Consider the following 60,948-nt stretch of genomic DNA (forward strand, 5'->3'; position numbering starts at 1 on the left):
GAGAAACAGTGAGACAGAGGAAGAGAGAGAGGAAGAGCGGACACAAAAAAAGAGAGAAAGAGGGAAATAGAGAACGGAGAAAGAGAGGGAGAGAGAGAGCGAGGGGAGGAGGAAGAGGGGACACGAAAGAGAGAAAGACAGAGAGAGGACAAGGAGAGAGTGAGACGGAGGAAGAGAGAGAGGAAGAGGGGACACAAAAGAAAGAAACAGGGAAATAGACAGGAGAAAGAGAGGGAGAGAGAGAGGACTCAGAAGAGAGAAAGAGAGACAGAGAGAGAGAGAAACAGAGGAAGAGAGAGAGGAAGAGGGGGCACAAAAGAAAGAGAAGAGAGACAGAAGGGGGGGGATATTTAGAGGTAGAAGGAAAGAGAGAGAAAGAGAGAGATGGAGGAAGAGAGAGAGAAAGAGAGGGAGAGAGCAGAGGGAGGATGGGTGTGTTACACTTCACAATAGATCTGCCCTTTAAATGATTTACTCTGTTTACAATGACCTTATTAATTTGGGACTTAACTTTATTAATTAGCAATTCCAAGTTGTAACTGATGCGGTCCTACATCATATTGGACACAAATAATTCTTACAAATGTTAATAAACAAAGCCAAAGGTTAATAAATCTGGTGAAACCCTCACACTCTAAAACAAATGACAATGTCAAATGACAAAGTTAAATAATTATGACATTATATATTAAAGGCATCAAACTTAAATCCTTTAGTTCTTAATTTCTCTATTATGCAATTAGTAATGCAATAAATCATACTTACAATGTTACTTCTGATCAGTTTCTGTTGCTCTAAACTGTGCACACAAAATTAATTGAGATAAATGAGGCTTGCTGCTTGCAGTCGTGCTTTACAATATCTGAACACAATCTCCAAAGAAATACCAAAAAGTTCAGATCTATAAGTTTGTTCAGCTGCTTCTTTGGACTCTTCTCTGTTGTGGATGGCGTTACAAAGATGAGCAGAGCACTGGGGCTCAAATACAGTCAGCAGGTGCAGCTCCGTGTAAAGCTGTACCTGGATCTGAGCTGTCCACAGTCAACTCCTCAACCGCTCCACTGGGGGTCATGCGGTGTATATTGGGTCAAAGGTCACCCACCATCGACATCATGATGGATCTGAGAAGTAAAAAAACAATGTGAAAAATGGCGCACTAGGTCTGCCCATGTTTAAATAGGAGAATCTTTATCAACAGTATCACAGAAAAGTATACAGAAATGATAACAGTAGAGTGTAATTTATTAAGTAGAAGTCTTCATCATGTGCTTCACCAGTTGAAAATCACTTGCAAATCACTGGAATAGAAGCACGCACAAATATAGAGTCTTGGATCGAACATCAAAAACTCTTATGTTGCAGCCAGTGTTGAGAATTAACTGAATACATATACTGAGAATACGCATTCTGAAGACTAATTTTGAGTAACTGTTTTTTGGTACAGTTATTTTTTCATTTAGTGGTTTACAGAATACAGTTACTTTTCTAAAATCATACATGGCAGTACCTGATCACAGTTTTGGCTTCAAACTGTACAGAATTAATACAAATATAATTAATATAAAAATATAAAACACTGCTTTTGTGGCAAATGCATGCAGCATGTGTTAATTTCCAATTAATGATAAATGCTTAACACAACAGTGACACAAACATAAAGCTGTTTTTAACCCTATGTTGCCTTTTTACACTATAATTTAAATGCAACTTCATGTAAAAGTATTCCAAGTAGTCAGAATACAGTACTCTGATTCAGAGGCGGCACTTCCATTAGGCAAAAGTAGGTGGCTGCTTAGGGCCCCAAAATGTGGAGGGGCCCCCAACCATTTGCCCTCAGTGCCACTAATGGCCGAGGATTCAGAGCAATTTGATTTTCATTCAATATGACATTAAATGAGAGTATTTTACTTTTAAACAATAAATATAAGAAAAATAATGGATGTAAACAAAAACGTAATTGCACTAGCAAAAAAATAAAACTACTTTCAGTTCTGGTTATCTCGTGGGCTACCTAACTCACTTGGGGCCCCCAAATTCCTAACTCCGCCACTGCTCTGATTGGACCACGTCACGGAATATAAGCCGAAATACATTTTAATGCAGGTATTCAGTATTCTGTAAGTAAATACATTTTCAAAGGATTCTTCCCATCACCGGATACAGCACATTAGCAAACGCAATATAAAAAGGGAAACAGAGTCAGGAGGCAACCTGATGAACTGCTGTGTGTGGTAAATACATTTATCACCCTATAGGACACTTTTGAATGAATGCTAAGTGCTAAAAAGCATTACTCGGCTAACTGATAATTCTGATGATTTATGACAATGCGATCCCATCTGAAGTCATCATCAATGCATTTATTCTCGCTCATTGACTTCTAAAAAGACATTGATCTCAGTGTTTCATGGTTTAGATGGAATGAATCAAAATGAACCCACTAGTCTGTAATTTGTTTCATATCTGAGTAAATAATGACTGAGAAAGTTCACTTCAGGTGAGTTTTTTTTAATTTTAGATCAAGTTTATACTATTCTTATGCATCACAGTTATTAGGAGCTGTGTTTTTTTCTCAAATATGAAATGTGACCTGACATCTTCATGAGACAAGTCAAGATTTGGACACACCCTCTCATTCTATGTTTTTTGCTACTTTTTACATTTTATACACATACAGAAGACATCAGAAAAAATGAAGTAAGATATATAAAATTATGTAGTAGCAAATAACCCTAGATTTTATTTCACATCCTCAAATTAACCAACCTTTGCTTTGCCAAAAAAATATATCAAATATTTTGTTACTTACTTTTTTTCTTACTACATGATTACATTTATATTACTCCATATATTTAATGCCTTCTGGATGTATATAAAATGTAGAAAGTAGTGGTGGAGTAGTGTTGCATCTTAAACATTCATGATACTGTGCACAAGTTACAGTTTTATTTACATGAAATACATCTTGGCCTTCACCCCCTCTCACAATAGTAAAATTGTGATAGACTAAAGGCCAGAGGTAAATGGAAGATGTAATAAAACTATCATATCTTTAAAGGTCTATATTGCACAAAATTGACTCTTGTGAGCTTTACGTCATGTTATAATGTTGTTACCTCATCAAAAACAAACCTTTGTTTCATTCCCTCATGTTTGAGTTGCACTTTATTATTAGTTTGTTTACATCTCCAAAGCTCAAAAGGCCCTGTTCCACCTTGTGATGTCATGAAGTGGTAGTTTTCAAGTTAACTGCTACCCTTCACCAAGGGAGTAGGTTTGGCCTCAGCTTTGGTGGGGACATTATCAGCTCTTCTGGCAATAGTCACTCTTTTTCCACACTGACTCATTATAAGGCACGTTTAATTGAAGATGAAGCCAAGTAAGTTCCTTTTGAAAAGTTTTTCAAAGTTTGGTGCAGTGTCTTCACTCACGCCTGCTCAAGCCGCCATCTTTGGGTGCTGGCACTGTCCTACTGCTTCCCCAGTTTAGGGTCTTGGCACCACTAATGACATCACTCTGTTGCAGCCAATGAAATACCGTCAGGGGTAACCCTGTCGTCATATCACTGAATACATCTCAGAATGTCTAATAAACAAAATGTGAACTAAAATGTGTTAAATGAATACTACTGAGTTTAACAATAACAATAAATAACTATATAAAAACATTTATATTTTTGTTTATTAAAATAAAATGGCAAATATTGGTAGGGACTATTTTTTTCTTCCCCAGATATTATGACATGTCCCCACCGTCCCTATGCAAACCTACGCCCTTGTCCTTTACCATTTGTTCTGTAGAGATTGGCAATACTAACGCTGAAATTATCCAAGTGATTCTAGTGAAGGTGTATGGAGTTTAAAAACACAGTGGAGTGCTTCCTGTATTACTACGTGACATCATGAGGTGGAAAGAATTGTTTTTCCTTTGTGTGTTAAGCATGTGTGAATGAATCAAAACACAACTCCAGGTACGTTTTTGATAAGGAAATCAGCATAATACGGGCCCTTTAATAACCTCTTGTGTATTTGTCAACTTCTCTAAATTAAATTCTTTATACAGATACTGGATCAGGAAGTGTTTTGGACATCTGAACTTCCAAATCACTGCCAAATGACCTTTACTCACTAATGACAAAAACACCAGACAACCTTCTTGGAAAAATAGGACTTGCAGTGATATTTGCCTGCTCCCTGCCCACTGCTCACACTTATTTTTCAAATGACTCAAATGAGGTCTGTTCCTAAATGATCATTATGTTTGTAATGAGCTCATAAGCTGGTGTCTAATGACCAGGACTTGGGAGTGAAGGTTGGTCCATTTGCAGAAATAGGAACATGGGTGGGTTTCATTAGACTGCGATAGCCGCCTGCAGTGGACAGTTTGTATTAATAGAGTAATGGTGCAGGTGAGAGAAGTGTACAGCGCTGTGTGTCAGATGTTTATTCTGGACCTCCATGACAAATGTCTCACCAAACTACGCCCCTGACATGTCCTTATTTTGGACACAGCTCCGTGGACCAGTCCTAGGTGTCCCACTTAGGTCCCAGAGCACACATCCCTCTCATTCTGACTGGACTCAACTGTGCTGGAGGGAGATCTTACAAGCCATGGCACTGAGCAGGCTTTAGCTGTACCTTGTACCGGATCAGTCTGTCACCATCCATCATTTTGAACACTATACTTTCAGCATCTGAGCTCAGAGCAGAGCCTAAATTAGAATTCAATCCACACTGCAAAAACTAAAATCTAGCAAAGTTAACATTACTTCAATTAAGAAAGTTTTATCATGATTTGTATAAATTTCACTTGACAAGTACAATGGTGTACCTCTGGAAGAAGACTTTTTTTAGTTAAAATATGAAAATAGTACATCTTGCTACACTTAAAATAAGAAAAACACTAACTCTTTGCACTTAAAATAAGAAACAAAATCAAAAATTGCTAGAATTAAGAAAAACACACATATTTAGAGAATTGTACTTGTTGATTCAACATACATAAAGTAAAATATTCTTAATTTAAGTCATTTTAACTTACCTAGATATTTCTTTTTGCTGTACAAGATTTACAGTGACACTTACCTATCATGTACTTTCAACTTTGTGGTGTTCTAATTCTTTTCTTCACCTGAGTTTTTGCAGTGCGTTTGGTCTTCATTAAACATGGGTGTTCTTGACAATATCAGGAGTGCATGCATAGCCTGTTCCCTAAGATTTTCTTCCATTGTTTTTGTCATTTTGCTGTTCATATCTTTGTGCCATTTCTGTTCTTCCTGATGAAGACAGATGGAACCCAGTCAGGACACATGGGGTTGTCACATTTAACGCCTATGAAACAGAACACTATGAATAAACATGCACAAAGCAGAACATTATTAACAAACATGCGCAAAGGCAAACACTTTCACGGTTAAATCTGCACTAGAACTTCGTGATCTATGTGTCTTCATGGAGACGTCATGGCTTTGCCTGGAATGTTCCATCGAATGGCATTAAACATTAATCTCCATATAAAGAAGCAGGTGCCATCAACAGGCCACGTTACAGGTCAGATCTGTGGAGAGTGAATAAACTCCCATGCAAAGTGGAATGTTTCTACAGGGATTTAAATTGAATAAATGCAAATAGATAAGTTCAACAATGCTACATTGGAAGATTCAAGACACAGCAGTAATATCTCCATAGAAACAAGTGGCAGATGCTCACCAAGAAATGTTACATAGTGCACTTTAAGTGCAATTCTTAAAATCCAGTCCTGTTCAATTTGAGTGACAGCAGGCTCTATAAATGTATGGGTAAAAGAGGCTTCAGACTTAAACTCAGCTTGTTCAATACGAGCAGTCTGTTTTCGTTTAGGTGTTTATTTTTCTACAAAAAGAGTGAGTGTGACTAACTGAAAACAGTTGGCAAATCTAACCATGTAATGTTTAGCCTAACTTTATTTAAGAGGGCCTTTTAACAGTAGAAGCTCACCTGTGGTGGTATTTTCAATTAAGTCACTCTCTAGACTGACTATGGTCACCTCTTTATGGTTATATGGTTTTCTAAAACTCTGTATGACAGTCTGTAAGACAGAGCGGTGACAACACTCCCTCGCACCCCCCAAGGAACATCAAAGACGTCCCTTTCCAAATGTGTGCGAGCTGTGTGTATTCCAACAGTAGCGCCTATCGTTGCTCTTTTAGGCCAGGCCTACCCATGAGGGCGCTCCGTAACCGGAATGCGTCCGTTCGCTTTCCTATGATGAAGTGTTTGCTGCAGATGCATGTGTTTTGGACGGGTGCTACTGCTCGCCCTCCTCCCTGACTAGGTTGATGGTTGATATCCACAGTTTTCTTCTTTCTGAATGACTTTTCGCCAATGGTATTCTGAACAAAGAAAGGCCATTCTTGACTCCTCTTTGATTACTGCATCCCGTAGTGCAGCAGATACTAGTTTTATTTATTCGCCTGTAGGCAAACTTGTTCCTGACAGTCAGTGGGAGTAATGTGTCTTCATGCGTCCAGGCAAAGCCCTCCAAATTTTCGGTGCCATGGAAGGGCATATTGTTAAACACAAAACAATATTAAAGACTGAGTATGGCTATGCAGTGTTGTAGGCTGTTCTAGGTTGCGATAATTTGTAGAAATCATCAAACAGAAATGAAGGTTGAGTGAGGAAGGTCAGTTTATTCTGAGTTCTGTGACCATGAATTGCTGAAAAAATGTGAAAGTCCATTTGCATGAAAAAGCAGATGTAGCCTATTCTTACCAACAAGTGAAAATGGCTTTTTTTAAATTTTTTTATTTCTGACTTTCCTTTAAAGTGGTTAGGTTAGACTAGCCTACTCATTTCAGTAAAACATAGCTGACATAATTATATTGGTATACACAGTGAAGTATAATAAAATGTATAATAAATGTTCAGGTTAGGCTATGTTCTATACAGTCTAAAGATACAGTTAACACTTACATCTATGCCAAACTGCCAACCTTACATGTGGGAAACAGTGGCCTATGATTAGATAACAAATGTCACATTCTTAAAAGTGAATGAAAAATAATTCATTCAGTTCATCCAACATCATATTTTGCAATGATTATACCAAATTAATTCATATTCTTTAAATCAGGTAGTCTTTAAATCAGGTAGTCTGTGTCAGGTATATTTTAATTGAATGAAGCCGAGCGTATACAGCTCCACATCTACTAATAAAAATCTATTCACAGAAAAGTAGAAATCCACAAGTTTGCTGTGTGCCTCTGTTTTTAATGCATTCTCGTGGCTGCTGATCTCTTTTGACCTTGTCTATATTTGATAAAGCAAAATTTATACATAGAATAACATATTATCGAATTTATATTAACAGGAACAGGTTACATTATGTACAGGAGAAATAGTTCATAAACATGTTTTGCAGGTTGGAGGAATGTTGAGGACTATGATAAAACGTATGCTGTGAGTTTAATATATAGTGTATACATATAGTAAGATTTTGTCTTACTGTCAAATGTCCTCCTTGAACCGTCACCTTATCGTGGTGGAGGGGTTTGAGTGTCCGAATGATCCCGGGAGCTATGTTGTCGGGGGCTTCATGCCCCTGGTAGGGTCACCCAAGGCAAACAGGTCCGGGGGGACGGGTCAGACGAAGAACGGTTCAGAAGCCCCGCATGATGAGTGTACCAGCAAGGCCAGTTACGTCGCCCGGATTGGCGTCACCGGGGCCTTACCCTGGAGCCAGGCCTGGGGTGGGTGCTCGCCAGCGAGTGTCTGGTGGCCGAGCCTCCCCCCCACGGGGCTCGGCCGGGCTCAGCCCGAAGGAGCGACGTGGGGCCGTCCTCACGTGGGCCCACCACCCGCGGGAGGAGCCATATGGGGCCGGTGCAGAGAGATCTGGGCGGCAGTCGACGGCGGGGGCCTCGGCGACCAGATCTCCGGACATGGAGACTAGCTCTGGGGACATGGAATGTCACCTCACTGGGGGGGAAGGAGCCTGAGCTTGTGCGGGAGGTTGAGCGTTACCGACTAGATATAGTCGGCCTCACCTCCATGCACAGTTTGGGCTCTGGAACCCAACTCCTTGAGAGGGGCTGGACTCTCCATTTCTCTGGCGTTGGCCGCGGGGAGCGGCGGCGGGCTGGTGTGGGCCTGCTCATTGCCCCACAGCTCAGTCGCTGTGTGTTGGAGTTCACCCCGGTGAACGAGAGGGTCGCGTCCCTGCGCCTTCGGGTCGGGGACACGGTCTCTCACTGTGGTGTCGGCCTACGGGCCGAACAGCAGTGCAGAGTACCCGGCCTTCTTGGAGTCCTTGGGAGGGGTACTAGACAGTGCACCGACCGGGGACTCCGTTGTTCTCCTGGGGGACTTCAACGCCCACGTGGGCAACGACAGTGACACTTGGAGAGGGGTGATTGGGAGGAACGGCCTCCCTGATCTGAACCCGAGCGGTGTTTTGTTATTGGACTTCTGTGCTAGTCACAGTTTGTCCATAACGAACACCATGTTCGAGCACAAGGGTGTCCATAAGTGCACGTGGCACCAGGACACCCTAGGCCGGAGGTCGATGATCGACTTTGTAGTCGTGTCATCTGATCTCCGGCCGCGTGTCTTGGACACTCGGGTGAAGAGAGGGGCTGAGCTGTCAACTGATCACCACCTGGTTGTGAGTTGGGTTCGCTGGTGGAGGAGGAAGCCGGAAAGACTTGGCAGGCCCAAGCGTGTAGTGAGGGTCTGTTGGGAACGTCTGGCGGAGCCCTCTGTCAGAGGGACTTTCAACTCGCACCTCCGGGAGGACTTCTCCCGGATTCCGGGGGAGGCCGGAGATATGGAGTCCGAGTGAGCTTCATTCTCGGCCTCTATTGTCAATGCAGCTGCTCGGAGCTGTGGGCGTAAGGTCTGTGGTGCCTGTCGCGGCGGCAATCCCCGAACCCGGTGGTGGACACCGGAAGTAAAGGATGCTGTCAAGCTGAAGAAGGAGTCCTATCGGGCCTTGCTGGCTCGGGGGACTCCTGAGGCAGCTGACGGGTACCGGCGGGCCAAGCGTGCTGCAGCCCGTGTGGTCGCGGAGGCAAAAACTCGGAGCTGGGAGGAGTTCGGGGAGGCCATGGAGGAGGACTATCGGACGGCCTCAAAGAGATTCTGGCAAACCGTCCGGCGCCTCAGGAGGGGAAAGCAGTTCTTCACCAACACTGTTTACAGTGCGGGGGAGAGCTGCTGACCTCGACTGGGGACGTTGTCCGGCGGTGGAAGGAATACTTTGAGGATCTCCTCAATCCCACCGTCACGTCCTCCGAGGAGGAGGCCGAGGCTGGGGACTCGGAGGCGGACTCATCCATCACCCTGGCCGAAGTCACTGAGGTGGTTGGCAAGCTCCTTGGTGGCAAGGCTCCGGGGTTGGATGAGATCCGCCCTGAGTACCTGAAGTCTCTGGATGTTGTGGAGCTGTCTTGGCTGACACGCCTCTTCAGCATCGCGTGGCAGTCGGGGACAGTACCTCTGGACTGGCAAACCGGGGTGGTGGTCCCTCTGTATAAGAAGGGGGACTGGAGGGTGTGTTCCAACTATAGGGGGATCACACTCCTCAGCCTTCCCGGTAAGGTCTATGCCAGGGTACTGGAGAGGAGAATCCGGCCGATAGTCGAACCTCGGATTCAGGAGGAGCAGTGTGGTTTTCGTCCTGGCCGTGGAACACTGGACCAGCTCTACTCTCTCCATCGGGTGCTCGAGGGTTCATGGGAGTTTGCCCAACCAGTCCACATGTGCTTTGTGGATCTGGAGAAGGCATTCGACCGTGTCCCTCGTGGTGTCCTGTGGGGGGTGCTCTGGGAGTATGGGGTCCGGGGCCCTTTGCTAAGGGCTGTCCGGTCCCTGTATGACTGGAGCAGGAGCTGTGTTCGCATTGCCGGCAGTAAGTCAGACCTGTTCCCGGTGCATGTTGGACTCCGCCAGGGCTGCCCTTTGTCACCGGTTCTGTTCATTGTGTTTATGGACAGAATTTCTAGGCGCAGTCAGGGGCCGGAGGGGGTCCGGTTTGGGGACCACAGGATTTCATCTCTGGTGTTTGCGGACGATGTTGTTCTGTTGGCTTCATCGAGCCAGGACCTGCAGTGTGCACTGGGGCGGTTTGCAGCCGAGTGTGAAGCGGCTGGGATGAAGATCAGCTCTTCCAAGTCCGAGGCCATGGTTCTCGACCGGAAAAAGGTGGCTTGCCCTCTCCGGGTGGGTGGAGAGTCTTTGCCTCAAGTGGAGGAGTGCAAGTATCTCGGGGTCTTGTTCACGAGTGAGGGAAGGACGGAACGGGAGATTGACAGGCGGATCGGTGCAGCTTTGGCAGTGATGCGGTCGCTGTATCGGACCGTTGTGGTGAAGAGGGAGCTGAGTCGAAAGGCGAAGCTCTCGATTTACCGGTCAGTCTTCGTTCCTACTCTCACCTATGGTCATGAGCTCTGGGTAGTGACCGAAAGGACGAGATCGCGGATACAAGCGCTCGAAATGAGTTTCCTCCGCAGGGTGGCTTGGCGCTCCCTTAGAGATAGGGTGAGGAGCTCAGTCACACGGGAGGAGCTCGGAGTAGAGCCGCTGCTCCTCCACGTCGAGAGGAGCCAGTTGAGGTGACTCGGGCATCTGTTCCGGATGCCTCCTGGGCGCCTCCCTCGGGAGGTGTTCCGGGCATGTCCCACCGGGAGGAGGCCCCGGGGAAGACCCAGGACACGCTGGAGGGACTATGTCTCTCGGCTGGCCTGGGAACGCCTCGGGGTCCCCCCCGGAGGAGCTGGAGGACGTGTCTGGGGTGAAGGAAGTCTGGGAGTCCCTGCTTAGGCTGCTGCCCCCGCGACCCGGCCCCGGATAAGCGGACGAAAATGGATGGATGGATGGATGTCAAATGTGGATAAATTCTCTGAAAAGAATATTATGAGCTTTAAGAACAACAAGGGGCAAAGAGAGTGCATAACCTGCTCACTCCACTCTGCCCTATAGAGCATAGACAACACTTGTGCTAATAATGATTCTAAACTTTGTTCAAAGCTTCATGTCAGACTCACTAATGAGAGCGTGCACTCATTCTATCACAACACGAGACTGACACATGACACTTTCAATGCTCCAGGCCCTTATAAACTAATATCATAATCATTAATTTAGCATTGGCCTTCTGATGTAGAGCTCTAACTCCTCATTAGGGAGGAATATGCAATATTGAACCAATATTTACATTAATTAAATTTAATTTCAGGTATTTTATTGCTCAAAAATGCCTTCCTTTTTTGATCAGTGTCACCTCTCCACAGATCTGACCTGAAATTTGTCCTGGTGGCGTCACCAGTTTGTCTCCATAGAGATAGATAAGTAATGACACACTGTGCAACCTTCCAGATAAAGCACAATCTCCATAGCGACTAGCAGTTAGTGGGCCCTTACATTGTACCTTTGGGAAGATGTGGGTAACAAAATGTACAGGTTAAAGTAGGGGTACACTTTATTGTCCCCATGTGGAAATTTGTCCTCTGCATTTGACCCATCTTCAGTGTCGCATCAGGAGCAGTGAGCACAGTTCAGCAGCACTCAGGGACCCATCTCCATGATCTTGAGCTAGATTCAGTCAGAACTACCTGAGCTGGAGGATTGGTGGGTGTTTTCTTCTTGCTACCAAAACCTACAAATTGATCCATTCATCCATTTTGTGTTTTGTATTTCTTTGATCTCTATTATCTGTGGAAGCACAGCTACTCTTCCTGGAGTAATTGTTTTATACACAATTTACATCACAATTTTTGGACACTACTGCTGCGCAACAAGACACCTTTTCAAGAGTACTTTAAATTGATATTTAGTATTTGCACAAATAATATCTCATGGTAGATTATTCCAAGCAGACACTGATCTGTATTTTACAGTGCTTCTCTCTTGGTTTGAATCTGCCCTCTGTGGCATTTCTGGTTTCATATTGGTGCTCATCTGAACTAAAGCAGAGTTTGTGATTAAGCACATTTGGTAATTTAGTTACTGTAATGTTTCTTGTCAGATTAAGCAGGGAATCTTTGAATCTTTCTTTTACCTCTAACCAGGGCAACATAGAATGCATCCAATTTACATTTGTTCTATATGTACATCAAAGAGCCCATTGAGCAGCCTTTTTCTGGACCATTTGCAGCTCCTTTATGTGCAACACAGCAGCACATGACCAAATCTCGGAACAGTAATCTAACAGTGAAAGTACAAGTGCTTTTATGACATCTGCAACCATGTTCAAAAATAACAAATGGGAACATCTTCTAACCACTGTGAGAGCCCTGCCCATCCTGCACACTACAGCTCTGATGTGTTTAGACCAGGACAGTCTTTCATCAGTCTCTACTCCAAGAAACTTGGCCACTTGTACCTGCTTGACATTTCTATCTTTCATCGTAAAGCTTAACTTGGGCTCATCCAACAGCATACATCTGGTTCCGAACACAATACTTTTTGTCTTGTCAATATTTAGAGCTAATTTGTTTTTTGCAACCTACTCATACACAGATTTTAATTCTTCCAGTAAGACAGTTTGATGTTCTCCAATTGTAGTCTGTGATGAATAAATTGTTGAGTCATCAGCATATATGGCAAGTGATTTGTATGTATAGAAAACAGGAGTGGGTTTAGGCAGCTTCCCTGTGGTACACCACAGCAAACATCTCTTTCATTTGAAAAACTTCCATTAAAAAAGGTAGTTTGTTTCTTGTTTTCTAGCTAACTCTGAACTCTGACTGCATTTTTCTTGTCAAACGTTTGTGGTCAAGATAATACTAAAATCTAATAATACTGCCTCTTATCATCAGCTTATTATTATCATCTTATTGTCATTTGAGCCATGCTCGTAGCAGTCGAATGGCCCACTCTGTATGCATGCTGAAAGTCAGTATTTAAATTATTGTCTGAAAAATAATTCAGAATTTGTTCAAAACTATCCTCTCCATAATTTTGCTCAAAGCAGGCAGCAGACAAATTGGTCTACTGTTAGGCCCACAGAAGGGTACACTTGCACTCTTTGGTAATGGTAATCCATTGACTTATTCAAACTGGTGTGAACTGTTATGCCAGCTTTTCAATCGATAAACAAGGCTTCAAATTCTTAAAAATAAAAATTTAAATGTCAAAACTACATTCTTATTTCTTTTTGTCTTTCTGCCATGTCCTTTATTACACCTTGTACACTCGTATGTCTGTGTCCATTCGCAGATGTTCCCTGTGCTGTTTTTATCCACTTGTGCTGCTGGTGGATCCCTCTGTAGCAGCCTGTCTCTTCAGCTCAGGGCTAATGAATTAACATCTACTCCACACACTGCCTGAGGACTTCTTTAGCACTTCATCACTTGTGTGCTTTCCTCCTCACTGCTCTTCTAGTGGCTCCTCAGACTCACCCTCAGCTCCTGCACTTCCTCCATAGTTTTGTCACTCACTTGGCTGCATTTGTCACTGTCTGTATGGGGCCGTCACTCTGCTCGTCTCCTCACTGTAGCACGGCCATCTTAAAAGTCAACACAACACTTCATCTGCTTCTGTTTGCACATTTCTATTCTGCGGGTTCTTTCCTCACAGTTCACTCACTTTTGCCCAACTTCAAGAATACTGATAAATGCGTTCAACATTTTGAATTTTGGTATCAGCTGCTCCGTTTTAAAAATTCTTCATTGAGCATTGACTCAGGTCACTTTGACAGTTCTCTGTAGTGTATCATTGTTATTTAGCTCTCTGAAGGCTGAATTTTAGGTGTTGGTTTTGCAATAGCAAATCATTACAGGAGCTAACAGAGCCACAAACACAATTTTACATTCTGTGCCTAGTCATGCTCAATTTATATTTCATATTAACTTAAAAGGCCCATATGATGCTATTTGTTACCTCGTCACAAACATACCTGGAGTTGTGTTTTGTTTCATTCACACATGTTTAACTCAGAAGCCCTGCATATTTAAGCAGAGTTTTTCTCACCCTGTTCCAGCTTGTGATGCAATTTGGTGCTGCACTGTGTATTTAAAATCCATACACCTTCACTAGAATCATTTGGATGATTTCAGCCCTGGAATTGCCAATCTCTACTGAACTAAAGGTAAAATGCAGCTGTTAACTTGAAACTTATCGCTTCATGAAATCACAAGGTGGAATAGACTATTTTGAGCTTTGGAGATATAGACAGACTAATAATAAAGGGTTACTCAAACGTGTGAATGAAACAAAACACAACTCCAGATGTTTTTAGGAGGTAACAATATTTTAAAATGGTTTAAAGCTCACAACAGTCAATTTTGTGCGACACAGGACCTTTAATTCATTCATCAATTAGTGTAATGATATTTGATCTGTTTTTTCTAGAGTGAAAAAGAATCTAGCGTTTATTCTTTAGATTAACCAATATTAGTTTTTTTTTTTTTTTTTTTAATGAAATTGATGAAGCTACCACCATGCTGCTTGATGGACCATGTTTACAGATGCAATAGGTTTTTCAACTCAAATGTTAACTTTCCATAGGAGAATACTGTGATGAATGGTCCTGGAAACCACAAAGTAATAGCGTTTTCAAATTCATCAAAGACTGTGTCACCTTGTTCGTTTTCCAAAATGTTAAAGTAGTAACTTTAGTACAGTGGCATTAACTTACAGGTTCTTTGCCAACCTTTTTATGGTGCAGGTGTTCAAAACTGCTGCGGTCCTACAAGGATTAAATGAAACTTTTACTGTCTCTCTCACACCTGCCTTGTTAATGCTTGTCTGGGAACAAAGGAAATCAGAATAATGTACTGATTGTGCCCTGTACACAGATCAGTGGTGGAAGAACTACTTGATTTTGTTACTTAAATAAAAGTACAGATAGTGGAGGAAAAAAAAAGCAAAAAGTAAGTAAAAGTATTAAAGTACCTGTTTAAAAATGTATGTAAAGAAATATTTCACACAGATTCTGAGATCTAATAAAACTTTAAAAGTAATGTTTTGATAAAGATTTGTGCTGAAATTTGTTCAACAGAAACAATTAAATCAATAGTTTCTTCTAGGCTAGCTGTTTTTATTTATATTTTTTGGTTTGCTCAAATTATGAACTTAATAAAAAAAAAAAAAGCAGGTCTCAAACACTAATAAAAAACTTTTACTTTTCAAACCTGTTCAGAAATGTAGTTTAGTAGAAATTACAAATACTTGCTCTCAAGTAAAAGTAAAAAGTGACCACTGTAAAATGTTCTTAAATAAAGTACACATACCTAAAAATGTTTTACTTAAAGGTGCATTGTGTAACTTTTCTGGTGGAGGGTCCACCACTTTCTTGTTTCCATGGAGATGTTATTGTTTTGTCTGGAATGTCCTGATATGGCATTAAACATATCCATTTTGCATTTACTCAACATGTTTTTTTTATTGACCTAAAAACATGTATTCTTACTGTGATCGGGTTCACCTATCCACAGATCTGACATGTAAGTCTCCAATCTCCATAGAGATAAAAAAGTGTAATGCCATACTGTGGAACATTTCTGGCAAAATATCCCTGGAGAAAAGCTGGTGACAGGCCCTCAACTAGGAATGCTACATGGTGCACCTTTAAGCGCAGTACTGTACTACTTTTACTTCCTTATATTCCACCACTGACGCAGACACATCCCCCATGCCTCTGGTAACATCCATACAGTGTGATATTTTTATCTGCTGCCCTGATGCTCAAGTATTAATACAATGCCCCACCTGGGAGCTGTGGCCTGTAGTGATCAATATTGAGTTTACTATGACCTGATTGTATGGAGGGCGGCAGCGGACACATCCAGCCCTGTTCTCCTCCAGTCTGTCCAGGATGTCCCTCGACGCCAGCAACACAAAATCATGTCCGACACTGGAGGTTACCACAAAACCATCTCTACACATGTGGCTTTAACGTCGTGTTATATGGCTTAGACATGCGCAAAAGGGTGCAAAGCAATGGCTACTTTTTACATCCTTTTATCAGCGTCTAAAATAGATTGTGGTTTCCCAAATTTCAATCAATGAACAGAAAACGAGTCACATCTTAAGTTGCACAATTTGTACAGCAACAGAATGTGTTTGTAGTGTAGCTGAGTGGTCTATAATCTAGCAACGCTTATGGGCTAAGATTACACTGAAATCAAATATATCAGTTAATTATTCACTCATTTACCAGGAAATTATCAAATTATATTTTCATTCATTTCTAATAACTGGATGAAGTCCTTTTAAATGTTGTTTATATGTGTTTATACAATACATGAATCATAAATATTTTTTCTGCTATTTATTGTTGTCCATATGTTGTACTGTACATATCATAGATACTTATTGTGCATAATAGTTTTATAGTTTTACAGTACTTGCCCAGTGTTGTGTTATTATGTTTACCCCAAGTATATTCTTATATTCTAGTTAAAGGTCCTATATTACACAAATTAGCCATGTTAGAATGTTGTTACCTCCTCAAAAACAGAGTTGTGTTTTGTTTGGTTCACACACATTATCAGTCTGTCAACATCTCCCAAGCTCAAAATGCTCTGTTTCAATGGCAGGTTTCAAGTTAAGAGCTACCTATTGTCTTTTCTTATGTATAGATTCACAATTCCAGGGCTGAAATGATCCAAATGATTCTAGTGAAGGTGTATGGAGTTTGAAAACACAGTGGAGCACTTCCTGTATTACCACCTGACATCAAAAGGTGGGACAGTTTTTTTTCTGTTTGAGAAAATAACTCAGCCTAAATATGCAGGGTGTGTGTGTTAAACAGTGTGAATGAAACAAAACACAACTCCAGGTATGTTTTTGAAGAGGAAACATTAACATTGATCAGAAAATAGCTATGTTCAGTATTATTCTCCTGCTGTACTTTATGGTACAACATTGACATTCCTCAGTAGTAGATTCAAGTAGTTTAATTCATACCAAACTTTATATTGCTGTGCCACCTCATGCACCTATACCTTCCCATTACTGTTTTTCTGCATCCGGTCCATTGTCCACCTATTTTCCCCCATTTGTGTGTGACGCCTTTTTGACTTGAGATATATTTGTACAATTCTTCCACTGACATTGGTGAAGACAGTGTACTCTAAAATGTCTATTCCGATGCACTCAACTTATAACTCAAGACTACCTTATTGTGTTATAATGCTGGCTGTACATTTTCTTTTTGTATGGGTCAAAACAAACTCCTTCGCCTCCATTAGTCCTCCTAATTCTTCAAAAGAGCCATTCAGATTCGGCTCGAGCATTTTATTATTAGAATAGTTGCAGCACTATAATGTTCCTCTTATTATGGCAGAGAAGAACAAAGATTGTAGGGGTCGATATGTGCGTCCCCCGTAATGTAATAAATCCTTCACCACACACACAAACACACACACACACACAACAGTACAAAACTCTGCTGCAGTATCTCCCAGCTCTGGCGGACACTTTTGAAACTCACCCAATTACACAACAAGGGGGGTGGGGCATTATGGGAAAAATTAATGCAAGCCAGAGACACAGACAGAGTCAATTGAGCTTTTAATAGAGCCTCTCCCTTTTTTTCTGTATGGATAAATAATACCACAGTCAGCAAATTTGGGATCTAACGGATGATATTGACCTTTCTGGGGTGTGAGAGAGAGAGAGAGAGAGAGAGAGAGAGAGAAAGACGAGAGGAAAAGAGGAGACAGTTGCATTGCGGAGGAATGCACAGTGTCAATTGCATCCGAGACAAAGCATCTTAATCAGAGTGCGACAAAGAGATAATCAATCATAATGATGAGTACGTGGGGTTTGAAGCCAGAGAGAGGCCGTGACCTCAACTGCACTGCGGATATAAGCTGTCCAGACCAGAACCGGTCCTTAGAGACATCCTCCTATCTACACTATCCTATCTCTACAGTGGCAGAAGAAGGAAGTACTCAGTTTTGTTTCTCAATGATGCAAAGCGTAACTTGTCTGGTGGAGGGTCCACCATCTGCTTGTTTCCATGGAGATGTTATTGCATTATCTAGAATGTTCCACAGTATAGATTAAACCTATTCATCACAAGGGTAGCACGCAGGTCACAGCATTATGCTGTATTACAATTCAGATCTATTTACAGAAGGAATTACTGTATTTGTGAGTAATAGAACACCCATAATGAATAAATGCAAGATGAATAGGTTTAATAGGTTTAAGGTCATATCATGAAACATTCCAGGCAAAGTAATATCATATCGATTCACCAGAAAAGTAGCGCCGTGCACCTCTAAGTAAATACAGATACTCGAGCAAAAAATCTCGAGCAAAAGTAAAAGCATCACATGAAATAGTATTAATGTATCAGTTTAAAATGTACTTAAAGCGTAAAAAGTAAAAGTATTTTGCACAGATTTTGAAGTCTCTAAGGTGTCAAATGTAGTGATTTTCTGGAATGTTGTGTATTAAATCTGTCCATCATTTCTATCTATCGGGTGACAGTAGAACAGTTGCTAGAGCATTGGTCCACTGATCTGAAGGTTGGCGAATCCTTGACATAAACATCACTGGTGTGATTCCAGCTCCCATGGATGAATGTTGTCGTTGTGTCCTTGGGCTTAACCCACCTTGCTTTGAGTGGCTTGAAGGTGGAAAAGTGCTGTACAAAAATGTGACCATTTATCAGACCAAGTTACAAGTCAGATCTGTGGAGAGGCAACCCTGCTCACAGTCAGAATGTCTGTTTTTCTAGATACTTTTGAGCTAGAAAACCTTCTACAATTGAATAAATATAAGGTAGAGCAATATAATGTCATACTGTGGAACTTTCCAGGCAGAGCAATGACATATCCATAGAAACAAGCAGGTGATGGACCCCCAATCAAAAGGTTACATAATGCACCTTTAAGTTATAATACAGATGCCTAAAATGTATACTTAAGTACAGTGCATTTACAGATTTTACTTCGTTATGTGCCACCCCTGCCATCTACAGTATTTCTCTACTGTCATTACTATGTCTACTACATCATTCCTATATATTTCTGCCCATTCTCCACCATCTGTCATCCTCCGTCACCCCCACGTTTGAGCTCGATCCAACTGGAGAGGGTTTTATTGGCATGATAAGATGAATTTAACTGTCTTTTGTCTTTCTGGAACATTCGTCTTCCTCTTTGTTAATTTGCCCAGACTTAATGTGACTGTGCTGTAAACCACGGCTGCAGTATCTGGGATGTGGAGGAGTCCAGTTGATCCAGAGAGAAAGTTCACATCCGCATCAATATTACAGTTTGGTGCATGTATTTGTAATGACCTCTTGAAGCGAGAGACAGAAGGATGTCTCTCTGCATGCCTGGCCTGGTGAAGGGGTAAAGGAGGAGGCCGAATATGTCAAAATGACCACTGCCTTTCAAACAGTTAAACCCTTGAAGTAGACTTTTATGAGAACAGTGACACCATGTGGCAATAAGCTGTAACAACCTGCAAGAAATCCTGACATTCCTGTAGCAGCTCACTTTATCCATAGAAAGCCACAGAAATAGGTGACTGATCAAGAATGCATCACTGATTTTTAGCTTCAGTTTAGCCTATTGTTAGTTTGACTGTGAGAGGTTGCACGACAGGAAATTGATTTCATAGTTAAATGTGCACTTTGCTTGTCTGCTGGAGGGTCCGTCACCTGCTTGTCTCCACGAAGATGTGCCTAGAATGCTCCACAGTATGGTCATAAACTTATGAATCTCTATGGAGACTTGCAAACCCAGTTACAGTTTAGTTTTGTGGAGAGGCAAGCCCACTCACAGTAAGAATGGATGTTTTTCAGGTATTTTTGACGAATAAATAACACCTTTAGTTGAATAAATTCAAGACAGATCAGTTTAATATCATACAGTGGACAATTTAAGCCCAATCATTAATATATTCATGGAGACAAACAGATTGTGGACATTCTCTAGAAAAGTTCAGCAGTGCACCTTTACCTTCTGTGGGTTCATATTATGACTCCTTAGTATTGTTCCTTGTGTACCCCCAAAACAAGCATCTCCCTGTTTTATCAGCCTAGTAGCAAAAAAAAAAAAAAAAAAAAAAAAAAAAAAAAAAAAAGCTACGACTGAATACATGAGCAAATTAGGACAATGACTATGGTCAATTTTTGAGTGGGCCTATTACCTGAACTTGAACTTTAGCTGGAAACAGGCCTCCCAGGTCTTCTAGTAAATTTCCAAGAAAAGAAGTCAGCAGTTTATGAGAGCCGAGCAGGAAATGACGAAGAGGACTTATGGGGTCGTCTCAACCGAGGGAGGTCGTCCCGTCTCTACAAAAGGAGTCCGTGGTGATGAGGAGCGTCTAGTCAAGCTGCAAGTGGGCAGATGGAGGCACCGGAAGCTCTGTTTTGCGCATAGACTGTATGGTTTTGTGACAGTCATATTAACTCTGAGTGCTGAGGCCTATATGAAAACACATACATATGGAACATCACATACATCTACCTAAACACTCAAGTAACAACAGTCAGTGCACATTTACTTTTTATTCTCAAATGTGTTTTGTATGAGCCTATCCGCTGTTAGTTTAATCCTGCCTTAAATAAACAATGTCGTATCTAAATCGTGTCACATAGGCTTGGCAGTAGAGATGGAACGAATGATTCATCAGAATAATTATGACTATGCTACTATTAAAATAATCATAATTATATTTAATAATCGTTAATGAGTTAGACTAGGGTGACCAGAGTTTCAAAATCAAAACCTGGGACACCCTCGGTTTGGGTGGTTGTTAATATTAAAATTGAGAAACAAGTGTGTAATTAAGGAAAATTGTTCTGCACTCGGTCCATTCATAACGAACATGTGAGTGAGTATAGTCACACTTTCTTTGTCTTTTGGTCATTTTTAAGCAGCTTTTCTGCATTTTACCTCAACAAGTGACAATGTATGCCTCTCGTTACTGTTGGCAGGTATCAAACTGGTTAAAAATAGGGACACCTGGGAGATTTCCTGTGTAAAACTGGGGAAAATGAATGGTTTTGGATAAATCAGCTAGGACATGGGCTCAAAACTGGAACTGTCCCGGGTAAATATGGACGTCTGGTCACTCTAATCTAGACACTAGATTGTAAAGCACATGGCGAGACATTTTATAAAAAATTTCACAATGAATACGGAAATAAATAAACAATGCAAAATGACTATTTTTAATTATTTCAGATGCTTTTGATTCGCGTCTATTTTATTTTGAAATCCAAAGCGGAAGTGTGTGGTGGTGGGCGCGCGCTTGTTGTGGAAGGTGGTCCTGACTCCTGTCCGAAAAACACCGACCAGAAAAGCACTGACGGGGGCAACTTTACATGTTTATGTCGCTTGATATCATTTACATTACCTTGAGCTAATCGGAAATCCTTAAACTAGCGAAAGACGCGTTATATAAAGACATCTCTGATCTGGAAGTAGTTTTTGTAGTAAAAAGTTGTGCAAGTCCGAGATGAAAATGGAGAGCCCAGCTGAGTGAGAGTGGGGTGAGGAGGCTGGGTTTGGCACAGTTTGGGAGTCCTGCCCTGCTGCTAACAGGCTAGTTAGCACACACAAACAAACTTCTTTCTCATGGATGAGTAAAAAGGTGAGCAGAAAATCACTCTTTCACGTGTAATAACTGAGTTGTTACATGATAATCACTTTGCTGTCATGAAACTAGGGAGGTTGGGATTATTTAGGGGTAGACAACACAGACAAGAACACGAGTGAAGCCATTTTCAGCCCACCGTTTGGTACATTTCTAATACTAAGTTTGTATTTTGTCTCAAAATGATAACAGTCAGTTTTTGAATCTGAAAAACGTTCTCACATTGCAAATGTATAATACCGTTATGTGTAAAATAAACCTTTGTTATGGTTCTTCTGTAAACATGTTTAGAAATGAGATTATGGAAGTGATATCTATACTCAAAGCTGTCCAATATGGCCTCAGCATGTTCCCTCAGAGTAACTTCACATTCTCCTCCATTATCAGTGAGTGAGTTATATGTGTATGGCGTGTGTATTGTTGAGCCTTCCGTATGTGTCAGTGATGTTTAACTCTTGTGTATTTCAGAGCTGCTCTCCGCCTCTCTCCAGACTGGTGTTCTCCAGAGGCCTCTTTCATCTGCGACTGCTGACTCTGCACCATTTCCCTGTGGATGGAGCTTTGTTGATCTGATATTTTTGGGAAGTCATAAAACTCAAGGATAATTTTGAATTTTAAAGGCATCCTGACTCACGCATATTTCAAATGTGTTGGATGCCTCGGGCACTCTGCCTGGTGTCTAACACCAATCAATGTCTTTTTGTGCATGTCTATGGACCTCCTAGTTCTAATATTTGCAAGCTGTCCTAAGTCACAACTATATAGTCACTTCTCTCAGTGCAACAAATGATACATTACTGTATGCTTACATAAAGTGTAACTGATGAGTTTATAACATTTCAGAGCTCATTTGTGACAGATGATTATCTCTATGTAACATATATGGACTGTCAGGACAGCTTTGGTGGTGCATGACTGTGTAGGATCAGCAATTGAGGTGATGAGGCAGGACTCCTGGAGCCCAGTGTGGCTGCACCGGCCGCGGTCCAACATCATGTGAGGTGATGGGGTGCAGGAACAGTAAGGTCCTCCCTGAGCCTCCAGGGGATGTTCAGTTGGACCTGGTCAAAAAGGTCAGTCATCATGACTGTGTATATTATAAAATACTCATCTTTGCATGTACTTTGGCGATTGGTGTCCAGACCAGTGTTAGATTTGATTTTTTTTATTGTTCAGGTTGACCCTCTACAGCCCCCACAGACGGATATCTATCAGCACTTTATACGAGGAGATGAGAAGACTGGAGGTACCGGTGGAGGGGATAAGATGGGGGCAGCCTCACCGCTCCAAGCCCAGGCTGCTATTCCCATGGCCTCAGCTCAGGCCCCTAAAGAGCCCACCGAACTGTCGGACCCCCAGCGCAAGAAGGTCGCCAAGTATCGAGCCAAGTTTGACCCGCGGGTCACGGCCAAGTATGACATCAAGGCTTTGATAGGACGAGGGAGTTTCAGCCGTGTTGTCCGAGTAGAACATAAAAGTACACGGCAGCCTTATGCCATAAAGATTATAGAGACCAGATACCGGGAGGGAAGGGAGGTCTGTGAGTCGGAGCTGTGCGTTCTGCGGCGCGTTCGTCATACAAACATAATCCAGTTGATGGAGGTGTTTGAGACGGCAGAGCGCGTGTACATGGTCATGGAACTGGCCACTGGAGGAGAGCTGTTTGACCGGATTATTGCCAGAGGATCTTTCACTGAGCGGGACGCTACCAGAGTCCTACAGATGGTCTTGGACGGCGTCAAATACCTGCACACTTTGGGAATTACTCACAGAGACCTGAAACCAGAGAACCTCCTCTACTACCACCCAGGGGCGGACTCCAAAATCATCATCACTGACTTTGGTTTGGCCAACAGCCGCAAGAAAGGAGACGAGTGTCTGATGAAGACAACGTGTGGTACACCAGAGTACATCGCCCCGGAGATCCTGGTGAGGAAGCCCTACACCAATGCTGTGGACATGTGGGCGCTTGGGGTCATCTCCTACATCCTGCTGAGTGGAACCATGCCCTTTGAGGATGACAACCGCATGAGGCTCTACAGACAGATTCTCAAGGGGAAATACAGCTTCACAGGAGAGGTAAGAGTGCAGCCATTAATTGGGATGGGATTTTTATGTATTTTTAAGTAATATCTAAAAGGTAAAATTGACAAATGTTGAACCTAAGGCTGGGCAATTAATCAAATTAATGAATCCCAAAACAGGTTACATAGGTCTCCAGGAAGAGTAGCTGATAGCTAATTAAATACAATCAGTCAATTAACCTACCCAGGGACTACAGGTGGAAATTAGCACTGGTGCTACAACCTGGTACAACCTTTCTTCTGTTAAGGTTAATATATATTGTGCACTGTCCCCATCTAATTATATAAACTAAACTAACTAAACTGTTTTCTAATAATCGAGATTTTGAATAATTGCTTGAGGAGGTTCACTCCTGACATTCTTTCTAGGGTTATTGTGCAGTTATATATTTATCAACTTACAAGTTTTAAAATAATAGTATATGATAAGAATGAAAATCTAAAGAGTTTCCACTATTTGAAAGACGAGCAATCCCTGCTTTGACTTTGATTAAAATCAATTAAAATAGTAATCATCCAGGGTGTGCACAAAAAAAAAAAAGTGACTTTAATTTCTGGTCATATGCCCCAGCCCTAGTTGAACCTGATCATTTCTAAGAGAGACAAGACCCAAGAACTTGCTGCATTTGAACAATATTAATTTTAGTTGCCCACCCTCCTCTCTGGCCCCCAAAATCCAGCATCTAAAATAAAACACAATTCAATCCTAGATCAAAATATAAATATATATTCGTTGCTGCTACTATTTATTCTTGTTTCCTAATTCTTATTTATTGTAATTATATAGAACAGGATAGTCGGAGGACAGATATCAAAGAAAAAATATATAGTAAAAATACCACTTCCATTCTGTCCACGACACAAAGTTGATCTACTTTTAGCCTAAAATCCTCCTTAAGTGTGCCATTGTGAGCTCACTCTCACACTGCCGGCAGACAGAACCCATATTTGGAATGCATTCCTCACACTGCATGAGGTTTTGTCAACACATTTCCAACAAGTTCAGATTTTCTTGTGAGCCGACATGTTTATTAAAGGTCCTATATTACGCAAAATGGGCTCTTGTGAGCTTTTAGCCATGTTAGAATGTTGTTACCTCCTCTGAAACATACCTGGAGTTGTCTAGAAACAGAAAGTTACCCTTACCGAAAAATGTAAAAATGGGCAAGGTACGAACCCAACGCACTCCGACTGAATACATTAAAAGTCCTTTATTGCATGAAGGGATGCCAACGCGTTTCGACCAGCAAGATGGTCTTCGTCAGGGCAAAGTGGTACCACTTTTGTGTGGTACCAACTTTCTGTTTCTAGACTACTGTTTTAACCCTCTTAGAGCACCCGCACTGCTATTTTTTTACTCTTTCAAGACCCAGTGAAGCGCTCTACCTTTTTTCTCCATCTGACGTATCATTACCTGGAGTTGTGTTTTGTTTTATTTACACATAATAATAATAATAATAATGATCTTTTATTAGTCTGTCTACATCTCCAAATCTCCAAATACTCTGTTCCACCTTGTGATGTCATGAAGCTGTAGTTTTCAAATTAACAGCTTCCTTTTATGTTTAGTTCAGTCGAGATTGGCAATCCTAAGATTGGAATCATCCATATCTTTCTAGTGAAAGTGTATGTCATTTAAAAACACAGTGAAACACTTCTTGTCTAACCACATGACATCACAAGGTGGAACAGAGTGTTTTCTGTTTGAGAGAAGAACTCAGTCTAAATATGCAGGGTTTGTGTGTTCAACATGTGTGAATGAAACAAAACACAATGCCAGGTATGTTTGTAATGAGGAAACAACGTTATAACAGATATCAGAAAATAGTGTAATATGGGCCCTTTAAAGCCGACGTTCTCCTGGGCCTCCTCTTCTCAAACTCACATCTATTCCTGTCTTCTCCTCCCTTTTTCTACCAGTGTGTATTGAACTCTCCAGTCAATGTGCATCATCACCAAGTGTTTGTCTATGTAGTAATTTATGTTCTATCTGTGTATCCGGATGGAGGAATGCTGAGTAGTTTGTTCCTTTGTTTCATGGCGTAGGATGTTTATGTTGCCATTGAGCTTTACAGAGGGGCCCTTGGTTGATGTTTGAGTATATGCTGACTAGTGCTGGACCTTCCACAACTGTCTGTACATGTCTGTAAGATAGGGGTGAGCAATGTTTACACGAATATATATTTTATTAGATATTTTATAAGATTATAATGATAATCCAAATTCAAATTTTGCATATAGTTAAATCACAATTTTATGTTATAGACCAAATTGGCATCTATTCATCTAGTTGTTTGCCCTTACTACATTTATTGTACATATTTATTTACATAATTATTTTCCATATGTAAATCTAACATGAAAAATTCTTTATTGTTCTCAGTACAGAATGATTTGAAAACCTTGTGGTGTCTCTGGACTGATGAGAGAGCTGTGGTGAATGGCTGTTATAGAATATACCTCTCAAGGTCAAATTGAACACATCTAATGACACAGAATTAGCTTACTGCTCCAAAAATCAAAGCTAAAGTATTACTCATCAAAAAGAGCAAAGCTAACAAGATTTCTCAAGAGCGATGCTGTAACAAAGAGGGCCCATTTCAAATGTGCTTGAAGTTATTCATGACCTCTGTTTAATAGGGCTACAGACATCATTGAGTTTCAGTCACAATGATTGTATTATTATTATTATTATTATTATTATTATTACATTGATTAACCTGTATGGATTCTGAAGCCTCTCTCAATATTCTCGTCTATGCATGACATACTATCCTTTTTACAAAGTAAAAAATACAAGGCAGAACCTCTGCTGCATTTTTAGATGTATTCATTGATTGTTTATTCATGGTCATGAACTACTGCTTTTATATAATATTTTGTCTAGCTAAATTCTATAGTACCTCTGCTTGTAAACATTCAAAAGTGAGACACACATGAATGTCCTTGTTGTTCAGAGGGTGCAGTGCCCTGGTGGACACTTTACCACTACATTAAATAAAGCCTCTGTCTCCAGCTGCACTTACTAATCCCACTCCTCACTTGTGCTTAGAGCCAATAAAGAGCCAGTAGGAGTTTAGGGCCAAAGGAGTGTACATAGAAGGGCAGTATATGTGTCGTGGAGCTTTAACTTACACTGTGATTTACCTGCTGTGTGGAGGGGCAGTAATTGTCCATTGGGAGACTGAAAACACAGTCTGTTGCCGAGCAGGGCATCAAGCAGAAGACTGAGGGTGATAGAAAGGCATGCAGTGCTGATATTCCCATTTCCTGTCCAAGCAGGGGGTGAGTGAGTGAGCAGTGAGTTTTTCTGAGGAGAGACATGTCTCCATTCAACAACTAGGCTAGGCTCAGTTAACTGAGAACTTACCAGATCTTTTATGTGCTGATAAAATATACACCATCCACAACTAATACATACAGCACTAGTTTTAACTAACCTGGCCTACAGCAAGTTTGTAGAAGTAATGTGAATATAGGTTTCTATTCAAATAGAAGATTTTTCCGACTTTTAAAGAGTTTCTTTTAATCTTTCCTTTGCTGCCCTCTTCTGATATGAAAAGCCATTGCAGTCCAATTTCCACCTGTTTTTGTTTATTACAGAATGAAAGCAAATTATTATTATTTTTTTTACAATAACCCTTTGACAGCTTAGTCTAAATATATTTACACATATATTTACACATTTAATAACCAAATATTAAGTTATTTATTGAAATGTGTATATTACACATCTTACATCTTTGTCATTCGATGGACATTGATTTATCACATTATTGTTTACCATGTGAAGATATATATATTTAATATTAAAATGTATTTTGAAAACAATGATCTCCATCAAAATACTAGGGGTTTAATAAATATGCAGATTCAATATAGCAATAATATTCCACATGCATTAAATACATGTGATGCACTTTTTCACTGTTGTGTTTCTCTCTTTAGCCCTGGCCCAGTGTATCAAACCTGGCCAAAGACTTTGTGGAGCGGATCTTGACAGTGGACCCCTCCCAGCGCCTCACAGCGGGACAGGCCCTGAAGCACCCGTGGATCGTGAGCATGGCAGCCTCCTCTTCCATGAAGAACCTGCAGCGCTGTATCTCCCAGAACCTGCTGAAGAGAGCCTCCTCTCGCTGCCACAGCACCAAGTCCTCCCACTCCACACGCTCTAGCCGCTCCACAAAGTCCAACAAAGCCCGCCGCATGAGGGAGAAGGAGCTCCGCGAGCTCAACCGACGCTACCAACAGCAGTACAACGGCTAGTACTGCAAATACTCCTGTACATGTGACCACTGAATCAACTTTGTACAGTACAAACTGTGACTGTAAATGTATAAAGACTCATCTCATCCTCTGGTCCCTGTTCCTTTAAAGGGACTGTCACTCTTAGTCCTCTCTTTCCTGTTTGTACATATTTATTTATTATTGCTTATAGTCTTCATTCAAACGGTCACTGGATAATGACCTTCACAAGGATCTGTTGAACAGAGTTCTGTTAGTGACATTTCCACAGTTAAGGGAATACGCCCTTGCTTCTCTACCATTCCTAAGGAAAGTGCTGTGAATTGTTTATGATCTTTAAATGTAGTCAGATTGCAACCTGCCCTGAAAATGAAAATATATGTCCTAACTAACTGTAACTAATATAGCATTCAGCATATCTGGTATCTGGAGCTGTATTTCTTTTTAATGATAGACTACACGTTTGCTTATGAAGTGGTCCATGGCATAGTTGTCAGTATTTTGTAATATGGCTGTGTGTACTGTAAGAGTAGCATAACCTTTTATTACATTGAAAGTTATTTTAGTTTTGTGATTCTTCACATTGGTGGATTGAGGATAGTCATACTAGGCTGCAGGGTTAATAGAATGTGTCCAGGGGTAATACCAGAAGCAGAAGTGCCATGAACTTCATAATATAATATCTAATAATAATCAGTGCTTAATAGTGAACTGTCTAAGGGAACCAAAGAAAGAAAGTAAAGCAAAAATGCAGTAAAAGTAGCACTTAAAAAGTTAATTAAGCTTTAAATGAAAGAGGAAAAAAGTGTGTTCATTATTGACATATTGTCTCTTACAATTACATACACAAAGGACAAGCAAACAGTCAGTCTTATAGGCAGCAGCTATAGGCCTGACACAGGAACCCAGTTAGACAATGGCCAGTTTGTCTGGCCACCTAAAGCCCCTAAAAGAAATAAAGAAACAATACATGTTGTCCGCATGATTACGGATTTGTATTCAAACATTATTGCAATTTCTGTTCTACTTCTACTTGTCCTATCTACTGTAGATCTAGGGCTGCACCACATGACTGAAAACACATAATACAGATGTTTTTCATCTGAGAAAGCACTTCATTATATTGAACGTTTTGATACCATTTGTGTATTTTTCTTTGTTATTCTGTGTATGTCCTTTTGGATGTCTTCCAGTTTATTACTTGTTCTTTCTCAGACTAAATGTGTTACTGAAACCAACCGAGCCATGACAGCTGACCTCTCAACACATTGTACTTGTATCAGTAGAACTGTACTGCTTCTAGACGGGTGGTGTTTCACTTTTCTCCGAATTGAATTTACCAAAAACATGTCAGTCTTTGTAATGTAATCGCTATAATTTCCTAATTAAATCTATTTAAAATATGTTTTACTAAAATGCAATGAAAAGCAAATGTTTTTTCCCACACTGTAACTGTAAGGCCATGCTTAACTGTTCTAAAAAACTGATTTAATCATATACCCTGCCAAGTAAATTTTACAAGCAACATCAAATCAGCTGTGGAGCACAATTTTTTTTTTTTTTTGGTTTATGTAAACTATTTTGTTTTTGTATGTTATTTTTATATGAATGAAGTCATTTGAAATGAAGTAGCAAAATTGTTACCTGTGTTTTTCTGTCTGTCTAAATAAATCATAACAGTCAACTGCTTCACTTTTTTTTTTTTTTTTTACCTCTGATTGGATATTGGATTTGGAGTTAAAAGAACACTTCTTGCTTCATGATGACTGTTCTTGGGTTAAGATGAAATCAATCAATTCAGCATTATTAAGGATTGTTTTCATATTTCTGTTTAATTTATTTCATGAATCAAGTCGACTATATAACTAGAAACGTTCTTTTGAATTTGGTATATCCCTAATCCTCATGTTTTATAATTGGTGATCTTTTTTGGAATATTTATAGTGCCATCTAGTGGCGGGGAACTGGAACAGACTATCAACAGACGGTTGCCAGATTTGAGAAAACTAAGCATATACTGTAGTCTGGTGCAGTTCATGAAACCAAGACATATTTTACATAAATAGTGTTTTCTTCGTGAAATTCACAATTCTCCTTGTAAATATATCAGATTCTTATTATAAAAGTTTATGGTAGCACTAACTGATTTGAAAATCTTTTACTTTTGTTTGTTTTTATATTTACTTAAATCAGTTAAATTCACTGTTTCATCACTGCATTAGGAATAGCACTAACGCACGCATAATATTGGTGTAAGAGTAAATGCTGAACGAGGATAATTTATTCTTATCTGGCAACCCAGCCCTCAGCCGTCACAGGTCTGCAGCTGTATCGCTTTGAGCTAGTGCTTACTGCTAACCATTGTTCGACACAAAGTAGGCACTCAGCTGGCGTTAGCTGATCACAAACTGGATAACACATGTCAGGACAGCGTTTGCATTTGTAGGGATTCTGTCGGGTTTTGTCCAGTAAGTATTTTAACAAACATTATATTTTAGCAGGCTCGTTAGCTAGCGCTGTCCATGTGAAATACAGGGTCTGTTGTTAAAACTCGCTCAGCTGTCGTCTTCCTTATAAAAATGCCTTTTAGTCACTTGTTATCTATTAGGCATATAATATAATAAGAAATAATCGTAGTTATTTATGTATTACATGCCTGGTGTATATAGCTAGCATTTAACGTTGTTAGCCCACGATTCTAGCATATGTGCTGTGTTTGCAGTGATTGAGCTGATGATAAAAACAGTTTTTTTTTCCCTTAACCACGAGAGACAGGGATTAACTGTGTTATATTGATTACGTTTATTTCAAAGTTTAGCAGAATGGTTGTTTTTAAATACGTCTTTAAAATACTTCTGAAATACTCGTTCGTTGTGTACCGAGACTGTATGTTTTGTTTACATTGAGTTTCTTTGTCAGGTCTTGTAAGTAGTTATATTTATGGTCTTTTGGTTAGTATTTTTGAATTAAAACTATTCCCTTCCTATATATTAAAAAACGATTTCCATAAAATCAAGAATATAAATAACTCCAGCAAAACCCAAAGAAAACCTATTATTAAATGTCTTTTAGGCTCGTGTTGTTTGTTAGTTCTATGGAATTTTACTCAACGCTAAACACATGTCCTACATCATTCTGTGCATTGAAAGATGATTCTAAAAATGCAAAACGAAAAAAAAGTCTTTGACTGACCAAGCCATCTAACACCATATTGATGTGATTACTGAATAGAAATGGTGATGGGTCTGTGATGGTTTGGGTAACTTCTAATCTAGCTCTTGTGTTGTATTGGCGGTTTGGTGCAATGTTTACACAAGTGGCTGTACCCAATGTTTAAGTACCCTGCCTTCAACCAGGCAGAGTATTTTTACAGCTCTAAGCCAGTAGTGACTCTCCCAGGTTTATTCTCTGTCTTGTATCCTGCCCCAAGACGGAACTGCATCCCCCACCCAAAGCCCCACCTACCAGACCTGACCACACATGCCAGGGGGTTTCCTAGACATAGACCACCTTTACTTATCTCCCACATTTATAGTCCTCTGTGTTCAGCAGTATTGGGTCACAAGGGTTATCTATTTATGAAGTTGTAGCTTGGTATTGCCTTCTTACACATTATGATTTGACACCTGGAGGTGTTTTTCACACTCTAAAAATGTATACTAGGGCTTGGCAAATGTTTAAATTGATTAATCTAACTTTAAGTTCACATAGTTTTGTTTGAAAGAAAAAATATTTTTATTTTTCCCACTTGCTTTGGAAATTGCATTGAAAATGTAAGAAAAGCTTCTCACTGCAGTCACAGGGACCAGTGTTTAGCACAGGGCCATGCAGCTCTGACTGCTTTTAAATCAGTGACTTCAAATTAAGTGTTGAGGCTGAATGTTTAATGCAATAGTTTGTGTTATCTCATTCAGAAAGATTTCCTCAATGGTTACTGCGTTAAATATGATCTCTGATCACATTGTGTGTGTAAAAGTAAATGCAATACCAAAAACACCCATACATTTAAATGTTTTACGTCTTTCTAAATTATGCTATATAAATACATGAAAATAAAAACATGTTTTCTGTATAAAATTGGCTACCGAGGACTTCTGGTTAGTTGTCTTTTTATTGGTTAATTTTTGCTTTTATTAAACACTTCTTGCTCTGAGTGGGTGTTCACACACATTATTTGTATTATCTTGGCTGTACACTTGGTTGTTAATACTGGTCCTTTACCAAAAAAAAAAAACACACTCTTGTGCCCACTGAACAGATGGCTTTGAGTGGGCTATGAGGGGGATCTTGATGTGGTGAAATTTCCCTAAACTTTTGCCATTTTGTAAATAAACCTCCATCTTTGTTTAACTTGAGTCATCAAACAGTGGGAACAGCCTGTCATTTTCCCCCCTGGTATAAAGCAGCAGCTAAACCTGGTGCTTCCTGACTGTTGCATAAGCTGGGCTGGACCTTCCCTGTAGGCTTCAGCCTGCTTCTGAGTCTGTGGCTGCTTTGTGGACAACTGTATTTTATTACAGTTTCTGTGAGCCCAAGACCAAGAGAGTGATCCTGAAACAGGCCAGAGCCTCCCTTTTCATGTAACTAAAGAGGTTTGAGATCATGTCATATGTCTCAGATTTGTGTCAGTCATCAAGAATACAATTTGATTGGCCAAGAAAATTAACTGCTGCAACTGTCACTTCGCTCCTGTTCAAGCAGGAAAAGATGCATGGATAGCTTTACGTTTTTTGCATGACACTTTGATATTCTTTGGTTTTAGTATCATAGTACCTTATTTGAAAGACATTTGAGGACATCCCATTCTAAATATATAACATTTTAATTTGATTTATTAATTGCTATGGTATTGGTCCATATTTTCATTTCCTTCGCCTTGGATAGTAAAAAGGCTCCTAGTTACTTTGTCCTAATCACTCTTCCTTTTGTCCAGACATAAATCCAAGTTCTGTGTTGGAGAAGAAGAAAGGATCCTCTCATCAGTGCCCACAAACTCTCTTGTCTTGTCGTCTTCCCATCGTATTTTTGAACCCACCAACATGGCCGCCATCTCAACACTCTGGCAGTTCCACTGACCAACACCGTGGACCACCACCATGGAGAGAAAACGCAGAAAGAAATCAATCTAGCTGCGTCCGCCTTTTGCAGAATGGACTTGTTTTCAGAACTGTGGACCTGAAACGACATTAGTAATTAATCCAACATTGAGTGCTCATTTGTCATCTGAAGTGAACAGAGACATGAGGAAAATGCTGCCACTTCCTGCGTGTATGTGGGTGCTCTTTGGACTCATGGCTGTAATAGGGACAGAGCCAGGGACTGGAGCCAAACCAGAGTCTGGCCCGTCCCCGGTCTCCACACAGGGCTCCAACTGCACCCAGCTAACTGTCAAACTCGAGTTCTCCACTAAAGTTGTGGAGCACGGTACGACAATTTCCCTTACACTGTATTTTGTGTGTGTGTGTGTTTTGATATTCAAATTTGTAACTAAATCAAACCTTTTTATGCTTGGCGTGTGTGCATTGCAGAGTACATAGTGGCATTCAATGGGTATTTCTCAGCCAAAGCTCGGAGTTTGTACATCAGTAGTGCTCTGCGAAATGCCGGAGGAGGACTGGAGTGGCACATTGTTCCCAGAGAAAACCCAGCGTCAGATTTCCCCAGTGACTTTGAGCTGGTCCATATACGCCAGGCATCTCCCAGCAGCCTGCTCACCCTCGAGGACCACCCCTACATCAAGAGGGTGACTCCGCAGCGCAAAGTGTTCCGTACTCTCAAATACATCCCCTGTGAGTAAAACTGTACACACTGCCGGCACCAGTACATGTATCACTATCACACAAAAGAAGAATGTCAAAGAACTGTCCTATATTATGCAAAATTGACTCGTGAGCTAGTATGTTTAGTCATGTTAGAATGTTGTTACCTCTTCAAAAACATACCTGGAGTTATGTTTTGTTTCATTTACACGTTTGCGTATCCCTTTATTATTAGTCTATTCTAGGGCTAAAATGATTAAATTATTCCAGTGAAGGCTGATTGAGCACTTTCTGTGTTGCACGTGTTTTCAAAATTTGCATGGTTTGTTTGTTAAACATGAGAGGAAACAACATTATAACACAGATCAAAAATAGAAAAATATGGGCTCTTTAAATGACGGAAGTCTTTTGTCTTCAGTAGTACACAGAACATAATTTATGTGACAATTTCATAGACACTTAAGTTAAATAGGCTTGGATTATGTGTTAGGTGTGTGTAGGTCTTAAGTTATAAGCATCATCTTAAAATGTTATAATAGTTAACTGGACCAACTGGTCGCTGAATGAGACAACACACAATGAAATCAAAATCAGCAGCTTCCTCGGATGTGCACAATAGAACACGGTGAAGCCAAAACACACTGCATATGAAAGACACAACAACTGTGGCATTAAAAAAAGCAATATGTCATGTGCTGGCAGAGTTTTTCATGCAAAATGTATTGTGTAAGGATAATTCAGTGTATAACCTGGAGCTTGCATTGAGTGAAAGACTGGGGCAGCTGAGTGACATTATGAAGAGTCTAGATAAGCTCCTTTGTAGTGTTACTAAACACTCTAAACAGAGAAATGGAAAAGAATAGGGAAAGCTGAATTGTAGCATTGGCCTGCACTACTTTACTAAAATGCAAAAGCTTTTATCTGTGCCCATGTAAAGTATGTGATCTTTGCTCTGTAGTTTGATGAACAGTGTTTAGTGCATTGGAATTTTTGTAAGACATTTGTGAACACTATAAATTTTCAAAGATGCCAGTGTAAAACTTTAATTGTTCTCTGCAATTCTGCCTCCCCATGTCCAAACAGCCCCCACAGTGGAGTGTTTTAAGTCTTGTCTTAAGACCCACTTTTATTCTATGGCTTTTAACACTGCATGATTTGTGTGGTCCTGTGTGTTTTTAAAATTTTATATTTTAATTATTTTACCTATCTATTGCTATTTCATGGGTTTGCTTTTTGACTTTACTGGTTTAGTGTTTTAGGACTGGCAAGGTTAAATTGAGCATTTATACCCCCTGTTATTTTTAATACCTGTTGTTGTTTTTAATGTTATCTTTATATGTGCAGCACTTTGGAAACTGTTTTGTTGATAAAATGTGCTATAGCAATAAAGTGTATTTGTATTTGGATTTAGTTAGTTACACTTAGACTTGGACTTAGACTTTATTGATCCACAAGGGAAGTTATATAGACACAGTAGTCATATCTCAGTTTGAGTTTTCAGTTTCATTTCATGTTTCATCATCATTTCATGCTACAATAATTTGAAGTGTAGCACAGTTCAAACAGGTCACATAATGATTCTTTGCCTTTTGTCCTTACATCTTCTCAGCTCCTGAACCGGCCGCTCCCTGTAACAGCACAGAGACAGAGCGGTGGCAGTCGTGGCAGTCCTCTCGCCCGTTCAGAAGGACAAGTCTGTCTCTGGGCTCGGGCTTCTGGCACGCCACCGGGCGCCACTCTAGCCGCCGTCTACTGCGCGCCATCCCCCGCCATGTGGCCCAGATCCTGCAGGCTGATGTGCTGTGGCAGATGGGGCACACGGGTCAGTTTCACAAGATTTAGTTAAACATATTGACACTTTGCAGCTGATAACATCAACGTTCCCCGGGGGTGTGAAGTTAACCGAAAGCACTGCTCTGTTAGAAGGTCCGTTACTCAAGTTAGACTTAAAGTTGCAGTGTGTAACTTTTATGGCGGAGAGTCTGCCACCCGATTCTCTCCATGGAGATGTTACCTGGAATGTTCAACAGTATGTTATTATACTTACTCATCTCTGCGGAGACACCACATAGCTAAGTTACATGCCAGATCTGTGGAGAGGCGAGCACTCAGTAAAAATGAAAGTTTTTAGGGAAATAAAAAGCCATGATATTGAGTAAATGCAAAATGAAAATGTTTAATATACCGGGACATCCCAGACAAAACAATAACATCTCCATGGAGACAAACAGGTGGCAAAAGCAGGCGATCCCTCCACCAGAAAAGTTACACAGTGCACCTTTAATCTGAGCTTTATTTTAACACAATCTGATCAAAAATAGCTGACTTACCTGAACTACAACAAGTGAGATGATTTACACTCTCTCACACATAAAAGTACAGACACAAGCTAACATTCGCCGTCTGATTTTGAACAAAAAAGGTGAAAGTGACTGAAAAACAAACACAAGTATCAATACACTATCTTCTAAAAGTGCCATGATTCTGAAGTTCTTGTTTTGTGTTTGCAGGGGCTGGTGTGAAAGTGGCTGTCTTTGATACAGGCCTAAGTGAAAAACACCCTCATTTCAAAAACGTTAAGGAAAGGACTAACTGGACAAATGAGAAAACACTGGATGATGGTGAGCTCGATGGACATCCACACTAAAATATCTTTTAGCATTCTGTCCATCTTAACTTTCTATGATGTTGTCTCTGATAGGCCTCGGTCATGGGACATTTGTAGCTGGTGTAATCGCAAGTATGAGGGAATGCCAAGGTTTTGCCCCAGACGCAGAACTGCATATCTTCAAAGTATTCACAAATAATCAGGTACAAAAAGATGCTTAAGATAAAAGGGTTATTTTCTGTTGATTGTTCAATGCTGCTGTATCTAAATAGTCTTAATGTCCCCTTCAAAGGTTTCTTACACCTCTTGGTTCCTGGATGCTTTCAACTATGCCATCCTAAAGAAGATTGATGTTCTAAATCTCAGTATTGGGGGCCCAGACTTCATGGACCACCCTTTTGTTGATAAGGTGACCAAATGGACCCATTACTACCCATTACTTTATCAACCAACATACCAGTTGCTCTTTAAAATGCATGCAACTCATACAAAGACATGTTCAGAGATCTTCAACAAGCAGCTGTGTTCTATAATGTATTACGTTTGCATCTTATTAAAAGTAATGTTAGGATTTTGCACCTGAATGTAAATGAAGGGAAAACATTAAGACGGAGACTAAGACGAAACAAAAATAGAAAAATAGCTTTATAAATTTTCACTTTAGTTAGGTAGGCTTGGATTATAGGTGTGTGTAATAATAATTGTCATCTTAATATTTAATAACAATTTTAACTGGTCCAACCAGTCCCCGAATGAGAAAACAAACTGGAATTAAAATTAGCAACTCCCTCGGATATAGACAGAACACAACAGCTGTGGCATTATGGAATTATTTATAGAATTCTTTAGCCCTTTGATAGATGTTGGAAAAATCAATATGTCATATGCTGGGAGAGATTTGACACAAAATTTATTGTGTAAGGATCATTCAGAGTGAATTCACCTGAATGCAAATTGTGGGAAACCATAAAACTGAAAAAAAAAATTAATAATAATTATAATAAGAAATGTATATAGTTAAAAGTCAAATGTTTCAACCTCATGAAAGTTGCATTGACAGGTGTGGGAGCTGACTGCCAACAGAGTGATAATGGTATCGGCTATTGGGAATGATGGACCTTTATATGGGTAAGATAGTCAAAGAAAGTGTTATCAAAAATGCTGCCTTGCTTTCAAAGTAACAAAGGCATTTATCAGAATTGCATGTTTATGAGATTTGGGGGTGCGTGCCTTTAAGTTGCTTCTATCTCGTAGGACCCTAAACAACCCTGCGGATCAGATGGATGTCATCGGGGTTGGAGGGATTGACTTTGAGGACAATATTGCCCGGTTCTCCTCCAGGGGCATGACAACTTGGGTGAGCTACTGACACACCCACACCCACCCAGTCCACTTCATCAGTTTGTGATATCAAAACTGTTCAACCAAAACTTTATAACTAATTTATGACTCCTGCTCCATAAACATCCTCAGTCAGACATCAGCCTCACGATCTGAGCCCTCCATTTGAGTCCATCTCTCTCCTCACCTCATCTGTTCCAATTCAGCCATGAACAGTTTTCAGACAGCTCTGACTGACGCACTCAACTAAATATATCAGAATAATTCATGAACGCAACCTCTCACACAATTTCCTCAAATACACCAGATTTTAGCTGAATCATGTTGTTAAGCAATGACCATTGTCTTAACTCTTGAAAAATCATACTTTATAATGACTCGCCTCTGTGTACTTCTCCTAAAAGGAACCCATTTTATGCACCAGTTTTAATCTCTGAAGTATAGATGAATGGTTCTCAAGGTGAATTCATTGTCTCTAATTATTTTCTGTCTTGGTAAACTAAATCTTTCACTTCATAGTGGCAGAGTTGAAAGTATTCCTAACTATAGTTGTATGTATTAGAAATTCTGAGAACTGGGTGCATTGCTACTATTCTTACTCACCTAGTGGCTTATAAAGCTATGAAGAAAATGTCAGGCTACATCTGTGTAGAAATGACTCCATGTAGCTTACTGCTGAACAGAGCCACTCAAGCAGTACAAAAGCAAATGCCTACCTTGATCCAATCATTGTGAGCCACTGCTTACTTTTTTATCAGTATCAGTTTTGAAAGAATAAACAGAAAATCATTTGGCTTGTCTGACAAATCTAAGGTGACTGTGACTGAGGGTTTCAATAAGACCAGTGCTGTGTGGTCCGCAAATGTAGTGAGGACTTCATCAGTCATCATCCTCTCAGTTCTAACTATGATGGTGAGACTTTCTGCTTTAATACCTGCTGTTTTCCCCCTTATGTAGGAGCTGCCAGGGGGCTACGGCCGGGTGAAGCCGGACATTGTGACCTATGGCTCTGGGGTACGTGGCTCTGGAATGAAGGAGGGCTGCCGCTCTCTGTCTGGCACCAGCGTGGCCTCTCCAGTGGTGGCAGGGGCGGTCACTCTCCTGGCCAGGTGTGTGCTCATGGCTCTGTTTCCTGCCGTAGTTTTTTCTGTTTTGAAATTCTACCACCTGAAGTCACTAGAGTCACTGGAAAGTCCCTTATCATTTCCAAAAGAGATAAATGGCAGAAGCTTTTACAGAGCAGCATCAGAGGACACATGAGGGATTTTTCGAACTCACTCTTGTGTAACTAAATCTGTTGCTGCAATCCTACATCAGCACCACTGAGATGTGACCCTCTGGGAGGTGTTGTGTCAGTGTAGAATTCTCTGTCAATATCCCCCTTTATATGGTGAAAGCTCTCTTGTTATGTACATGTAATTGAACCCATGTGCAAGTTTGCAAATGGCTCATATTTCGAAAGGAAACTACACACTGCCATTGTAAACTAGAATAATGTCTCTGCTTTCCCCTATAAGCTCATTCCCACCTAGATCTCTATCTGTGCCTATGTAGGTCTGGTCTTTATGTAGATGCATAAAACAGAATTATTTTAAATATTGTGCTCATTAATCAGGCACTAAATTATGAACACCTAAATGCTCTCCGAGTGTGTTTTTAGTTGTTTCCTCAGATCTTTGTAACTTTGCATTCACTCACGGTATTCCTATTCCTCCAGTGTTATGACCCAGTACATTTGAAACCAGCCCCTCCCATTGTTCTCGTCTCTGTGTTTTGCAGCACGGTACGGAAACGGGAGCTGGTGAACCCCGCCTCCATGAAGCAGGCTCTGATTGCCTCGGCCCGCAGGCTCCCAGGGGTCAACATGTTTGAGCAGGGCCACGGAAAACTGGACCTGATTCGAGCTTACCAGATCCTCAACAGCTACAGACCTCAGGCCAGGTAAAGCAGCACTGTGCAATGGTGCTTCAGAGGTTTACAAGGTTTATGTTGACAAGGTCTCAATGTGTGTTACATTTTGTTTCTTTATAAACTCACTAATATAAACTATTTACAGTGGCTTAGTCATGTAAGTAGTGGTGGTATTAATAGAGAATAAATAATAATAATGTTTGCAATGGATGAAAATTGGCACATTTTGATTTAATGATGTCACTGTCTTTAGTATAAAAAGTTTTATATTGGTTTATAGTCTGTACTCTAGATAATGATGATGATTATAGGTAAAATCCTAGCTCAAGATCTGGAGATGAATCCTCTTTGCCCTGGGACCCATTTCCCTACAGGGATAATAAAGCCTAATTTTAGTCTTAATCAAAATACAAAATAACTCATGCTACCTATACAGATTGAAAGAGTTGGAGATCAAATTTATTCTAGTGAAAACTACTGCTAACTACTGTCTCCATTTTTTTCTGCCAGCTTGTCTCCCAGTTACATTGATCTGACAGAGTGTCCGTACATGTGGCCTTACTGCTCTCAGCCCATCTACTATGGAGGGATGCCCACTATTGTAAATGTGACTATTCTTAATGGTATGGGAGTCACAGGCAGGATTGTGGACAAGGTAAGCTCTGCAACACAACAATAGAAATGTAATTCCTAAAGCTCATATTACGCTATTTTGATCTATGATATAATATAGGACCATTCATTTTGTTTATAATTTCTGTTGTTTTGTTTCTTCTTTAGCCGATCTGGCAGCCTTATCTACCGCAGAATGGTGACCACATAGATGTAGCGCTCTCGTACTCTCCAGTGCTGTGGCCGTGGGTGGGCTACTTGGCGGTCTCCATTTCTGTGGCCAAGAAAGCGGCATCGTGGGAAGGAATAGCTCAAGGTCATGTGATGGTAACCGTGGCGTCGCCTGCAGAGAACGATGTGAGTCACGACACCGCAGATGACATGTTTTTATAGTTATCCTTTAAAAATAACATGTTTTTCTTTACCAATGGATTGCAGTCGGATGTGGAGGGAGAGCTGACCTCCACTGTCAAACTGCCTATCAAAGTGAAGATTGTGCCTACACCCCCGCGCAGCAAGAGGGTGCTGTGGGACCAGTACCACAACCTGCGCTACCCACCGGGTTACTTTCCCCGTGACAACTTGAGAATGAAGAACGACCCATTAGACTGGTGGGGTTCCTCGACTGTTCTTAGGCCTGTCACGATACTTACTACTTACCAACTTATCTTTCAATTTATGAACGCCTGAACAATGTATTTTTTGGCTCAGTATTTACCGTGTGCACATTTTCTTTGTGATAATGGGAAGGTTTTTGTTGTTGTTGTAATACCATGGGATTTGAGCTGTAGAGGATTGTAACTTTTATGGCTTCATTCAGTTATTTATTTGTTGCAGCTCAGGCCTGTATACTGCTTATCTAAAAATCGTTATCTAGGATTGAATAGTTTTATTGTGATGATATCAATGGCAAAAAGAAGTTTCATTATTGTTGCATATTATGATTTTCTCTTAAACAGTATCTCGTGCTTCAAAATTAGTTATCGTGACAGGCCTACATGTTCTTATATCAACTGCTTTTTATATCAACTTGTATATATACGTTGTAAATGTTATTATCTGCTTATTTGTTCACAGGAATGGGGATCATATACACACTAACTTTAGGGACATGTACCAGCACCTAAGAAGCATGGGATACTTTGTTGAAGTACTGGGAGCGCCCATAACATGCTTTGATGCTAGTCAATATGGTAAGAGTGTATCGCAAATCTTGATTATCTTTCTCTCTCTTTCCTATATGCATGTCTATAGCTATTTATCTGTCCGTCTATATCAGTTTATGTCTATTTTTATATTTGTTTTACCCTTTTTAACCAGGATTGAAAAGCTCTTTTACAAGGGAGTTCTGGCCAAGAGGCAGCAGCTTAACACATAGTTACAACACATACAAATCACTACAAAATGACATGACAAGTGCACATTATTGAGGCAGTCTCTGAGGCTTTCACCTTTAAAAAGCCTTTAAAAGCATTTAAGGATGAGAACTGAGTCACTCTCTAGTCTTCTGCAAAATGTTCCAAGCCATTGGAGCTGAGTGGACAATGGCTTTCCTACCCAGCTGTGTGAAGCAAAAGCTGATCATTACATCGCAAGGAGTACACTTCAACACATCTCTCTGTGATTAAAGTACAAATGTAGGGAGGCAGTAGTCCAAATATTGCCTTGTAAATTGAAGTATGCCAATTGTCTATCTGTCTATCTCTGTCTCTGTCTATCATGTTTTCCCTGATTGATTGGGTCCTGTTAAAAAATAAATAAAAATAAGATGACTAATGTTTCCACAGGCACATTGCTAATGGTGGACAGTGAGGAAGAGTATTTCCCTGAGGAGATAACAAAGCTGAAGAGGGACATTGATAATGGCCTGTCTCTCATTATCTTCAGTGATTGGTACAACACGTCTGTCATGAGGAGGGTCAAGTTTTACGACGAAAACACAAGGTAATCATCTGCCACAGGGCTGGCTGCACCTGCGCACAGAGAGAGATACTGCCTCATATGAATCATAATTATGCCAAAGTACATGTGTATTGTTTGTTCTTGGTGTAGGCAATTTGTTCAAGTATTTAGCATTCGTAGGTTTTCTGATTGCTTTAAAGTGTCCATATTGTGTGATTTTCTGATCTATATTATAATGTCGTTTGCTCATCAAAAACATACCCGGGGTTGTGTTTTGTTTCATTCACACATGTTTAACGCACAAACCACCTTCAACCTTGTGATGTCATGTAGTAAGACTGGAAGTGCTCCACTGTGTTTTTAAACTCCATAAACCTTCATTAGAATCATTTGGATAATTTCGGCCCTAGAATTGTGAATTTCTACTGAACAAAAAGGTAGAAAGCAGCTGTTAACTTAAAAAATACCACTTCATGACATCACAGTGTGGAGCAGAGCATTTTGAGCTTTGGAGATGTAGACAGACTAATAATCAAGGATCACTCAAACATGTGTGATTGAAACAAAACACAGTTCTAGGTATGTTTTTGATTAGGTAACAGAATTATACATGGCGTAAAGCTCTCACAGGAATCCATTTAGTTTTATATGGGGCCTTTTAAATCGCGATTACCTTGAGTGTTTTCCCCATAGGCCTTATCATCCCACTGTCATACTATGATAAACTGCTCCTCTCCTTTAAGAGCACCATATCTCAGCTTCACTTAAAAAAAACTAAACAATATGAAGTGGTGTTTTTGTGCTGAGCAAACCATTTCTTTTTCTCAGTACTCCTTCAACCAGCTGTCACAGAATTCCCAAGATTAAATTTGTCATAGATATATATAATTTATTATTTAAGTCTTCAAAAAACATCGTTTTACTGCACTCAAACAATGTCCATTCAGTTAAAATTGCATTACTCGGCACACTGTTCTGGACAAAAGATCCCTTACTTGAATTCTTAAAATATTAGATTCATGCTTGTTTACTTTTTAATTAGTTTGGGCAATACATTTTTTGTTACTTTTTTCCCCCATGTAATTTGCAGGCAGTGGTGGATGCCAGACACAGGGGGCGCCAACGTACCGGCTTTGAACGAGCTGATCTCCATGTGGGGAATGGCCTTTAGTGATGGTCTCTATGAGGGAGACTTCACTTTGGCGGACCACGACAGTAAGTATTAAACCCACTGCTTTTCTGTGTGTATTTCCATTTTTAATCATCTTCTCTTTGTTCTCAGTGTACTATGCCTCAGGCTGCAGTATCGCTCGTTTCCCAGAAGATGGGATTGTGATTGCTAAAAATTTAAAGGACCAAGGTATTACGAGTTTATGAAATTATGAAACCTGTTTGATGGACTTTAAAGCTAATGTTTTTGCAATTATAATTTGTGTATGTGTAGGACTGGAAGTGCTACAGCAGGAGACTTCAGTAGTAGAGGCAGTGCCCATTCTAGGACTGTACCAAACCCCCTCTGATGGGGGAGGCCGCATTGCACTCTATGGAGATTCAAACTGTATCGACGACAGTCATCGGCAGAAAGGTACTGTTTCTAAGTGCGGTCTGTTCATTGATAATTGATCATCTCCTGTTTATAAAACAAACAAATGTTTTCTTTTGTGTTTTTGTTTTTCAGACTGTTTTTGGTTGCTGGATGCCCTCCTGCAGTATACCTCCTACAGCATGACTCCTCCAAGTCTGAGCCACTCCCACAGCCGAGTGGCACCACCTACAGGTTTAGACCGGCCACTGCCACAAAGACTGGAAGGTACAGTTGCATTAGAGAAGATCACAAAAGCTTCATGTATGTTTTATAAAAAAAAAGTCTGATTTGACTAAAATAGTGCTTCTTGCTTTTAGGGAACCATCTTTACCGTTACTCCAAGGTTCTAGAGGCTCACCTAGGGGACCCAAAACCCCGCCCTCTTCCAGCCTGTCCTCACCTGTCGTGGGCCAAGCCTCAGCCACTCAATGAGACAGCACCTAGGTATGTGCATACATGGTTCACTCTTTTATTTAAACAAATCTGAAATTCCAGTCATTTAGAAAATTAAGGACTGTAGTTTGAGTTTGACATGAGTGACCATTTTTTTTCTTTTTTTTTTTTTTTTTTAACATTTTTTATTCAAATCCAAAAAATACCTAAATAAAATTAGTTTATTATATATTTAATGACATTAACAAACACAAAATTGAGAAAACACCTGCTTTTGTTTACCACTTTTGTTCGGAAGCCTGTATTTTGTTTTTGTTAATTTGATAGTAACCTATGGAAACACCAGAAGCTTCTGTCGGTGGATCTGGACAAAGTGGCTCTGCCCAACGTGCGGGCCTACAGACCCCAGGTCAGGCCCCTGTCTCCTGGGGAGAGCGGTGCATGGGACATCCCCGGAGGTAAAAAAGAACACAAGGTTTTTGAGGATGTGGGCTGAATTCACAACTAACAGTGCCCTCTCTTTTAGGAATAATGCCTGGACGTTATAATCAGGAGGTTAGCCAGACCATTCCAGTTTTTGCTTTCCTCGGAGCTATGGTGGTCTTGTCGTTTTTTGTGGTCCAGCTGACTAAGGCCAAGAGTAAACCTAAACGCAGGAAGCAGCGCATCAAGCGGCCCACATACTTGCAGCAGACCACCACAGGGAAGAACCCCACAGTTTGACTGGAGCTCTACACTGCTGCTGCTGCTGCTCTCTGCAGGAGGAGGAGTTGGTTCTGTTGTTTTTGGTGTTAAAGAAAACAACAAATTAAAGAAAAGCTTCTTGAACATTGGATTTGGACTTTAGTATATTTATGGTCTCCTCGAGGCCTCCTGTCGTGTTAGCATTTGTGAACTGATGAACAGTATTAGAAGTGTTACCTTCAATGTAAGACCACAGTCAGACTGAACTTTGAACACTTTTACTGGAGCACCACATCATTGATTCTGGTCCAAAATGTTGCCAGACCAAATGTTTGAACGAAATGTGCTTTTTATATTTATTTAATTTGTTTGTGTCCCCAAACACAGATACGATGCTTGTACTGTAATACACATTGAGCTGTTGGTTACACAATGACCAAAATCACATTTATCCTGCCAATATTTGCTTAGTGGCGTTCCCCTGCGGAGCGTCTCTTTGGTAAACCAGACCATGTTTCTGTACATTGTTCTTTGTTTTTATATTTTGTAAAATGAACTCTGACCAGGCGACTGATATGGTTAATGCTTCAGCCGCATTAACAGACTTATTCCGTATATTCTCCATTAAAAAAGCATAGTCATATGGTTGGTTGTTTATTATGTTTACTTAATTTATTATGTTTACTTAATCGTAGGCATTTTTTCAAAAGCTGGACAGTGTGGTTTAAATTACTACAGTTATTTTGTTATAGTTGAATGTATCAGTAGTATTGGTAGAGTCCAGTGATGCAGGCTGATGCGATGGGAGCTGATGTGCGTCTGTGCGCTCTGTGGCCTGGACTTTGGCTCTTTATCCGAGCCTAATGGGCCGATCAGCCTGTGAATCTGTCAGCGTCCTCAGGGATGACGGCCCCACTGGAGAACTAATCTCCCTCTGAACCTTGGGAAACTGGGAAATGACCCTGGAGCCAGCTAGCTGCGCTAACAAGATTTGGAAAAGCTGGTGGTGAGTGGAGGTCACATGCCCTCGTTCCCTCCTCTGTTCCCAGATGCCAGGACTTCCTGTCGGGCCGATCATGTCGCCTGCTCACGTCCTGAACCGCGAAGAGACGCCGCGGAGACTCAGGGGCGGCTCAGGGCTCAACTCTGAGCCTCCACCCTTCAGACTCCTCAGCTTCCTGCTGCAGATACCAGCCCGTACCTGTTCACATGTTCTCTGTGCACACTGCAGTCATAGTGGCGCATGTCTTTAGCTCTGTTTAATTAGACCCACCTTTAAAGTAACTGCATCACTGTCTGGAGGCACATCACCTGCATGATTCCATGGAAATAGAAAGTTACAACCATACTGCAGAACATTCTCCATGGAGATGTTTTCATGTCATACTAAGGAATATTACATCCAAAGTAACAACATTTCCACGCAGACAAGCAGGTGGAGGCCTCAAGGCCAAGAAAGAATCACTCACGATGGACCTAGACCAGAGGGTCAGTAGCTGCTCGGTTGCAGCTAATATCTGTTGTAGAATTTCAGTCAGCTGCATTTGAATGTGTAAAATTAAAATGTACATACACTTTTATAATCTTGTGCCAATGCCCAAAGAAAGAGCCTAGTCCTTTTATGTATGCTGTGGTTATTACAGCCCTTACATTTGATTCATTATTTAACTCAAAACCAGGCAGTTTTTCTATTTCAATGTTTCTTAAAATGTTTTACTTTAAAGGTGCACACATCTAAGGGTCGGCCGCCTGCTGGTCTCCACGGAGATGTTAATGATTTGCCTGCAGTGTTCCACAGTTATCTCTTTTATTTAGTTAGAGAAGTTCTTATAGCTTAAAAAATGAATCAGCATGAATTCTAATTGAACACAGTTACTTCTCCACAGATCTGGCCTGTAACTTGGCATCACCTGCCTGTCTCCATGGAGATACAGGCTAGGCCTATAATTTTAATGCTGTGGATTCCAGGCAAAGTAATAACAGTTGATAGGAGACAAGCATGTGCTGAAGCCTGCACCAGAAATTTGCGTAGTGCACCTTTAGTTGCCCATAGACTGTATGTATATATATTCTTTATCAGTGTTGGGAGTAACGCGTTATAAAAGTAACGAATTACAGTAATGCATTGCTTTTTGCTGTAACGCAGTAATGTAAGGCATTACAGGGGGAAAAATTTTAATATTTTACTCGGTACAAATGTGAGTAACGCGCGTTACAATGTTTTTTTAACCTGGATTGAAGTGGTGGGTTTTTCTTCAAACAAATTCGCTAAAATCACCGCGATATCAGCAGCGGTGAAACGCCGGAGACGCGGCCGTGTAGACCTTGGTAACCGCGGGCGAAAGGACCGACGCAGAAGTCTACGCTGCTTAGACCTGGTTTAGACCTGGGTCAGTTCTGGTTTAGACCTAGTTTACAGTCCTCCGAAGTGCTGTATGTTTGCAAGTTTTCTCCCCGACAAAATCCACAATGTCGATGTGACACACAATGTGAAACGTTCTGCACCGACAAAGGCTCTTGCGCTCGCACCCTAAAGGCAGAGGAAGATACTGACCATCGCACTAAAAGTTGGACTTCTGAACACGCTGAAGGAAGGTAGAAGTTACGCGCTGTAGCAGAGTCTTACACGGGTCGGGTACTCGCAAATAGTTGCTGAAATCAATGCCGTGAGCCCGCGAGCACGGTGACCGTAAAGCGCGATCGGGCGACAGCCGCTCTTACCTCCGTGAGGTGCGGAGCAAAGCCGCTCCTTTCTCCTGCGGTCACCTTTGAGCCCGTCCGGATATTGAGTCCTGTTTTAGTCCTAGTTCAATCCTGGTTTAGTCCTCCTCTTCAGTCCTGGAATCAGTCCGAGGTTAGTCCTGTTATAGTCCTGGTTCAGTCCTGGTTCTGCTCTGGTTTAGTCCTGGTTTAGACCTGGTTTAGACCTGGTTCAGTCCATATACGGCGCAAAAGTTCAGCATCTTCGCAGTTATTTTGGTGGGAGTAACTTAAAGTAATGCAATAGTAATGTAATGCCTTACATTTTAAGTGCAGTAATATTGTAATGTAATGAATTACTTTGAAATGACAGTAATAAGTAATAAATAACGCATTACAGTTTTAAAGTAACTTGCCCAACAGTGTTCTTTATACAGTCTATGTAGTGATCTATATAGCAAATTGCAGTTCTCTTGTTATTTTATATTGCAGGGGGCTCCAACCACGTGATACTTCTGGACCCCCTGATTTCTTTTGAGGAACCACAATCACCCAAACTGCAACATGTGTTTTCCAGTGTTAAGTGAAAGCAGCATCCTCGGCCTCGGCCACACCCTCCACGGACCTCAGACTCCCACCTTTCACTGGACTCTGAGAGAAAACAAACCCGAGGAGAGGAACGGCGCTTTCTGTGTCACTGCTCCAGACTAATGACTGGAGAAAACCCCATGAGCCGCACTGCTCCTTGCCTCTCTACTTTAGCTGCATGAGCGCACAGGTGATCCGCGTGTGGCTCTGTGCGTAGCCCGTGCGCCATGGAGGAGTTAGCCCGGGAGAGCATTAGCCTGCTGGCGTCCGCCTCCAACAAGCCCCCGCTGGACTCGGGGCCTCGGCTCGGCTCTACGGGAGCCGTGTTCATCATGCTCAAGTCTGCGCTGGGAGCGGGACTGCTCAACTTCCCCTGGGCTTTCGACAAGGCTGGAGGCATCCGCAGCGCCGTCACTGTGGAGCTGGTGGGCACTTTTCTTAATTATTTATCAAACGCAGAGGAAAATTTACATATTCATTTATTTACTACAAATAAAACTTAAAATAACTTAAACATTTGGAATATAAACTGCACAAATTTAATAATGAATCAATAAAAAAAGATCAAATAAATGAATAAAGCAATCTGTTTACTAGTAGCCTGTTCTTTTTGCAATGTTCAGGAGCAGTAGGCTGTTTTGCTGCATTATTTAGTTATTTTATACAAAGTTTAAAGGTGCCCTATGTCCCTTCTATGGTGGAGGGCAACCTGATTGTCTTCATGGAAACATTATTTCGTTGCCTTGAAAGTTACACAGTATGGCATTAAACTTTTCTAAATCCACGAAGACAAGCGGATGACAGCACTAGGAAGAGTTACAGGTTAGATCTGTGGAGAGGCAACCCCACTCACAGTAAGAGTACCTGTTTTTCAATGTATTTTTGAGCATAGACACACCCAGTCTTTGAATGTTTCACAGTCTAATGCCATACTGTGGAATATTCAAAGCAAAGCAAAACATCGACATGGAAACAAACAAATGGCGGACCCTCTAGCAGAAAACTGACACACTGCATATTATACTTATTAATTACGGGTGTTTCTATTTCTTAAAAATACAACAATTCCTTCTGTAAATGGGTGCGACTCTCCACAGATCTGAACTGTAATGTAGCATAGTGATGTAACCTGCTTGTGTCCTTCATGATAGACAGGATTAATCTATACTGTGGAACATTCTAGACAAAGCAAAAACATTTCCATGGAGACAAGCAGGTGGTGGACCCTCATCTAGAAATATTACACAGTGCAACTTTAAGCTTTATTCTTTTTTTTAAAGAATCTGTAGAGTAAAGATGAGGCCAGACTTTGCAGCCTTTTTGTGTTAAGAGTCCATTACCTGCATTTCTTCTAGGAGATGTTATCGCTTTGTTTAGAATGTTTCACAGTATGGCTTTAAACCTCTCTACCTTCATGGAGACCAAACGAGGCCAAGTTATAGGTCAGGTCTGTGGAGACTGAGGCGACCTCGCTCTCAGTCAGAACGCCTGTTTTTCTAGGTATTTTTGAGTGATAAAAATACCTGTAATTGAGTAAATGTAAGGTAGAGCTGTTTAATGTCACACTGCGGAACATAACATAACACAATGACATATCCGTAGAAACAAGCAGGTGATGGACCCCCAACCGAAAAGTTACTGCACCTTTTAAACACTTTTATCCACATTTCTGTTTAACGTCTTTCTTCTTGGGTCAAAGGTCGTGCACAGACCTGACCTCTGCTCTAATCACATTGACCCTGGACATGGCTAATGAGCTGTTCAGTCTAAGTTGTGTTTGAGGCCATCACATAGGCCTTTTAATCTGACCCTGCTCACAATCATTTAGCTAAACAGTTGTGATATACTCCTATGATACCGCCAAGTGAACAAGATCGCAAAACCACATATTAGTTATTGTTATTTTTGATCATTTTTAGTGTCTGATGTTACCAGATGCTTTAATTTCCTTATGATTTTGTCGAGAATATGTTTGCATATCAATTTGTCACTACAGAACGTTGTACTGTCTGAGACTTGGGGCCAAAACAAAACAAAAACAAAACTCTGTGAATAATCAGGCCCTATATTGTGTCAAAACTCTGATATTTAATACATTAATATACTCAACTGACAAATTACCAGTGGCTGAACATAACGAAGTAAAGGTAGTAAAGTACTGTACAGAAGAAAAAAATGTAGATATCTATCTGTACTTTACTTAAGTCGATCTTAAAGTGGATACAATTAACTTTTACTTCATTACATGTGAGAGCAGATATCTGTATTTTCTGTTCCACTACATTTTTTTACTTGAATGAAAAGTAAAGCTACTTTTCATTGAACCTTGTCCTTGAGGAGCACCTGTCCTGGACTTTTAACTAAGATGCAGTCCCCTGAAGCTCTCACTCCTTCTTTGTTTTTATTCTTTATTATAGCATGTAATACTTTTACTTTTTTTATGTGATGCTTGAGGAATTTTTTTGCTTCAATATCTGTGTTTTTATTTCACAAAATTGAGAACTTCTTCCACCACTGCAAATTACTTTCCTCACAGTTCCTTACAAGCAGCTGAACAGTTTTGGAAAAGCTTACACACTAGGCTGCCTACGCGCCTTCTTGCTCATAATATTTTCTTTTACTGTCAGAAATTTCACATAGAGATGGGCTACATGGCAAAAAAAAAATTAAAATAATAATAATAATAATGTTACTTTTTCCCTTGTTTTGCTCATCAGTCGCTATTTTCAAGTCAATTTATATTTTTTCTTATTTAAAAACATCTGTTATAGCTTTGATACTTCCATATGCATATTAAAGACAGCCCCATAACGTCATTTAGCAAAAAAAAAACAAAACTGTAGTTTTCAAATAATTCTCTAAACCAACCATGCTTTTACTGACAGATGATTCACTGTAGACCTCTCCATTAAAAACCCAAGCTGATCTGTGAATATTTGACTTGATTTTGATTTATCAGTTTTACAGTTCAATTTCAAGCATCAACAGCAAAAGAAAAAATAGAAAATAATTCTTTCTAGGCAAAATACTGTTGGTCAGAGCTTTAAATGTCTCTCTAAAAGTCTCTTCTAGGCCTGTCGCAATAACACATGTTGAAGCACGATATATTGCTGTAGAGATAATACTGAAACTACAGTACTTAATTCGACACAATATCAATAAAGCATAAAGCAGGATAATCCCAGTTAACCATTTTTAAATAGACTGTATCATTAAAAAATCTGAGCTGCAATAAATAAGTAGCAGATTGAAGCAATAATTAACCATGCATATCACTTAATCAACCCTTTACAGTTTAAATCTTATTGTATTGCAACAAAAATAACAAAATCTTCCCACTTTTGCAAAGAAATTGTACACGCGATCAAATTTTAGCCCCAAAAATACATAGTTCCAGCTTTTATATATTGAGTATAAGTTGATATTGCAGTTCTTGTGACAGGCCTACTGTAAGTCTCTTTTGTGATACATATTTGATGAAGAGAAATGCACTAAAACCTAATACCTAATTGATTATACCGGAGTTCCAATTTGCACTTCTCCAGCCCCATGCATCTCTGTGTCCTGTTTCAGATCTCGCTTGTGTTCCTGGTGAGTGGGTTGATCATTCTGGGCTACTCTTCGTCGGTCAGTGGGCGCTGCACGTACCAGGCCGTGGTCAGGGCCGTGTGCGGAGCCGCCATCGGGCAGCTGTGTGAGCTCTGCTTCGTCTTTAACCTCTTCATGATCGGTGTGGCCTTCCTCGTCATCATCAACGACCAGCTCGAGAAATGTGAGCTACATTATTTAGGACACGCTTCACACTAAGAGTAAACATGCTGATTAAGTAGATATATAGATCATTTTAATTAAATAGTCACAAATAATGAAAGGTCCTATATCACGTTAAATTGACTCTTGTGAGTTTTAAGCTACATGACAATGTAACCTCCTCAAAAACATACCTGGAGTTGTGTTTTGTTTCATTCACACATTTACGCTTAGTTAAGTAGAGATTGGAAATTCCAGGGCTGAAATTATCTAAGTGATTCTACTGAAGGTGTATGGGGTTTAAAAACACAGTGGAGCACTTCCTGTATTACCACATAACATCACAAGATGGACCAGAAAAATGCCCTAAAATGCAGGATTTGCGTGATAAACATCCGTGAATGAAACAAAACACAACTCCAGATCTGTTTTTCATGAGGAATCAACTTTTGAACATACAGTAGATCAGGGTAATATGGGCCCTTTAGCCTTTTCCTGGACCTAAACAGGACTAAGATCTGAATAACATGCATTTATTTTGCCATACGGATTCATACGGATTTGGAATAATAAGCAGCCCTTACTGTTCGTTGTCATATCCTTCCTCTGATCTTATAAAATCCATCATGCCTTTGTTCTGTTTCACACAGCATTAATTAGTTTAGTGTTTTATGAAAGTTGACCCCATCTTACAAATGAAAAATAAAATTACTTTCTATTTAACTTCCTTAAAAGCAGGATAATGCCTATAATTAACTGGACTAGTTCCTTTGAATATGTGTGAACATTAATGAGTGACTTTATTTATAGTTTTATTTGACTGTAGATAAAGGTACCTCACACATAACAATATATTTCTGAGACAGTTAATTAGAGGAGAAAGGTAACAGAAGAATATATTTTTTCATAGAAAATGCATACAAAGTTTTATTTTAACACTTTAGTTGGAAGAGATAATTGCTGAAAACATGATGACATTGTTCTCCTATGGGTTTGTGGTTAAAACAGGGCTGTGCGTGAGACAATGACAGAATGTGAGGAAAATAAGAAATCAGCCAAAGGTTATCGGACATAGGTTGTTCTGTATCCTAAACAATCAGTATCTGTATCGGTATCAGCATCAGCCATGAAAAAATAATACATGAATAGCATTTGTGTTGCTGAAATCGGTCTGTCTTGTCAGAAATGGTGCGTCGTTTGAGTTTGTGACATGTGTGCTGTGCTGACAGTGTGTGGGTCCCTGTACGAGGTGGTGACCGGCCTCCCGGGCTCAGAGATGCCCTACCGCTGGTACACAGACCGACACCTGGCCCTGGTGCTGCTCTGCGTGTTCCTCATTCTGCCCATGTCCATCCCCAAAGAGATCAGAGTCCAGAAATACATCAGGTACGTAGATGATAGGGAGTGAAAAAGTTATTTTGTTAGTCTATAATTGTAATTTTATTTAAGAACTATTATAATAATTTCACAATTTTAAAAGCAAAATAAGCTCAACAGTGACTGCATACTCACAAAGTTCTTGATCTAAATTTCTCACAAACTTTACAAAAAAATCAAAATAAATTATATTAAAAGTTTGAAAGCTTGCTCAGGGCTAATGAGCTACATGGTAAGTTGGTAACTAATGTCTTCAAGACCTGTAATTTATTTAACTTAACTTTATAAACTCCTAAGTTATTAAAGCATTTTTAAAAGTTATTAAAGCAATCTCTTCTTCTTGGACTTAAAACAACCGTGTAATTGATATTTGTTATCATGTAGCTGCTCAGTCTCCGCGATGCCTTTGAACTCCTAATGTCTGAATTTTTCAAAACGTCTATGGGAAAAATTTATGAAAATTAATGGTCACTGTTAAGCTCCATTTATGCTCTAAACCTGAATGTAATGTTCCTTTTTTTCTTTATTAACTTTACTTAATCATTCAGATGTTGCATTTCATAAAGATGGTCTTACACTCGACTACATGAACAGCTGAAACGCAGGGATTCCTCAGAAGTTTTGCCTCAGCATCAATAATCAGTAATAATAAAATGCGATGTTTCTTCTCACAATAAACAGTAAAATTCTATCATTTGACATCCTTACCTCTGAATCTCGAGCCCACATAATGATACTGAATAAATTATGACTTTTATTTAATTAAAATGTTGCTATTAGTGATTTGGCATTGAAACATCAGGGATCGAGCTGTTTTACTTAGGATTGGCATGGACGTAATTTTGCTAATAATAATAATAAAAATACTGCATTATTTATTCACTCTGTACTCAGTGGTGGTAAGGCACTGTTGTAGCCACAGATGCCCTGAGGCAGACTAACAGGGGTAAGGCTGCCATTCTGCGCCATCAACCTCTTTCACCACCTCTAACACTCACACACCACCTTCATACTAAGCAATGCAGGTGAAGTGCCTTGCCTAAGGACACAACGGCAGAGCTTGGTCCATGCAGGTATCGTTTCTCCAACCTTCAGGTCCTCAAAAGTCCTGTTGGCATTTCCTGTAACACTGTTTTATGTTAAATCCCTCTCAGAAATAGAAAACAGAAATGGCTGTATTTTTAATGAGTCTTGTGGGGCTGAGCTGCTTCACTGTTGACATACTCATGAATAGAGCATTGTTCTACCTCCTCATGCATTATTCAGAGTAAGCATACATTTATAAAATAGAATTCTTTATAGCCACGATTACCTTGTACACATGCACACATGAACCTGGCATTTTCTCACAGTAATGTACAGTATATAAATGATCCATGCTGTGACCCCACTGGAGACGCTGACCCCTGCTGTTCCCCTCCAGTAACACACACATCCATTATAATTAACCTCACTGATTGGTGCCTAAAGGGCCCATTTATCTTTGTCCTCTTTCAGTGTTTTAGGCACTTTTGCTGCTACCTATCTGACCATCGCCATCATCGTCAAATACTACACCATGCCTGCTGTTCTGAGTAGCTCCACGGCGATGCTCAGTTCTGGGTACGTTTCTGTTCATCTCACCTCTTACTTGATGGTTTGAAAACACTTGGCTGTCAAAAACTGATAAAATAAAAGCTAAAGATGTTTTTATTCCACTGAAAAACACAGAAAAATGCCTTACTCTGACAAACTTTTACTCTTATTTGGCCTCCATGGAAATGTTAGTCCCTTAGCTATAATCTTCCACAGTATGGCATGAAACGTGGAGAATGTGCCCAAGAACGCTTTTAACTTTCTATTTCTGTGGAATCATGCAGAAAGTTACATACTATAGCTTTAAAGTGGACCTTTTATAACGATCTCCCCTCATCATTACCTCCCTCAGAGTTCTAGTTCGACTGATTGATGCATGTTTGAGTAATACAGTTGTGCATTTTAGACTTGAGACATTTCTAGTGGAGGGTCCGCCACCTGCTCGTCTCTATGGAAGTGTTATTGCTTTGTCTAGAATGTTCCACAGTATAGATTGGTTTAATCTATCACAAAGGAAACAAGCAAATTACAGCATTACTCTACATTATGATTCAGATCTGTGGAGAGTCGCCCCTATTCAGACGGAACTATTGTGTTTTTGAGAAATATAAACACACGTAATGAATAAATTGCTAGGTGGAAATGTCATACCATGGAACATTCCAAGAACATCTCCATGGAGACAATCGGATCCTCCACCAGAAAAGTTGCACAGTGCACCTTTAGGATTTTAGTTTACAATGAAAAAGTTATCTACATATGTTTAATAAAAAAAAAATACTTGAAAATGTTGACAGTACAAACATTTGAATATGACTTTTCAGAACCGGTTCGTGGGCGTCCATGTTCAGTGCGATCCCGACCATCTGCTTTGGTTTCCAGGTGAGTGTTGAGAGGCTTTTACACACAGCAGTAACTATTCTTCCTAGTGAGGTTTTTTAAAGTATAAATATTTCATTATTTATACTTACACACACTCACAAAATTGTCGTCAAGTAAAAGTGCTAAAAGTGCATTCATGTTTGTGAAATGTTGTATATAGAGAGAGGGGTGGGGCATGTGAGGATTTTTTGTCTTTTTCTGTTTTAGTTCTGTAAAACCTGAACACTCATACATAAAAAAAGCATAAAAGAACACTCATTTACAAGTACTGTTGCCAAAATTGTACTAGGTAAAAGTATAAAGTACACATAAAACCAAAGTACTGTTTTTGTACACCATTTCTGCAGCATTCTTAGTCTATTTTTCTATACACAAGTGCCCAAACGTACTTCATCTATCATAACCTCACAGCTGCAGTAGTAAGAGTATTTTTGTCCAAAATCAATCCTGCTAAAATACCACGGTCAAAGCTGAGAAGTGATATTTGGTGTTTTACTGCAGGGCCCATATTGTATTGACCCAGTATTCAGCCATCTCTCAAAAGAGGTGATTGTGAATGTTTTTTCTCAGTGGTGTTTTAGTGCAGTGAAAGGTCATCTGCCTCCGAGCACTACGGGAGCCCGGCGGTGTGAACTTTCCCTGTTTAACGGCCACAGCGTACAGTAGGAGGGAGTGATGATTCTGTCAGTCTTAAGCGCATGGACCATGTTTAACCTCACCAGTTGTCACGGTAACACCCGGAGGAGTCTTCTGGGATCTAATAATTGATACTTTGCAGTGACTTCACGCTGGGGATGCTCTACATGTTGTTAGTTAGTTACTGCTACAAAGCACACATGGGTAAACAGTGCACTATGTAACTTATTTTATGAATATGCCATTGCTCTGCCTGGAATGTTCCACAGTATGACATTAAACAGCTCTATCTTACATTTATTCAATTAGAGGTGGCTTAATTAAGGTGAATAGATGTCCATATTTACCCGGGACAGTCCCAGTTTTGAGCTCTGTGCCTCCTGTCCCTGCAGATTTATCCAAAACCAGCAATTTGTCACAGTTTTATACAAGAAATGTCCCAGGTGTCCCTTTTTTGGACCAATTTAATACTTGCCGACAGTAAAGAGAGGCATACATTGACTTTTTCACCTTTGAAATACAGAAAAGCTGCTTAAAAATGACCAAAAGACAAAGAAAATGTGACTATACTGATCACATGTTAGTCGTAAATGGGTCAAGTGCAGAACAATTCTCCTTAATTATGCACTTGTTTCACAATTTTATTATTACCAACCACCTCAAACCGAGAGTGTCCCAGTTTTTGATTTTGAAATTCTGGTCTCCCTAGGTTAAATAGCTCAAAAATACCTAGAAAAACAGGCATTCTGACTGTGAGCGGGGTTGCGTCTCCACAGATCTGACCTGTAACTTGGTCTGGTTTGGTCTCCATGATGATAGAAAAGTTTAATGCCATACTGTGAAATATTCCAGACAAAGCAAAAATATCTCCACAGAGAAAAGCTTTTGACGGACCCTCCACCAGAAAAATGCGTCTTTTAAATCTGAAAAGTCAAGAAAAAAATACAAAATTGATTTAAGCAGCTCATTTTCAAGAGCCTGTGATCAATACGAGCATCTTTTGTCTTTTTTAGGTGTTTGATTTTCAACAAAAAAGAGTGAGAGTGACTAACTAAAACTGAGATTGTGTTAAATACAATAAAGCTCAGATTAAAGTCCTAACCTGAGTAACAGAGCTTCAGACGGAGTAGTACCTTCAGTTAGCGTCACACCCCCAGGGAATTTTGATGACATCAGCTGCAAAGTATCAATAAAAAGAGGGAAAAGTGTAAGAAGATTGATGCCAGTTCTTTTCACCCAAACCACAAACATACTGGGAGACACGAGACCCCGCGCTGAGTGATTGCCGAGGCTGAAAAGAGAGCTGATGAGATGCTCGGAGCTTTGGGGCGTGGAGGGGGGAGCGAGATTTAAACTGGACCACTGCAGCTGGGATCAAGTGGGGACAAGAGCCTGCAGCCTGACCACCACTGTGCTGCAAAAAGCCCAAAGCCATAGTCCTGCTTTAATTTCTTATCTCATCTCTCTTCTGATTGCTACTGTAGCAGATTCTCACCTCCTGCACTGTCCATCCCAGAACGTGGCCTCTGACTGCTACTGCTAAAAATGTATTTGTGTTGTGTTTATTGATACTTTGCAGCTGATGTTTTCAACGTTCCCTGGGGGTGTGAAGCTAACCGTAGGCACTGCTCTGTCTGCTGCTCTGTTACTCAAGTTAGACTTTAATCTGAGGTTTATTTTAACACAATCTGACCAGAAAGAGCTGATTTGGTTGGGATGTGAGATGCTTTGTGTGCTTGAACAAGTCACTCACACATAAAAATTAAGTCACAAGGTACCCAACTGTTTCTTATCTTTTTGTTGAAAATCAAACTCCTAAATAAATCCATGAATGCTTGTATTGATTACAGCCTTCTGAAACTGAAGCTGTTATTATCCATTTTGTATTTTTCCTTGTTTTCAGATTATCTTTGTCTTTTTTTTGTCTGCCCTGTCTTTTTGTCTGTGTTTGTTAATATGTGCATTGTGTCACCATGGAAACTGCTGAACATAATAGAAATGTATTTCTGTGGAACAGCCCCAGCGTGATGTCACTGCAAAGGATCAGTAACTGTTATAGTGTAACGACTGAATAATGTCTTATGTGTTAATTCGTGGTGCCAAACTGACTGAAGGGCCTGATTAGTAGAGTATCATAGCTTCTATTATAACATGCTTTCAGTGGCAATGGGTTTGTTGATTAATCCACCAGATTTTTGTTTGTTTTACAGTGTCACGAAGCATCCATTGCCATCTACAGCAGCATGGAGAACCAGAAGCTCTCCCACTGGGTGCTCATCTCTGTGCTGTCCATGATCTTCTGCCTCATCATCTATTCACTCACGGGTCAGGATCATTTTACACGTTGTCCTTGCTAACATTAGAACTTGAGTTATTAGTAGATGTAATTCTATATTTAGAAATGAGAACAGAAAAAAAAGATGAAGATGAGTTATGAGTGATTTATAGTGTGTTAGCTGATGCTGGTGGTAAATATGTAATATGGTAGGTCCCTGTGGTGTTGCAGGGGTTTATGGGTACCTGACCTTTGGAAAGGATGTGAAGCCAGACATCCTCATGTCGTACGCTGGACATGATGTGCTGATGGTGGTGGCCCGACTGCTGTTTGGAGTGTCCATTATCACAGTGTACCCCATCATTGTGCTGCTCAGCAGGTACCAGCAGACACACAGAGTATTATGACTCTATGCACTATTATTGACTCTCTGGATTAACACTCTTAGCAGGTTCCATCACAAACACACATGTATGCACAACGTGTGAAGTAAATATAATATAAATGTTGAAGAGTCTGGATTCTGCCCATAAAGCCAAAACTGTACATTTTACAAACTATGAAATTCCTCTCCCTCTCTGTTAATTAGGCCCTATAAATGTCTACAAACTCTGTTCATAATCACTTGCCCTCAGCACATGAGCTGAGGGGGAGAGAGGCAGATGTGGAGAGGACTCATGCCTAAATACTCCACCATAAACATTCATTTGGAAACTCTTGAGTAAAAATAACAGAACTCTATGGATGTGTATTGACTTGGTGCTGATCCCAGGTCAGTGATTCAGGAGCCCCTGATGCGGTGGCATCACAGACGTACTGGGGCAGTGAGCAAGGCCTTTGAGAGGAGCAGCCGCTACCTCCTGAGCATCCTGTGGGTCACGGCCACCCTCCTCATCGCCATGTACGTCCCCGACATCAGTAAAGTCATCAGTGTGATCGGGGGCATTAGCGCCTTCTTCATCTTCATCTTCCCAGGTACTCCCCCATGTGGACAGAGCTTTAACTACAGTACAGTACAGTCCGGGCTGATGTTGTGTTTGAACAGGTCTGTGCCTGATGTTTGCCATGCAGTCTGAGCCCGTGTCCTTTAAGACCAGGTGAGCACACTCCAAGAAACTCATTTAGATGTTAATGCAATGTAAATGTATATCTGCAAGAAAAGCCACAGAAATCCACCAGAGACGTTATGACAGTAGTTAATAAGCAGGCAGCGTCTGTTTGTTTACCGCCTCAAATCTTTGACTGTGAAGAAATAATCAGAAGTTGGAGAGGGACCAAGGCTGAGTGACTGAGGCAGATTCGAGGGAAAGTCAGTGTAATGTGAAATCAATGCTCACTAGAGAGTTTGCACTGTCAGAGGCTGTGCTTATTGTACTAAAATGCTGGTAAAAATGAGCTGAAGATTCCCTAAATTTAGAAGCTACATTTCAGATGTCAGGACTCAGGACAATATCTCCTCATCTTAAATATACATTTAAAAAGGTAAAAGTAGTAGAAGTATTTATGTTTAATCATTCTAGTGCAAAATCAAAGTCCATATAGAGTCTCTTGAGGTGCTTGATATTCAGAAAAATCTTGTGATGGTAATATGACCATGAACAGAATTACCAGCTAAAATGTACTTTACTTTGCACTGTAGTTAAATCATATGTCTATAAGGCATGTGACCTACTGCTATCCACCTGTGCTCCTCAGAGTGGTCCTGACTGCGTGGGGGGCTCTGACCCTGGTCTGTGGTGCTTTCATCTTCGGCCAAAGCACCACCATCGCCGTCATGCAGCTCCTGCACAGGATCTGACCCCAGGACTTTTAAAGGCATTTCATCACCGCTGAGGCCTTAAAGTGGACATTTTAATATTATATTATTATTATATTATTATATATATTATTTTTTAACTATTTTATTGTATTTTTTTATTTAACCAGGAAAAAATCCCATTGAGATTAAGAACCTTATGTTCAACCTTATGCATGTGGCCAAGATGCAGCAGTTTACCACATAGTTACACGCATACAAACAACAATAAAATTATGTTACTATTTATATATACTTCACCTTCATGACACAGTGTACACATATGGGTGAACTTGTTCTTTGCAATTGTTGCATGAGTCTGTAATATAATGTGGGTGTATCACAGTTTAGTCAAGTTATTGTGGGTATGTCACATTTTTTTAAAGAAAATTCCTGTTTTCCAGCACATTTGAATGTCACTTTTAGATCTTATGAAACAAAGTCGACAAGGTTTTCTGTTTTTTGTCATTTTATTGACTTGCATCACTCTACATCATCTATAATTTCAACAATATATTTTTAAGACCAAATATAATACTTGCATCCCTGCAATAAGTCTCTACACTTAAGAGAAAGCAGTTTTACTGAAACATACATTAAGAATAATTATTTCATTAAACATTGCCATAAAAGTGAAAGTTCATTCTTGTTTGTCATTGTTCTAGTTATAGATATTTCATATAATAGATTTTTCTCTCTGT

The 60,948-nt window shown here is 40.3% G+C and overlaps 3 protein-coding genes across 4 annotated transcripts; all 3 read left to right on the top strand.

Annotated features, from left to right (window-relative positions):
* Positions 1 to 21,214: 21,214 nt before the first annotated feature.
* On the top strand, positions 21,215 to 29,514 carry pskh1 (protein serine kinase H1). Of its 2 annotated transcripts, XM_055155282.1 has the most exons (5): positions 21,215 to 21,542; positions 21,837 to 21,931; positions 22,014 to 22,618; positions 22,722 to 23,624; positions 27,578 to 29,514. In XM_055155282.1, the coding sequence occupies exons 3-5, from the start codon at positions 22,550 to 22,552 to the stop codon at positions 27,893 to 27,895; spliced, it is 1,290 nt and encodes a 429-aa protein (XP_055011257.1). In that variant the 5' UTR covers positions 21,215 to 21,542; positions 21,837 to 21,931; positions 22,014 to 22,549; the 3' UTR covers positions 27,896 to 29,514. The 2 variants fall into 2 exon arrangements, with proteins under 2 accessions (XP_055011257.1, XP_020790475.1); XM_020934816.2 differs by lacking the exon at positions 21,837 to 21,931.
* Positions 29,515 to 30,178: 664 nt separating this feature from the next.
* Positions 30,179 to 45,312, top strand: mbtps1 (membrane-bound transcription factor peptidase, site 1). The gene is made up of 23 exons (XM_020934815.2): positions 30,179 to 30,342; positions 32,808 to 33,298; positions 33,403 to 33,663; positions 35,243 to 35,455; positions 36,144 to 36,254; positions 36,335 to 36,444; positions 36,534 to 36,650; positions 37,302 to 37,369; positions 37,496 to 37,598; positions 38,540 to 38,691; positions 39,362 to 39,523; positions 40,004 to 40,148; positions 40,274 to 40,462; positions 40,544 to 40,716; positions 41,183 to 41,298; positions 41,893 to 42,049; positions 43,098 to 43,222; positions 43,290 to 43,367; positions 43,452 to 43,592; positions 43,686 to 43,817; positions 43,910 to 44,036; positions 44,313 to 44,443; positions 44,512 to 45,312. Exons 2-23 carry the CDS (start codon positions 33,115 to 33,117, stop codon positions 44,706 to 44,708), a joined length of 3,192 nt encoding a protein of 1,063 aa, XP_020790474.1. The 5' UTR covers positions 30,179 to 30,342; positions 32,808 to 33,114; the 3' UTR covers positions 44,709 to 45,312.
* Positions 45,313 to 48,184: 2,872 nt separating this feature from the next.
* slc38a8a (solute carrier family 38 member 8a) lies at positions 48,185 to 60,250 on the top strand. Its single transcript, XM_020935342.1, has 10 exons — positions 48,185 to 48,382; positions 51,531 to 51,729; positions 52,937 to 53,093; positions 54,582 to 54,686; positions 55,484 to 55,541; positions 58,388 to 58,502; positions 58,684 to 58,831; positions 59,225 to 59,427; positions 59,498 to 59,549; positions 60,148 to 60,250. The coding sequence occupies exons 1-10, from the start codon at positions 48,185 to 48,187 to the stop codon at positions 60,248 to 60,250; spliced, it is 1,338 nt and encodes a 445-aa protein (XP_020791001.1).
* The last annotated feature ends 698 nt before the right edge of the window (positions 60,251 to 60,948 follow it).

This window comes from Boleophthalmus pectinirostris, unplaced genomic scaffold (assembly GCF_026225935.1).
Source record: "Boleophthalmus pectinirostris isolate CB_2022bp ecotype Guang Dong unplaced genomic scaffold, ASM2622593v1 HiC_scaffold_2, whole genome shotgun sequence".
In the NCBI taxonomy this organism is placed as follows: Eukaryota; Metazoa; Chordata; class Actinopteri; order Gobiiformes; family Gobiidae; genus Boleophthalmus; species Boleophthalmus pectinirostris.

Bases quoted from the DNA above. Each gene is read 5' to 3' on its own strand.
- pskh1 (XM_055155282.1), top strand. From the start codon at position 22,550: ATGGGGTGCAGGAACAGTAAGGTCCTCCCTGAGCCTCCAGGGGATGTT. The intron at 22,619-22,721 runs GTCAGTCATCAT...TTTATTGTTCAG, and splicing joins AGTTGGACCTGGTCAAAAAG to GTTGACCCTCTACAGCCCCC. The intron at 23,625-27,577 runs GTAAGAGTGCAG...TTCTCTCTTTAG, and splicing joins AATACAGCTTCACAGGAGAG to CCCTGGCCCAGTGTATCAAA.
- mbtps1 (XM_020934815.2), top strand. From the start codon at position 33,115: ATGAGGAAAATGCTGCCACTTCCTGCGTGTATGTGGGTGCTCTTTGGA. The intron at 36,445-36,533 runs GTACAAAAAGAT...TCCCCTTCAAAG, and splicing joins AAGTATTCACAAATAATCAG to GTTTCTTACACCTCTTGGTT. The intron at 44,444-44,511 runs GTAAAAAAGAAC...CCTCTCTTTTAG, and splicing joins TGCATGGGACATCCCCGGAG to GAATAATGCCTGGACGTTAT.
- slc38a8a (XM_020935342.1), top strand. From the start codon at position 48,185: ATGGAGGAGTTAGCCCGGGAGAGCATTAGCCTGCTGGCGTCCGCCTCC. The intron at 48,383-51,530 runs GTGGGCACTTTT...GTCCTGTTTCAG, and splicing joins GCGCCGTCACTGTGGAGCTG to ATCTCGCTTGTGTTCCTGGT. The intron at 54,687-55,483 runs GTACGTTTCTGT...ATGACTTTTCAG, and splicing joins ACGGCGATGCTCAGTTCTGG to AACCGGTTCGTGGGCGTCCA.